General features: G+C 39.6%; 3 protein-coding genes across 5 annotated transcripts; 1 reads left to right on the top strand and 2 right to left on the bottom strand.

Moving 5' to 3' along the window:
* Window positions 1-8,588: 8,588 nt before the first annotated feature.
* On the bottom strand, window positions 8,589-20,288 carry LOC112927591 (uncharacterized). The gene is made up of 3 exons (XM_072731901.1): window positions 20,195-20,288; window positions 18,934-20,127; window positions 8,589-8,674 (listed from the first exon to the last, which is right to left on the bottom strand). The coding sequence occupies exons 1-2, from the start codon at window positions 20,286-20,288 to the stop codon at window positions 19,247-19,249; spliced, it is 975 nt and encodes a 324-aa protein (XP_072588002.1). The 3' UTR covers window positions 8,589-8,674; window positions 18,934-19,246.
* Window positions 19,512-31,425, top strand: DNAJA1 (DnaJ heat shock protein family (Hsp40) member A1). 2 transcript variants are annotated; one of them, XM_026008978.2, is made up of 9 exons: window positions 19,512-19,685; window positions 20,819-20,960; window positions 21,098-21,275; window positions 23,081-23,185; window positions 24,045-24,272; window positions 26,054-26,168; window positions 27,410-27,525; window positions 27,776-27,876; window positions 30,209-31,425. In XM_026008978.2, the coding sequence occupies exons 2-9, from the start codon at window positions 20,829-20,831 to the stop codon at window positions 30,425-30,427; spliced, it is 1,194 nt and encodes a 397-aa protein (XP_025864763.2). In that variant the 5' UTR covers window positions 19,512-19,685; window positions 20,819-20,828; the 3' UTR covers window positions 30,428-31,425. The 2 variants fall into 2 exon arrangements, with proteins under 2 accessions (XP_025864763.2, XP_072584203.1); XM_072728102.1 differs by lacking the exon at window positions 19,512-19,685 and adding an exon at window positions 19,754-19,870.
* A 4,105-nt stretch (window positions 31,426-35,530) lies between these two features.
* On the bottom strand, window positions 35,531-58,374 carry SMU1 (SMU1 DNA replication regulator and spliceosomal factor). 2 transcript variants are annotated; one of them, XM_026008977.2, is made up of 13 exons: window positions 58,120-58,249; window positions 57,043-57,082; window positions 53,901-54,111; window positions 52,022-52,174; window positions 50,690-50,800; window positions 48,381-48,509; window positions 46,362-46,481; window positions 44,719-44,835; window positions 43,983-44,110; window positions 43,370-43,496; window positions 41,032-41,199; window positions 38,569-38,721; window positions 35,531-37,490 (listed from the first exon to the last, which is right to left on the bottom strand). In XM_026008977.2, exons 3-13 carry the CDS (start codon window positions 54,093-54,095, stop codon window positions 37,392-37,394), a joined length of 1,500 nt encoding a protein of 499 aa, XP_025864762.1. In that variant the 5' UTR covers window positions 54,096-54,111; window positions 57,043-57,082; window positions 58,120-58,249; the 3' UTR covers window positions 35,531-37,391. The 2 variants fall into 2 exon arrangements, with proteins under 2 accessions (XP_025864762.1, XP_025864761.1); XM_026008976.2 differs by lacking the exon at window positions 57,043-57,082 and having other exon boundaries at window positions 58,120-58,374.
* Window positions 58,375-69,319: the final 10,945 nt, after the last annotated feature.

The following is a 69,319-nucleotide window of genomic DNA, read 5'->3' as shown; positions in this document are numbered from 1 at the left end:
TGTCTGTCTTTATACCAGTACTACCTGTTTTGATTACTGTGGCTTTGTAATAACTTCTGAAGTCAGGAGTTATGAGACTTTCAACTTTGCTCTTCTTCAAGATTGTTCTGGCTATTCTTCTCAGGGGGTTTTAATTATATTTTAATTCCAACAGTTATAAATTAGAAGATCTCATGTGAAAATCGGGATTCTTAGTCTCTTGAAAAAAAAATCAATAAATCCAGCAAATTCTGGCAACAAATAGCCAAAATTGTGACTATCATGTGCTCTCCCGTTTGCCACTGTCTCCCTCCAACTCATCTATAACTTCTCTGGTCCCTGAAGGCCCTTCTTTCTTTGAGACTTTGAGGATCCTAGTCTAAGGGAACAGCAATTGGAACCAAAAGACCAACCTGGGGAGATTACAGTGTCCAGAGATTTGCTCAGAAAGAAAAGTACAGAATCCTGGGAAGAGGGAAACTTCATTTTGTTTTTAGTTTTGGGGGGATTTGTTTTTGTTTTGTTTTGTTTTGTTTTGTTGGTGGGGGGATAGGTTGGGAAGGAAAGGGGAGAGGTGTCAGAAAAGACCTGAGGAAAGGGAAATAAACCAAGCCCAGAAGGTTCAAAAGGACACAGACAAGGGAAGACAGGAGAAGAATATTCCAGATCTATGATGTACACTGAAAAAAGAGCAATATACAAAAGCCCTACAGCAAGCCTTAAGCACGTTCTTTCAGGCATGCTAGAACTCCAGTGGAGCTGAAGAGTAGACAGTGAAAGGAAATGATGAGATCTGAGCAAGGGTCAGATAGTAAACCATTTATGAACTATGTGGGCTTGTCCTATATTCAATGAAAAAGCTCTGAAGAGTTAGCCGGGGAATAATATTATTTGATTTTTGTTTCATTGGATGGTATGGCTGCTGTGAGGAAGAATGGATGGGGTGGGAGGTGGGGTGCATGGGGCAAGAACAGAAAAGGTGAGAGCAGTTAGGAGTATACTGATATAGTGCAAAGGATGTCAGCAGCCCAGACAAGAGGAAAAAGACAGACTGATTAAAGAGATGTTTTGGAGGCAGCATCAACTGGACAAGACATATTTTTCTCTGTAGGCAGACCCAGGTGAGATGCCAAATAATAAAGATCACTTAGTGGGGATAGAAACAAAATCTAGTGAGCTATAAATTTAGTTGCATGTTTCATATATCCAAAATCTTCTCACTGCAGGCACCCACAACTCTACCTGCAGGCTTCCTCTGGACCCAGGAGCCTTTCCTGAGTGCATAGAGACCAGAAGTGAGGGGATCTATACCCCTGGGATCATTTGTGAAATGATGTAAAGAAGTGGATGGAGGGATCCCTGGGTGGCTCAGTAGTTTAGCGCCTGCCTTTGGCCCAGGGTGCAATCCTGGAGTCCCGGTATCGAGTCCCACATCAAGCTCCCGGCATGGAGACTGCTTCTCCCTCCTCCTGTGTCTCTGCCTCTCTCTCTCTCTCTCTCTCTCTCTCTCTGTCTATCATAAATAAATAAATAAATCCTAAAAAAAAAAAAAAGAAGTGGATGGGTTAAAAAAAAGTGGATGGGTAAATTTGTTTACTCATCTTAGGGTGAAACAATTTTGAAGTATGTGCAATGCTGTCTCCCAGAGGCTCTCTAGCAACACTAAGCCCCAGTTGCCCTGAGTGGTAGCCTGCACATTGGCTTCCTTCCCATCCCAGCCTCTCTTCTCCACTCCCTTACTGGGGCCTCTTTGGATCATCTCCTAAATGACATGCTAAAATCCTTGCCTAGTGTCTGTTTCTGGGGGAATCCAGCCTAACAAACTCTTCCTATTTTCTACTGATATCATTTTATTTCTCTTTTTAGATAAGGTAATAATTCCTACTCCTCCCCAAACTTTTAATATTACAGTACAAAGATTAAATCATATTCACAAAACACTGGGGCAAAATTACAAGGAACTTGGTGAAAAAAATCATTACCTTTCTTTATAATTAACTATGATAAGAAAAATTAAAAACAGTATTTGGAAAAATAGTATTGATTTTGGCTAAATATTTAAAGTAAATACTTTAAAATTTTTCATAAGAAACTTGAGTATGTTTCTATAAATATTACCTTTTTATTCTTTTTCTTAAGACTTTATTTATTTGAGAGCATGTCTGTGTGAGTAGGGGGAGGGGCAGAAGGAGAGGGAAAGAAAATCTCATGCAGACTCCACACTGAATATAGAGCAGGACTTGGGGCTCAATCCCACAACCCTGAGGTCATAACCTGAGATGAAATCAAGAGTTGGACGCTTAACCAAATGAGCCACCCAGGTGCCCCTGTGAGTGTTACCTTTTTGACATTGGGTTTCATGATGAAACAAAATATATGTTTTCTGATTAAAATTCCTTAATCATAACCTTTTCAAATTCTTGGTAGTCCCATCTATAATTGACACACCAATAGAGAAGTTCTATCCTATACATCACAGTGTAAACATGCTAATGCATCCATAAACTATACCCTATAATTTACTTTAAGATCTACCACCTATAATTTACACCTTATTGTTTTTCAACTCCTGCTTTTAGGACTGTGTTAACTTCCTACTATGGGTTGATTTCATAGCTTAACTCCTTCAAGTTTCTATATTTCTAAGAGTTCAGGGAATAGTCACCATTATCCCAAGTAGTGACATTCATATCATTGATGGTTCATGTTATAATTTTTATTTCAATCAGCAATTCTTATTTATGTAAATCACAGATGTTGTGCTGGTCTCTCCTTAAATGTCTTATAAACATATTAAGGAGAAAGTCACAGGAAGTTCTAACTTGTCCTGCCTTCCCTCCCACCATCTCCTCACTCCTAGCCTTGTACCAGCAATACTCAACTTCTTACCCTTCAATGCCCTCCTATCCAATACTGAAATGGATGTTCCTACTTCTTTTCCCCACTTACTTACAAATATTTATTGAGAGGGGATCCCTGGGTGGCGCAGCGGTTTGGCACCTGCCTTTGGTCCAGGGCGCGATCCTGGAGACCCAGGATCGAATCCCACGTCAGGCTCCCGGTGCATGGAGCCTGCTTCTCCCTCTGCCTGTGTCTCTGCCTCTCTCTCTCTCTCTCTCTCTCTCTCTCTGTGTGACTATCATAAATAAATAAAAAAAAATATTTATTGAGTACCTGCTATATTGATAGGTACAGTTTAAGGTATAAGGAATACAGAAATGAACAAAATAAATACACCTTTTCAGTCTAGTGGAGAGAAAACGGACAACAACATACAAACAAATGTATGTCATATGTTTATTCAAATGTCACAAAGAAAGCAATATAAATTATTCCATGCTATTAAAATAATCCTATGCAAAACCATTTATACTAATACCATTTATATTAATTTCTAGAACATGGAAAACTAAAATCTATAGTGGAAAAAAATCATAACACTGATTACCTCTCTAAAAATAGGGCCAGGAATTGACTGAAAAAGGCATTTGAAAGAACTTTCTTGGTGATAGTGATATTCTATATCTTGATAAGGGTTTGGGTTAACTGATACATGTGTCTGTCAAAATTCATCAAAATTGTACAATTAAGACTTGCGCATTTCTATGTAAACTTACCTAAAAAACTTTAAAGAAATATTGAACTCTAGTTAATGATACGCAAGCTGAAATACTGAAAGACAAAAGGTACTGTTATCTGCAATTCACCGAATTGTATATAAAAAGTAGATGAATAGAGAGATGAAGAAAAATGAGATAGAGCAAGCAGAGTAAGATGCCAATTGTAGAATCCAGTGGTTTAAAAAAAAAAAAAAGAATCCAGTGGTTATATGGGATGAGCAAAGCCCTGGCCCAGTTGCAGTACTCAAATGCATTCCTAGATCAGAGGAGTTCTAGCTCTCCATTGGCTGATACATTTATTCATTCACTCAACAAGTATTTCTGAGCACCTCCTACTTGTCATTGTTTTAGGTACTATGGCTACCAAATTTAAACAAAAAGTTCCTGCTTTCAAAAAGCTAACAATCTAATGGGGAGGGGCAGACCATAAAGAAATATATAGGTCATGTAAAGATAAATGCTATAAGGAAAAAGCAATATAGAAAGTGATGTGGATATTTTGAATATTGTGAAAGGCCTTTTTTGAGCACAGACCTAAAAGAAGAAGTCATGTGGATATCTAGGTGGAAAAAGGAAATCATCAAAGGATTTTAAGCAGAGGAGTAACCTTTTTTTTGGAGCTCTGCTACCACCAATTTTTATTGAAGTGACATATTTCTAAAGGATCATTCCATTCTATTTATTTCATGGCATCAGAATCTTAAAAAGAGGGACTGGCTTACAATTCTGCTGTTTCTTCAAACCTTAATGTCTGTATCCATTCACCACTTAGAGTGCCTCCTCTGTATCAGGCAGAGAGCTAAGTGTTGAGGATGGAGAAGTTAAGCCAGACACAGCTCCACAGTTTAAGGGACTTTCAAACTAGTGAGCAAGCAGCCAGCATAATTTCACATTTCACAGACTTATCCCTAAGCTATTCTATTCTCCCAAGCCTGTCGGTATCCTTCCTGCCAAATACTGACCTAGCTGCTTTTATACTTCAGAATGGACACCCAGTGGCATTTTCCTGACCATGGTTTGGCTCCTCTTGGCAACAGATTTGTATGTCTATGCTTTTACACTATTCAGACAACCACAAAACCCTCCTACCTTGTCATTCATTTTGCCAGCAAAGCTCCATCTCTGCATATCAAAATAACACAGTTTAATGAAGTTTACTCTTTCTTTCTACACACATAGAATAATGTAACTCTAAATTATATTGTTTGTAACAAATGTTTTTAACCACTCTCCAGAGAGGTTTTGATACAGAAAAGACATCACTTTCCACCTATGTGACTTCTCCCAATATCTTGGAGATAGTGGATATGGTCAATGTGATTGAAGAGAAAAAAGAACAAAAAAAAATTTTTGTAAAAGGTAGATTTAGCTTCTCTGTGGTAACCTATTACTTTACTAGACCCCATTGATTCTCATTTCTCAGAATTCTCACCTTTCTATAGTCCCTCCCTACACTGACTCTGGACTTGGTCAAGGGACTGGCTTTGGCCAGTGAGACATTAACAAGTACAATCCTTGCTAAATGCTTGTACATTGTGGCCTATCCTCTTGGGGTGCTTCTCTTCACAACCTAGCTGTCATGCTGTGAGAAACCCAGCTTAGTCATGTAAAGAGATCATGTGAAATAAAACTGGGGTCCTAACCAACCATCCCAGCTGAGTTCCTGGCTAACAGACAGCATGTGAATGGCCCAGCTTGGAAGGACCTTCTAGCCCTAGTTGAACCATCCCAGCAGTCACCACATAGAACAAAGATGAGCTATGCCTGCTAAGCCTTGCCCTGATAGCATAATTTTGAGCAAATAAATAACTTGTTACATTTTGGGGGCAATTTGTCCCACAGTATTAGAATACCCTTTTCTTTAAAAAAAAATATATATGTATATATATAGGACACTGTCACCACTGTATGCTGGAATTCTTAAGATTGAAATATATGAACTTCGGGTCAAGGTTCATTTTCCCCATTAAGAGAATTGCCTTACATACTTGTGTAATTGTTAGCTTAATGTCTGTGCTCTCATTCATCTGCAACCTCTGTAAGGGAGAATTATGTTTGTCATGTTCAACACTGTCTCATTGACCTATAAAGGCCCCTAGCACATAAGATGCACTCAATCAACATTTTAGTAAGTCAATATCATGTTGATTTACTAGCTATGTTAGTTCCTGTATTTGCATAAGATAGTAATTCTTTGACCATTATTACTAGCAAATGCTTATATAATGTTTACTGCTTGTAGATACCTGTACTTTACATTAACTCATTAACTATTTAATCTTCACAATAATCCTATAAGCTAGGTACTATCATTATCCTCTTTTACAGATGGGGAAACTGAGACACAGAAAGGATAAATAACTTGCTTATTGGGGGGCCAGGATCCAAACCGAGGAAGTCAGTTTCCAGAATCCATATTCTTAGCCACTACATTATCTCTCCCAGATTCCTATCCTAAGTCTGGCAGTGCAGTGCCATTGCTGCTGAAACAAGAATAAGGTAAGGTGACATATCAGAAGATGAAGAACATTGTCATAATTAAGACATGACCATGACTCTGTAGATAGAAAGCTGGACACAGAGACCAGGTTCTTGCTCTGAAACACCTTTACAATGTCAATGACATCAGGAATGAGAGGTGGTGATATCCCTTATGCCAGACCCTACCCCCAAAGCTCCAACCCTGCTAGGTAAAATGACTAAACACCAACCTGTGAATTCAGGTCAACCCCATTCCCCCTACAGGGCTATAAAAAGCTGTGAGACAGTGGCTGCTATCTCAGCATTGAGTCTCTTTTGATGCCCGTGCTACTGAACCTATCACTGCATCTTCCTGAAGCTCAGCATAGAAAACGATGGCAAAGGCACACCCTGGCATCATCATAAGCCCTACTTCTCCTCTAAAGGAAAGCCTGGGTGTGGGAGTCTGGATTTAAGCCAGTGGCACTCTCAAGGTCACCTGCAAACTGACTTCCCAATTTGATGAGTACAGTACTTTCCTAACCCAATACTACCACTACCACCACCACCAGCAAGTGTGTATACACACAGACAAATGCCTCTGGCCTCTCATATGTGGAGAAAACATAAGAAATTTAACATTAAAATGGTGAAATGGCAGGGCACTTGGGTGGTGCAGTCAGTTAAGTGTCCGACTCTTGGTTTCAGCTCAGGTCATGATCTCAGGGTCTTCAGATCAAGCCCTGGGTTAGGCTTCATGCTCAGTGTGGACTCTGCTTGAGATCCTCTCTCCCTCTCCCTCTGCTCCTCTCCTGCTTGTGCATTTTCTCTCTCTCTCTCTCTCAAATAAATAAAATCTTTTTAAAAAAATACTGAAGTGGCAGTTTAACTCAAGAGTAGAAGAATTATTTCACAGCTGTGTTGTTAGATAACTACAAAAGGGGTACAGAGTTGGGGAGCAAGATTTTAAGTCTTGGAAATTAGAGGGGCCTTTTTTTAAGGTTTTATTTATTTGACAGAGAGAGAGAGAACACAAGCAAAGAGCAGCAGGCAGAGGGAGAGGAAGAAGTAGGCTTCCAGGTGAGCAGAGAACACAATGTGGGGCTTGATCCCAGGACGCTGAGATCATGACCTGAGCCAAAGGCAGATGCTTAACTGGTTGAGTCACCCAAATGCCCTACAGGGGCCTTTCTAGAGAAAGTCTTCAAACTGGGTATTCTCCATTTGACATTCCTTCAACAAATACTTTTTGCTCCCTGCTATATGACAATAACTGTCCTAGGTGTGGGAGATAAAACCTGTGATGCTATCTATGATCACTGAGACAGCCCCCCGCCTCAGTGTAACCTGCTGAATCTTTTTTGGGTGTGCTGAATCTCCATCCAGCTATAAGAGGCATCCTTATGAAATGGCCACCCTGTCAGTGATGCTGTCAAGGACACTGCTTCTGATACAACACAATGTTCTCTTAAGAGCATCCCTGGGAAACAGTCCAATCTGATCTCAATTTAGGGAATAGTTTTACTTTTGCAGAATAATGGGTTTGTTTTTTATCAATGGACACCATGAACTGTGGGACCAATGAGGCTGTCAGCTTAGAGATAAATTCATGGCCCAGCTATAGCAAACGTGAAGGTCATTCCTACATGCATTATTAGCTTTGTCCCTGGTTCTGTTTTGTCTCTACCCACGTTTTTATTTCTTCATTCTCTGCACTTTTAATTTATGGCATCTTGAGGTGTGCGTATGTGTGTGTGATTTTTCTGTTTGTTTTTTTGGGTTCTTTTTGTATCCTTAGAAATGACTATGAACCCTTCTGGAAGAAACATCACCATCAATGTTTATAATATACTATACACATTCATATATATGCTATGTTAGAGTTGTGTCCACAGCATGATGTCCACACAGAGTGCTTATAATTCTGTTAAGGGCATTAGAGAAGACCTTGCAAAAGGCTCATTTCTTGGGTTGTATCTTTTGTTTGTTCTTTGCTTTGTTAAGGATGTTACAGAATTTATTCATAGTGACAAGAATTAAACAAAATTAAATTGCTGCCAAGTAAAGATACTAAAAAAAAAAAATCTCGCAGAGTAGATTTTTATGTCATCTCCTAAGTTCATGGGACACCACAGAAACTGTTTACAACAAATTGAGGCTACTTCCACGAGTTTCCTTTCATCAATTTTTTTCTGACAAAAAGATCAGGGGCACAAATAATTCATATCTACATCAGAATTTATGTGCAGAGAAGGAAATTCAAATGGAATATCAAAATAAAATTGGAAAATACTTGATTTCAAAGTGAGGTAAAGAATTAAAATATTTACCTACAAGATAGATAGATATATCTATAGATATAAATATCTATAGATATATATATAGATATAAATATCTATAAATATATATATATATATAACTGAATTATTCAAATAAAGGAGAACAAGCAAGCTTTAGAAACTAAAATGATCTAGATCAAGTGTCTCAGTCTGGAGCAGATACTAAGAATCATTTAGTTCAGTTGCATACCTGTGCAGCAGTATTCTTCCTTAATTCTTCATTCTATCTTGCAGGTAGACCCCCAGCCTTGGACTTTCCCTGGGTTGTGTGGCTGCCTATGTGGGAACAGGGTGAGAAAAAGAATAGTTGCTGACACATTGTTTTAAGTGTGCTGGATCAGCAGATTATTTTTAAATACACTGATTGAGCTCTTTTTTTTTTCTTTAAAAAGAGTTCTATCAATATAAAAACTCATATTGACCAACTGCATACAGAGGACCTCAAAAGAGAAATAAGTCAGGATCACATGGATGAGGCATTCCACAATTTACAAATAAAAAGACAGAAAAGACATGTTCACATTCTTTCATTCTTCAACAGTGTGAAAAATTACAATCATTGTCCTTCACATAAGAAAAAGAAAAAGAGAAGGTAACATAGACTTCATGACCTCTTTCAGTTACCTACACAGCTTGGTACTTTATTTTTTTTCTTTTTCTTTTTTGCATTTTTTAAAATTTAAATTCAATTTGCCAACATATAGTATAACAGTGCTCACTCCATCAAGTGCCCTCCTTAATACTTGTCACCCTAAGGCCTGGCACTTTAAAGGGGGCACAATGCATACTCATGTATTCATCCAGTAAATATTTATTGAGTACCTACCCTGTGCCAGTCAATGTTCTAGATGCCTGGGATATATCATAAAACAAAGATTCCTGCCCAAGTGAAATTTTAGTTCAATTGGAACAGAGGTAGAGAGAGAAGAGACAATAAATATGTTATATCATCAGTGCAATGGAAAAAAAGAAAAAGTAGAGGAGAGAAGGAATTGGAAGTGCTGAGGAGGAATAGCAGACTGCATTTTTAATAGGGTAGACCCTTTGGGGTCATTGAGAAGGTGACATTTAAACAAAGCCTTGAGGAAGATAAGGTGCTCAATAAACATTTGTTGATTAAATAAATGAATTAGAGCAAAAAAAAAAAAGCAGAAAAGAATAAGGCATGTTCAGGTAATGATGAGAAATCAACTTTGAGGAGGTAGACTACTGGGAGATGAATCTGAGAAGGAGATGGGAGGCTCATTGGCCTGGGTATAAAGCTAAAGGTATGGATTTATAAAATCTAGAATTTACAAAGAACTTTCTGTTATAGTCTTAATTAACTATCACATCTCCAGCATAGTTAATTTCATCTCCACTTTACCAATAAGGAAACTATGCTCAGAGAGGCTCAGTAATTTTCCTGAGATCACATAGCCAGTCAGATGCAGAGCCAGAACTTAAACCTGACTTTCAACTTCAGGCTGTCCCTACTGCCCTGTCACCTCCCCCAAGAAAAAGTACACAAGTTGTAAAAAGAAAGGAGAGTTGTAAAATATACTACTAAAATATGAAATATCACATGCCAGTTATAAAAAACATAGAGATAGGATGTAAAAATAAAATCTAATGTAAACTTTTATTTTTAAAAATTTTAAACATGTTTTCAAAATTATACACTCTGTAGAGCAACTAATAAATTGTGGATGCTCAACAAAAAGTTAAGACAGTAAAATAAGAGCCTAATTTGAATACTGCACTGTGGTATTGGCAACAGAGAATACATGGCTACAAATCTATTTCTATCATAAGTACCTTTCTTCTTTTTAAGATTTTATTTATTTATTCAGGAGAGACACACAGAGAGAGGCAGAGACACAGGCAGGGGGAGAAGCAGGCTCCTCAGAAGGAGCCTGATGTGGGACTTGATGTGGGACCCGACGTGGGACTTGATCCTGGAACCCAAGGATCAAGACCTGAGCCAAAGGTAGACACTCAACCACAGAGCCACCCAGGCATCCCATAAGTACCTTTCTTTTTACTACAAACTTCTACATACTTTTACTTTCAGATTGATTTTTCTCTTACAAACACAATAATATTTTGTAATTTTCATTAATAAAAAATATTATTTCTCAATTATATAAGAAATACTTGAATGCTTTCTTTAAAAAGTTAAAGTCTCAGAGATAAGTAAGCAGTACTATCAAATTGGAGTACTATGCTCCAGCTCTTTTTCTATGGAAACTTGTATATCCAAGTGGTTCCTGACTACATGTAGATGTTAATATGTTTAAAACTGAACTTACCAAAAAAAAAAAAAATAAATAAAACTGAACTTACCATTTTCCCCTCAGAGTACATCAGGTCACCTGATGTCCTGTGTCTGTAAATGGCATCATCCATCAGAAAACTTACATTCCGTATTTTATCTGCCCACTCACCTATCATATCTGACCATCAATCTATTCCTACAAGTTTACCTCTGTAATGTCTTGTGTTACTACCCTCTCTTCTCATTCTTACTTCCACTGCTTTAATATTGGCTACCAGTTCTACTATTGCCCAGCCAGGTTCACAGGTGTGTGACCGGTGGAGTCACACACAGTCGCACACTTAGAAAGGCTCCATGCTTGGAGTCTTTGCTGTCACTGTCTTAAAATTATTAATAATCTTTTAATAAGGGGGCCTATGTTTTCATTTTGCACTGAGACTCACAAATTATGTAGCCAATTTTATACTATTGTAATAGCATCCTAATTAGTACCCACTTTCCCAGTAAGGCCCTGCTGCAACCCACCCTCTACAACTCTGTAGGGAATTAAAAAGAAGATATTCCATTAGAATCAGATCAAGCAAACATGGCACAGAGGTCTCCCTAATTTGAGGCTGAGAGGTCTGAAGTATGACTTTAAATTGAAAAGATGAATTAATGAAAAATTAAATTTCCATATAACCAAAGAGCGAACCCCCATTATCTATGGATACTTTTCCATTACAATTACTTAGGGAAAATGGCCAAAGTAAACACAACCCTCCGTGAAGCCAGAGTGGTATACGGAAAGACAACAGGCTTTGCATTCAGAAAGAATGAGTTGAAATACCAAATCTGACTACTTACTGTGTAACTTTGGGCAAATTACTTGAATTCTCAAATTTTTACTTTCTTATTGATAAAATAAAGAAAATTATCTGGCAGGACTTTTCTGAGACTCACAAAATAATAGAGACCCAGTTCAGTTCAACACTTACTGAATGTCTACTCTGTGCAAGACCATGCCTTTATGCCAATGACATCAAGACGATTAAGACTTCCTTACATTATGGAAAAGAGGAGGAGAGAAAGGGACTGAGGTGAGGAGAAACTTTATAAGGGAAAAACCTAACAAATGCTACCTCACCAGGTGAGATCAGGTAAACATCAATAGGGGTAAGTCATGTTCATAGTATGTACCTTGGATATGATATGACGGAACTAAGCACTTTAACATTGTGGTCTTACTCCCCCAAACCCATTATAGAACCAAACTAAAATGGAATCACTTATGTCAGAGACAAATGGAGATGGTCAGTGCAGGCATATAAAGGACACTTAACCTAATCTTAGAGGAATTTACAGTTCTTCTCAGAAATCAGCAAGTACATCAGCCAATTCCCAAAGGCCAAGTCAATTCATGCCATCTCTGGAATTCCTCATTCCCCTGACTCAGCTACCCTAATCCAAACAAGAAAGAAGACCACTAGGAAACCAATTATCTGAAAAAAAAAAAAAAAAAACCTTCCACATTTACCCCATTAAAAATCCCTTAGACTTGAAACTCATTTCTCCAGTTGCCCTGAGTTCTCCAGCTTGCAGGTAGAAAGCCTTGCAATAAACTCATCTCTGCTTTTTTTTTTTTTTAATTCAGTGTATACTTTGGATTTTGACATTATAAACCCAGTCTACCATGAGAAAAACAGTAGACAAACTCAAAATGAAAAACAGTCTACAAAATATCTGGCCAGTGCCCCTTAAAACTGTCAAGGTTATCAAAAGTAAGAAAAGTAAATTTAAAAAATCTGACAGAGGGGCAGCCCAGGTGGCTCAGCGGTTTAGCACCGCCTTCAGCCTAGGGCCTGATCCTGGAGACCCTGGATCCAGTCCCACGTCGGGCTCCCTGCATGGAGCCTGCTTCTCCCTCTGCCTGTGTCTCTGCCTCTCTCTCTCTCTCTCCTCTGTGTATTCTCATGAATAAACAAAATCTTTAAAAAAAAAATCTGAGACATTGTAACATTTAAGAGGAGTCTAAGGACCAGGATGACCAAAAATAATGTGTGGTATCCTGGCTGGGGTCCTGGAACAGAAAAGAGACACCAAGTACAAACTAAGGACATTCAAATAAATAGTGAGCTTTAGTTACTAATAATGTATCAGTATTCGTTGATTAGTTGTAACTCTTATTATATTAACATGCTGACAATAGGGAAAATTGGATGCTAGATACAAAGGAATGCTCTATACTATCCTTGCAACTTTCCTAGTCTGAAACTATTCTAAAATAAAAAATGTATTTAAAAAATAACAACTAGGGGCACCTGGGTGGCTCAGTTAAGCATCATCTGGTCATGATTCTGGGGTCCTCGGATCAAGCCCCAAGTCAGGCTCCCTGCTCAAGGGGGAGTCTGCTTCTCCCTCTCCCTCTGACCCTCCTCCCTGCTCATGCTTTTGCTCATTCTTTCTGTCTCAAATGAATAAATTAAAAAATATTTTAAAAATTTAAAAAATAAAAAATAACAATGGGAATGGTGAGTGGTTGCAAGGGAGAGGAGCTCATAAAGAAGACTACACTATATATAGTTCTACAGAGAAGAAGAAAAGCAAATTGGTGACACTCAAAAAAAAAAAAATTCCAGCCTCATTAGGCCCCACAGTCAATTAAAAACTAAACATTTCAAGAAATTTAATTTATACAAGCATAAGAAACAGTATTTCAGCTACAATTTACTTTCCATTTTGTACTTTCCAATAAAAATTTTCTCTTTTTAACCTAAAGAAAAAAGTATAATGGTAATTCTGCACACCCAAAACTGGATTCATCTTTACCCTCTTCAATTCTGCCCCATCACAGCCCTCTTGTCCTCTTCTTTCTAGGCTCGCTATCCCAGGAAGGGCCTCAGCATCATCCTGTTGCTCAGGCCGTTACACCAGAGGTCAGCCATGATTCCTTCTCCCTCACCTCTGCAGCTAGTCACGAAGAGCTGCAGATTCCACCTCTATGTTTCTATTTCTCTCCCTCTCCATTTCTATTATTTAGGCCTCACCACTTGTAATCTTCTCTCTCACAATAAAAGCTTCCTAAGAATCCATCTTTCACATTAGCACTAAACAATTGCTCTAAAATGTAAGTATGATCAAATCATCTATAAAAAAGAGTTGCTGTGAGGATTAATATATGACAATATTTATAGAAAGTTTAGCCCAGTGCCTGATAGGTACTCAGAAAAAAAGTCCGCTCTTAGAGGTTATATCATCATCCTCTCAGTATTTTTTCAAGATAAAATTCAAACTACTAGCATAGTGCTCAAGCCCCAATGACTTGGCTTCTGTCATGCCTCTAGCCATCCAGCTACCTCCTTGGACACTTGTAATATGGTCACATGGTTATGGAAAGTTATGAAGCATACCACTGAAATAAAATAAATGGTAAGACAAGAGACCATTCATGATAACAAAAAGACAATGTTAAAAAAACAAAACAAAACAAAAAGACAATGTTTAGTAACAACTTCAAGAAGAAATGATCGGGACCTAGCCTTTAAAAAAGAGTGACTATAGGGGATCCCTGGGTGGCTCAGCAGTTTAGTGCCTAGGGCGTGATCCTGGAGTCCTGGGATGGAGTCCTGCATCCGGCTCCCTGCATGGAGTCCTGCTTCTCCCTCTGCCTGTGTCTCTGCCTCTCTCTCTCCCCCTGTGTCTCTCATGAATAAATAAATAAATTCTAAAAAAAAAAAAAAAAGAAAAAGAAAAGAAAAAAAACAGCAACTATAAAACACAATAAAGGGAATATGTAGCTGTATGCATAATATACCTTGTTCACGGATAGGAAGAGTCAACCTGATAGACATGTTAATTCTCCCCAAATCAACTGACATATGAAAGCACTGTAATTGTAATCATAATCCAAATCACATTAGGATTTAGGGTTAATTGGTCAGAAGTATTCTTAAATTCATCTGGAAAGATAAACATACTAGAAAATGCCAGGAAAAACTGTAAAAAGGAGGAACACTGAGAGGACCTAGGCCTCCCAAGACATTAAAATGCATCGTAAGAGGTGCCTGGGTGGCTCAGTCAGTTAAGTGTCTGCCTTCTGCTCAGGTCATAATCCCAGGGTCCTGGGAGTGTCAGGCTCCCTGCTCAGCTAGGAGTCTGCTTCTCCCTCTCCCTCTGCCTTCCCCTGCTCATGTCCGTGTTCTCTCTCTCTCTCTCTCTCAAATAAATAAAATCTTTGAAAAATAATTTTTAAAATGCATTTTAATGTAAATTCAGTATAAGAAAAATAGCATTTCATATTAGGAAAAACAGAGTATTAAAACAGAAAAACTGGTTCACCATTTGAAGAAAAATAAAACTCAATTACTTAAAAAAAATCCTCAGCATTTACACCAAAATCAGTTCTAGGGGAATAAAGATTTAAATGTAAAAAAATGGAATGATGAAACAACTAGAAGAAAACCCGGGAGAATACGTTTATAATGCTGGATTTGTGAAAGCTGCCTAAGCATAATAAAGAGGGGAAATGAAGAGAGAAGAAAAGAAACACAAAAGTCAAAAAAGGGAAGGGTACTTACTTACTACAATTTTAAACCTGCATTTACATTGACCCAACAACTTCAATTCTAGATGTTCATCTTACAGAAACACTGGCATGAGTGTCTATAGCTGTATTTGAGAAATTCTCTGCAGCATTGTTTGTAAAACACTGGAAATTGCCAAAATGTTCATCAATACAGGAATGGTCAAATAAATTATAATGCCTGCATACTATATATTATGAGGCTATTACAAATAATAAGGTAGATTTATTTATTCTAACATGTTAAGATGACAAAGATGAAAGAGATAAGTTTCAAACAGCATGTATATGATTCCACTTAACAAAAAAAATCACATGCTAAATTATTGCTAATCTTTTTGTATTTTATATAAATAACACTGCTTAAAGGTACTAAGTTCTCTAACTGAAAAGCTAGAATATTCATCAAGACATATTTTTAGGGATGCCTGAGTGGCTCAGTGGTTTAGCGCCTGCTTTCAGCCCAGGGCATGATCCTGGAATCCTGGGATCGAGACCCACATCAGGCTCCCTGCATGGAGCCTGCTTTTCTTTCTGCCTGTGTCTCTGCCTCTCTCTTTCTCTGTCTCTCATGAATAAATAAATAAAATCATTAAAACAAAAAGGACATATTTTTAGCATCATTAGGTTTCTATGAAATAAAAATATTAGAACATATGTAATGTTTTTTAAGGCTAATTCTGCTGTTGGGGTGACAAATTACTAGTTCAAAGCCTGAAGTGGGAAGAAAGTATTTTATACTTTTTTAAGTTTAACTTTTTAAATAAGTACTACATTCGAATAGGCTAAATATTCCAAAATTACAAAATAGTGTTTTCTGAAATGTCTCCTCTCCCCAGCACCTTCCTCTCCCCTAAGGCAATCGTATTTCAAGTTGTTGGATATCCTTGAGAAATATTCTGTACACATACAAGCAAATAAGCACATAGTTTTCCTTTTTTAAAACCAACTTTTACACCCTTTATTGTATTCTTAATATAGAATGAAGTTCACTTAGCTTGCAAGGTTTTGGAGGGGGGTAAGATTTTATTTATTTATTGAGAGAGAGAGCATGAGTGAGCCCATACAAAGAGGGGGAAGGGGCAAAGGGAGAGGGAGAAGCAGAGTCACCACTGAGCAGGGAGCCCAAGGCAGGACTCCATCCCAGGAATCTGACATCATGACCTGAGCCAAAGACAGATGTTTAACCCACTGAGCCACAGTGGGTTTTAAAAGGTGCTCCAGCTTGCGGGTTCTAAAAGGATTTTTAATATTACATTTCATAGCTTTATTCTGACTTCCATCTTTCTCAAAGTTTTGGGAATTTCAATTTGATTCCTGAAGCAAAAGGAAACACTAAATACAGTAATATTTAAGAAATACTAGACATAAGGGCAGCCCGGGTGGCTCAGGGGTTTAGCACCACCTTTAGCCCAGGGCGTGATCCTGGAGTCCCAGGATTGAGTCCCATGTCGGGCTCCCTGCATGGAGCCTGCTTCTCCCTCTACCTGTATCTCTGCCTCTCTCTCTGTCTCTCTCTCTCTGTCTCTCATGAATAAACAAAATCTTTTTTAAAAATTATGGTAAAAATTATTTTAAAAAAAGAAATACTGGACATAACATTTATTGTGGAAACTCTCAGTTGAAGTTCTTTGATATATTCTACTTATTCCACATGCTTAACTGATGTTAGATTAACAAATGCAAGTTTGTTTATAGGTTTATAGAATGGTGAGGTCAGAATTTTAGAACTATGCTTCAAATGCTTCAAAACACATAAACTTGTAATTTTTTATTGTTCTCTATTGATTGTTCACATTTTTACACTTACTGGACTCTTGGTCTGAGATACTCATCTGGATGGTGCAAGGTTCCACTACTCAGCATCTCAATACTCTTCCTTTATTAGCATTTACAACACAACTTATCCTTTTTTGTGTGGTGAGATCCTTGAAGGCAGAGAACATGATTTCAGTGATTTTTATATTACCCAACCCCAGTGCTCTGCCTGGCAGTATTAGACTTTAAATAAGTATTGGTTAAAGAAACAAAGTTTATACGAGAGGCAATAAGTTGAGAAGGTAGTATCTAATATTGTAAAGATTATGTGCCTCTCTGTCAAAGCGAAAGCAGAGAAGTGGACAAGTACATTTGGGAAAACTGCAGATAGCTTAGTGTGACTGGGTGCACAGTTTAAATAAAAGAGGTGAGGCTGGGAATCCCTGGATGGCTCAGCGGTTTAGTGCCTCCCTTCCGCCCAGAGCATGGTCTTGGAGTCCTGGGACGGAGTCCCACATCAGGCTCCTGCATTTCTCTGCCTATGTCTCTGCCTCTCTGTCTCTCATGAATAAATAAAATCTTAAAAAAAAAAGGGGGGGGAGGGGTTGAAAAGGTACACATCAGAATGCCTCAATGGTTAAAATTCAAAATACTGAGTTTAGCAAGCTATACACAAGGTTGTTCCCCAACTAGCTCTGAAGCCTAGCCTACTGCCACCCACTCCTTTAGCTATGGTAATATCTAATTACTTACAATTCCCTAGAAGTATCACATTCTTTCATTAGCCTTCTCTTTTGCTTTCTCTTTTGCAGTGAATGTTTTTCTCCCTTTAAAACTCAGCTTAACGGCAGTTCCTCAGAAAGTTAAAAATGGAGCCACCTTAGGACCTACCAATTGCACTACTAAGTATACACCCAAAGATACAAATGTAGTGATCCAAAGGGGCACCTGCACCCCCATGTTTATATAACAGCAGTGGCTATTTCTCAATAGCTAAACTATGGAAAGAGCCCAGATTTCATCAACAGATGAATGGATAAAGATGTGGTATACATATACAATGGACTGCTACTCAGCCATCAAAAATGCCATTTGCAATGATGTGGATGGAGCTAGAGGGTATCATGCCAAGTAAAATGTCAATCAGAGAAACACAGTTTTATGGTTTCGTTCATATATGGAATTTAAGAAACAAAGCAGAGGAGCATAGAGGAAAAGGGGAAAAATAAAATAAGCCATAATTAGAGAGGAAGATAAACCATAAGAGGCTCTTAACCATAGGAAACAAATTGAGGGTTGCTGAAGGGGTGGAAGGTGGGGGGATGGGATAACAGGGTGATGGGCATCAAGGAGTGCACATGATGTAACAAGCACCGAATGTTCTGTACAACCGATGAATCACTGAACTCTACCTCTGAAACTAATAATACACTATATGCTAATTAAATTTTTAAGTGACATCTTAAAAAAAAAAAAAAAAAACTCAGCTCAACGACTTTCCTTTCCCTATTCCACCAGATTTGATACACTGTCTCCCCTGTTGACCTGTATTTTATGGTTCCCTTAAGCTCATTGACATATATTGTTCCCCGCTAAAATCTAAGTGATGTGAACACAGGTTTCTCTACTTTGCATCTCCAGCTTTCTTGGCGGTAGACAGACACTCCTGTTTGATATTCTTGAATGTAACAGATTCCATTTTCCATTACAGCTCCCATCTCAACATATGAAAGTACAAGGACTCACTCTGCGGACTGTGAATCCAAGTTCACAGAGTGGTGTAGCCTAAAATTTAGCTCATAAATGATTCGTTAGCCACTCTTGGTGCCCCTCACTAGCCAACAGGGTGAATGCCAGGCCAGGGCTCCAAGGCTCTCGGTTTGCACCAATGCACTCCAAACATTTCCCTGTACTCAATGTGTATGTAAGACACAGTCAAGACCAAGGCAAATAACATACATAGACGCCTGGACTTGCACACAGCTCTTCCACTTGCAATTTGGTGGATTACAAGGCCATGGACTTGACGTGAAAAAGAGAAAAATCCAAGGACTGTGAGGTTGTCCAGAGCAGGCCCAAGCACCTTTGTTCTGCACTTCTTCCTCGGCGGGTTTCGAGAATCTCAGGGCTGAGGCACCGAGCCAATGACAGACGCCCAAAGACGCAAAAGAGGAGCCGGCAGAAAGGAGGTCCGGGCAGGGCTTTGTTCTGAGAGGTTCCTGCTCCCACCTCAGCTCCTGCACGGGGCTCGATTCCCAAGCCCTCATTGTCCTCACAGGCTGCAGCGGCCCGCGAACTTGGGAATTCGTAGTTGGCCCAGGACCGCACAGCTCCTTAGCAATCCCCGCTCCCGCCAGAGACTTCCGCACTCCCGGGCCCCGCGGGGCGGAGGAAGGAACTCCAGAAAGTTCCACGAGCGCTGGGAACCCAGGTTTAAGCCCACCCCCACAAGGCCCTTCGGCACAGCTCCTCCCAGCCCGAGCGCCCCCGCGCCGTTGCCGAGGTAACCGCGGGGCGGTGGCAGCGGCGAAAGGGGCGGGACTTCCGCGGAGTGACGCGCCTGGACTCGGCTACAAAAGGCGACGGCTGCGGCGCGCCGGGCGGAACTTTCCAGAACGCTCGGTGAGACGCGGAGGAGCGGCGGCTGCCCGAGCTGCGCCCAGCAACGCGCTCCTTCCCGCTCCCCCACACCGGCTTCGGTCCTCTCACCGGTGAGTTTCGGCCCTCGCGCTTCCCCTCCTCCCAAGGCCGGCGCCATTGTTGGCACGGGGAAGCCGGATGGAGCCGCGGTCGGAGGCGGTTGGCTCCGCGTGGGCGGGAGGGTTGTCGGTTCCTGTATCCACGATTCTCGTTTTGGGAGGGCTGGTGTGCCGCGGCAGCCGGCCTCCGGCACGCGGTGAGTGGGCCCGAGGCGCTTCCTGAAGCGTTCTCCACACTGTTTAGCCTGAGGTCCCCAAGGACTTGCAGCTTTCGGCTTTCCACCCGCCCCGTGCGCGCCCCCGCGTCCCCTCCGCCTCAGCTTGCTGGCGGTGGGCGACCCTGCGCGCACGCGCGGGAAGAGCCTGGGGCGAGGGGCTGCGGGGGGAGCGGGGCGGAGGCTGCGGCCGCTTCTCCGGTCTCTCCTTTGTTGAGGGCTGGCTGGGGTTCTCCCACCTCTTCGGTCAAGGTGGGAGGAAGAAAACCTTAACGGTCTGCGCCTAGGTTACGGGGGAAAAAAAACCTTTAAACGACGTGGAAGCTACGCTGGCTTGTGGGGGCGAGAGGGATTCGATGGTCAAAGTGGAGATGCTAGAAGTTCTGTGATTGAGAAACATCCTTCGGAGGGGGAGGGGAACTTGCTTTCTTGTGCTCTTAATCAGTTTCATAAACCGCTCCCTTTCCTCCTTCCCCGTGCCCAAATGTTTTTTTTATTTAGGGAGTGTATGGTTTATCAGATTTGCCAAAGACAATGATAATCTAGTAACCAATAAGCTGATCCTATTGGTGCTCTTTTTGATTACGGCTGTCAGTACTGGAAAGAGAAAGCGGAAGAATCCAGATAATAGTGGCGTTAGTATGGAGCTTTCCCGTGAAGGAGGGGAGGAGGGGGACCCAGCTGCTGTAGGAAGGCCTTTGAATTAGTCCCCGATAATTATTAGCTAATACTTAGTTCATTAGGATCTATGGCTGAGTTACCAAAGGGATTGATTGTTACCTTGTGTGAAGTTTAGGGAAGGTGGTTTTTGTTTTTTTGGGGTTTTTTTTTGTTTTGCCAGATTTGGGAAAGAACAGATTTCTTTGCCTTAACTCTGATTTTAACTATTAAAAATTTACAAGTGAAAGTTAAAACTGTATTTCATTTTAGGCTGTAGAAAATGGTGAAAGAAACCACTTACTATGATGTTTTGGGGGTCAAACCCAATGCCACCCAGGAGGAACTGAAAAAGGCTTACAGAAAACTGGCCTTGAAGTACCACCCTGATAAGAATCCAAATGAAGGAGAGAAGGCAAGTGATGTAGTCATACTTTTAAATGTAGCTGTGTGATTCTTTGTCAGGTGTATAGTACTTAGAACAATCTGACGAGTATGTGTAATACGCTGCCTACCTTGCAACCCTTTTAAAGTGAAATTTCTTTCAAACAGTTTAAACAGATTTCTCAAGCTTATGAAGTGCTCTCTGATGCAAAGAAAAGGGAATTATATGACAAAGGAGGAGAACAGGCAATTAAAGAAGGTGGAGCTGGTGGTGGTTTTGGCTCCCCCATGGACATCTTTGATATGTTTTTTGGAGGAGGAGGCAGGATGCAGAGAGAACGGAGAGGTAAGAATAACCTAGTCCACGTGGAGCAAATTAAAGTAGTCCGTGGTGAAAGCAAATTCTTGAGAAATCCTCTATTTGAAACGTTTACACGTTGGTATAATGTTGCAAACTAACAAACTGCCACTTTGATTTATGATGTAGTTTTTTAAACTGAGATTGATGTAGACAAAAGTAGCTAAGCCAATCCTACCCTAAAGAGAATACTTGTAAAGCTCTCTTATATGTATGATTTCAGGAAGGTTATCAATCGTTAATTGAAGGAATAGAGTATAGGGGCATACTTTTCAAACCCTTTTTAGAGATCTTATTTGATCCCTTCCCCCCAGAGCCAGAAATTAAATTTTTTCAAGGATATATATATAGCAAGGCATTAGTAGAATGAGGAATGGAGCCCAAGTTTATTGCCTCTAAATAGCTTATGGTGTTTAATCTTGTTTCAGCTTTATTAATAGAATATGTGCCTTTAACGTTTAATAGAAATGTAGTTACAGAATTTATCTTAGAACAATTTGCAATCAAAGTTCATTGTTCTAAGGTTGGGTGATTTGTCCCACAGAAAAACAAGCGGTTTTTAGGGGCGGGTAATTAAGGAACTGACTGGCAAACTTTGACCTTGATTAATGAAAGGTGGGTTTTTTGGTGTGATAATGGAGCATATGTAATCACACTAAAGGAGTTTTGTTTTCTTTCCCATATTCTCAAATCTATAAAGCTAAAGTAAGAGGGGCAGTTTCCAGTATGCTAGAATCAACTACATGGGAATATATTTTATTTTATTTATTTTTTTATTTTTATTTTTTTTCATGGGACTATATTTTATAGGACCAAAGGTGGAGCTACGAACAAAAGGATGTAGTTACTGGAGCCGCACACTTCTTTGCAAACTGAAAGTATTCGTTAGACATGTCCAGCTACTAGTGAGGGAGCTTTTTTCACTTGGGCATGAGGCAGTACTGTTTTGTGGGGGATACAAGTCTCTGGAAGAATCAGTAACTAGGAACTTATTAACCATTGGCAGATGACCTCATTTCTGTAGCCTTTGTATCCTTATGCAATCTCCACCTTCCACTTCACATTTTAAAATGAGTTAGGGCACTCCTTTGTAGCCATTGGCCACATTTAAATTTAGATTAATTCAAAACATTTCTTTTTCTGTGGTAGCCTCATTTACATTCTAAATAGCCACATGTGATTAGCAGCTTCCGTGTTAGATATCACAGATGTAAGACCTTTCTGTCACCGCAGGAAGGTCTGTTGGACAGCGTGATACGAGAAATACAGTTTTTAAGTACTGCTGCCCTAAAAGTAAGTGTGCTACTCTTTAGAAAAGTGGGAATTAATAGTCTTCTATGGAGACTGGATAAATATATCTGCTTCCCTGGCCAATCTTGCTTACTTGGAACTTAGTGATGAAGAGTTTGTGGATGAAGTGATTGGCTACGTCATTACCATACTGAAGTGAAAGATTCAAAGAATATATTAGAGATGCAGTTTGGATTAATTTATTGTGAAACTTGATATTTAACATTGGTTTTCCCAAGTGATTTTGCAGTTGAGGTTTTTGACTGCTACAGTTTGTAAGGTAGCCACAAATGCGTCCTTAGGCAAGATACTGTCCACCCAATTTTCCTCATCTGAAATTACATTTCAGTTTGAGGATCACAGGTGATAGTGTGACCATCTTGTGTAATAGGTGCTCAACAGGTGTATCCTGTGAAATACATCTTTTCCTTCTCTTTTTAAAGTGGGATGAACGTATGTATAAATAGCATCTCAGATTTTTAATGAGCATTGTTTTGTTTTAGGTAAAAATGTTGTACATCAGCTCTCAGTAACCTTAGAAGATCTATATAATGGCGCAACAAGAAAACTAGCTCTGCAAAAGAATGTGATTTGCGATAAATGTGAAGGTATGGTTTTTTAATACCTATAACTGAAAATGAAACTGAAGCTCTTCCAGATACATAAAACTGACAACACACTACCTAATACAAGTAGGAAGAAAATCTGAACCTACCACCCTGAGAAATATTAGCAACATACAACTCTTTTTCATGTGTTTTTTTTTTTAATTTCTTTTAATTATTTATTTATGATAGTCATACAGAGAGAGAGAGAGGCAGAGACATAGGCAGAGAGAGAAGCAGGCTCCATGCACCAGGAGCCTGACGTGGGATTCGATCCTGGGTTTCCAGGATCGTGCCCTGGGCCAAAGGCAGGTGCCAAACCGCTGCGCCACCCAGGGATCCCCTTTTTCATGTGTTTTTAAATGCAGTTGGGATCAATCTAATTTGATGTGTTGGGATCCAGTTCAGAGGTGAACACTTCCTGTTCTCTCTCAAACTTATTCTAATGGTTCAGAACCTGTAAGACGGTTTTAAGTGTCCTCTTTTTTAGACATTTAACTGTTTAATTCTTAGTTAAGAACCTGATCTTTTTAATCTATTCGGAAGTAGGTTATTATCTGAAGAATAAATTTTTAAATGTTTCCATCTTAACAGGTAAAGTAGCACTAAAAAAAGTGCTTTGAGAGCACAATTTTTAAAACAAAATTCTGAAATGGTGCTTTGGGAAGACCGCAGTTAAATGTCAGTAGATAACTGAAGCTGATGGTGGCTGTATTTTATCAAATATAAAAAAGGCTGAATTGTAGACTTAGGGCAGCATCCATCAGATCTTGGAAACTAAATGTAATGTTTGAGAACTCATTTAAAAATTTTGTTATTATATCTGATACTCAATTTAAACATTTTTTTTTAAACTGTTCAGGCCGAGGTGGTAAGAAAGGAGCAGTCGAATGTTGTCCCAATTGCCGAGGTACTGGAATGCAAATAAGAATTCATCAGATAGGACCTGGAATGGTTCAGCAAATTCAGTCTGTGTGCATGGAGTGCCAGGGCCATGGGGAACGGATCAGTCCTAAAGATAGATGTAAAAGCTGCAACGGAAGGAAGATAGTTCGAGAGAAGAAGATTCTAGAAGTGCATATTGACAAAGGTGAGTCTGAGGCACTTTGTCATTTTGAATTCCTGAGTGCTGTGGCAAGTTTATTAATACTGTATTTTAGTTACTAAAAATTATCCTTAGTAGGCTTTATGTATGATCTTATCACCCAGAGATAACTCTTAGCCACAAAGCAAATGCTTTTTCATCCCAAGCCTTCGTATATTTATAGGGAATTCTTCAGGGATCTCCTCACTTAATATAACATTGACATCAGCAAATGATTGGTGTTTCACACTTAATTCTTTTCTATTAAATCATTACGTTGTCTTTTTTTTTTTTTTTTTTTTTTTTTTCGGTCTACTCTTTTTTTAATTGGTATTCACACATTAATTTCCTTGGGGACTGCTAGATTAAGGGATATGCTTACCTTTCTGTTTTGAAGATTTTGTTTTATTTTTAAGTAATCTCTACACCCAACTTGGGGCTTGAAGTTAGAACCCTGAGATGAAGAGTCACATGCTCCAGACTCAGCTAGCCAGGCACCCTGGAATATGCCTATTTATTAAGCATGGGGGAATGGGGTTAGGCAAAGAATTCAGGGGGTCTCAATAAAATACTTCCTTAATTTCTCTTAAGTTCATGAACATGTTTTATTTCTTAACTGATATGTAAGAACTTAGATTATGAATATGTGGTAATGTTCTTTGGACTTTCATTAATTTAAATTAAAATTTAATGAATTTAATTTCCAGTATGCATACTGGTGGAACTGTTGATAATATGAATGTTATATATTAACTACATACATTTACTCTAAGGCCCTGCAGTAGTAGTCTTACGTGTGATTCATGACTCCCTCATTGACCCATGTTTAGTAGAATTTTGATACTTATTTTGCTCTAGTAAGACCTCGTCTTCCTACTAACAGTATATATTTTGGGGAGGGCATTAGTGGAAAGTGAAGCCATTTTGCTGTCTTTACCCATGGTCTTTATGATAGTGGGAAAACCAGCAAAACCTAGTTGAGTTTAATTGCTTCACCGCTCTATCAAGATAGTTACTTGGCTTCACAAATGATTTAAAGACTTTGATTTTGTCAGTGTATAATACTGGTATTGTGGTTTAAGTTCTTAGTTTTTCAGAGGTACACACTGAGGTATTTGTAAGATTGGGATTTTGCTTCAAAATATGTTGCTGGGGGAGGGGAATGTGGGTGGAGGTGTAATACATGAACTATTAGGAGTTGATAGCTGCTAGATCTAGTTTAATGAGTATTTAGGAATTTGTTGTAATATTGGCTACATATAGAAGTTTAATATTTTCCACAGTGAGTAAAACAAAGTTACACCTGTGGGGGTCACCTCAATGATCATTGGTTCAGGAGATAAGGACATAAGTAAGTAATGAAATTAAAATAAGAATTATGGTTATAATGTTTGCCAGTCAGTTGTTTTGGTGGCATTGTGGGCCTTTTAAATTATTTAATCTTCAAGACAGCCCTGATGAGGTAGATCTCTAGGAAAGTTGGTCTTTTGGAAGGTTATGCAACTTGCTTCCCCAGGGTAATCCAGTTAGTAGTAAATAGCAGCTCTGAAATTTGGAGCCTCATCTTTTCGCATCTAGAGTTTGTGTTCACTACTGTGATCACTTTATTCATTAAGAAAATAGACTAGTAACGTGGGCATTCTTAGTCATTTCAGTATGTTTAGCATAAACAAAGACATGGCTCCCCCCCCCCAAGATTCATAAACAGACAGACCTCAGTATTTAACAGATTGAGATTTGGATTTTAGTAGGATGTTAAACAGGAGTATAAAATCTTTTGTTTTTAGGCATGAAAGATGGCCAGAAGATAACATTCCATGGTGAGGGAGACCAAGAACCAGGACTTGAACCAGGAGATATTATCATTGTTTTAGATCAGAAGGACCATGCTGTTTTTACTCGGTAAGAACTTTTATCAACTACTGAAGTCTTGCATATTTTTTAAATGAGCTTTTCATTACTTTCAAGACATTACTTGGAAACAGCCTGAAGAGCAGCAGGAGAGTTGAGTTATATATGATGATGTCTTTTCTCAAAAGTTAAGCACTGTTTCAGTAAGCTAAAGCAAAAAGGATCAGATTTTGGGTTTTGTCTAAACTTAAGGAAATCATTACCTAATCTGGAATTTGAAGGATGTTTTTACTACAGATGTTTTGTATGAATATTAAATGAATGGCTTAGGGAACACATCCCAAAACCATGTTTGTTTAAGCAGTTAACTTGAAATAACCTAAAACTTTTGCCTCTTTCAATCCTGAGTTTGTGATACATTGGGTTGTTGTTAACTGTAAACAAGTGACTAGCACTGTCTTTGTAGAAAACTAAATTAGTATGAGTCTTCTGTAGCTGTGAAATAATACTGTTCACAATGAACTTAAAGTGAAGCACAAGAATGATTAACAATTTGTTAAATAACGTCCACTAACTAAGGCATTGGACAAGAGTAGGATTCCAGTAAATCTGTTAGGAATGTTATCTGAAGGAACTGATTTTTTGTTAGTGGAAAAAGAACATTCATTTCCACAAGCGTCTCAGTGGGAAATGCTGTGAAAGGATTTTGATGCTGTCAATTGAGGTGAAGCAACAAGAGGGTTTTTTTGGAGAGTACCCTGGATATTTTACTAATACTAATTGGAAAAGAAAGTTTTGTTTTGTTTTGTTTTAAGATTTATTTATTGATTTATGATAGAGCGGGGGAGAGAGAGGCAGAGACACGGGAGGAGGGAGAAGCAGGCTCCATACCGGGAGCTCGACGTGGGACTCGATCCCGGGACTCCAGGATTGCGCCCTGGGCCAAAGGCAGGCGCTAAACCGCTGAGCCACCCAGGGATCCCCTGGAAAAGAAAGTTTAAGCACAAAGAGGGAGTGGAATGAGACAGTTCAGGGATGATAAATAGTAGAAGCTGCCTAGAATGTGTGGAAGGATTCTAAAGTCTTGTCCAGGAAATAGCTGGCAGGGTCCGTGTATTTGGTGTTTCTAGATCTTGGCTGTTTTGAGAATAGGGAAAGAAAGGACATCTTAGTGAAAGAGACCCTTATTTATACCCTTGCTTGTTAAGAAAACAATTGCCATCATGATATGGTACTTCCAATAATTGGTGATTTGAAAAATTTAAGTGTATGTCATATTTACATTGATATAGACGAGGAGAAGATCTTTTCATGTGTATGGATATACAGCTGGTTGAAGCCCTGTGTGGCTTTCAAAAGCCAATATCTACTCTTGACAACCGAACCATCGTCATCACCTCTCATCCAGGTATGATACTTAGATGAGTGTGGTAAAGGCACTGAGAAAACTGATATTTTACTTGGTCAGTTATTTATCGGTCTTGTGAGCTGAGCTGAAATTGTAGAATATTGGGTCTTTTTGGAAGCCCCTAAAATGGTAATGGGATTGCTTCACATAAATTTATTACCTGTCAGGGAGCTAGCACATTCCTCTGTACTTTATAAAAGCCTCATAAAATGTGACTCTTGAAGGAAAAATTTGACTTCCGTGTTTTTAGGTCAGATTGTCAAGCATGGGGATATCAAGTGTGTGTTAAATGAAGGCATGCCAATTTATCGTAGACCATATGAGAAGGGTCGCCTAATCATCGAATTTAAGGTAAGCTATAAATAAAGTACTCTGGGGATGTTGGAGAATGATTAGCTTATTAAAATATGACAATTACATTTCCAAATGGTAAAGTACATCAAATTGATAGTCTCTCTTATCCAGGAAGAAATAAATTGAGCTAATATAAGGCTATAATTGGGATCTTAAAGTTCAGAAGCACTTAAAATAACTACTGTGGCTTTTTGGCAAAATACTACCATGCTTGGTTTGCTAATAGGGTGAATTCGTAAAGCAACCTTCAGCCCTTTTTTTTTTTTATCTTATATTTGCCTTTGACCCATAAATAGTTTTCATTAAAAACATTTTTGGGAGATGCCAAGTGAACTGTGTACATTTTTGATAACTATACTTGTGTCCATATAATTCAAAATCCTATATGTAAAAAATATATATGTATATGTATTTTTATCGTTTTAAATAAATGAGTTTTGTTTTAAACATTTTTGGGCAAAGGAGGACTGCCTTTTTGAGGAAAAATAGCCTTTTTTAATTGAAGTCGTCAACATATGTATTATTGGTTTCAGAGGTAGAGATCAGTGACTCATCAGTCCTATATAATACCCAGTGCTCATTATATCACGTGCCCTCCTTAGTGTCCATCACCCAATTACTCCCGTTCCTCCAGCAACTCTGTTTCCTATGATTAAGAGTCTTTCATGGTTTGTCTCCTCTCTTCCCCTATGATCCTGTTTTGTTTCTTAAATTCCACAGGTGAGTGAGATCATAGGATTGTCTTTCTCTGAGTTACTTCACTTAGCATACTGTTCTGTAGTTCCATCCCCATTGTTGCAAATGGCAAGATTTTGTGGTTTTTTGATGGCAAAGTAGTATTCCATTGTGTGTGTATTTATACACACCACATTATATTTATCCATTCATCTATCGTTTTCTATAAACATTGGGGTGCAGGTGCCCGTTCAGATCAATACGTTTGTATCTTTGGGGTAGATCCCTAGTAGTGCAATTGCTGGGTCAGAAGGTAACTCTATTTTCAACTTCTTGAGGAAACCTCCATACTTTTTTCCAGAGTGGCTGCACCAGCTTGCATTCCCACCAACAGTGTAAAAGGGTTCTCCTTTCTCTGCATCCTCCCCAGCATCTTGTCATTTCCTGACTTGTTAATTTTAGCCATTCTGACTCGTGTGAAGTGGTATCTTATTGTAGCTTTGATTTGTATTTCCGTGATGCTCAGTGATATGTGGAACATTTTTTCATGTGTTGGTAATTTGTATGTCTTTGGAAAAAATGTTCATGTCTCTGCCCATTTCTTGATTGGATTATTCATTGGATGTTGAGTCTGTAAGTTCTTTATAGGTTTTGGATACTAGTTCTTTATCTGATGTCATTTACAAATATCTTCTCCCATTTTGTTGTCTTTTGGTTTGTCTACTATTCCATTTGCTGTGCAAAAGCTTTTTATCTTACTGAAGTCCCAACAGTTCATTTTTGCCTTTGTTGTCCTTGCCTTTGGAGACCTGTCTAGTAACAAGTTGCTGTTTGGCCAGGGTCACAGAGGTTGCTGCCTGTGTTCTCCTCTAGGATTTTGATGGATTCCTATCTCACATTTAGGTCTTTCATCCATTTTGAGTCTATTTTTGTGTATGGTGTGAGGAAATGGTCTAGTTTCATCCTTCTGCATGTGGCTGCCCAATTTTCCTAACACCATTTGTTGAAGAAACCGTCTTTTTACCTTCGTTGGATAATCTTTTTACTTGAAGATTAGTATTGACGATAGAATTGAGGGTTCATTTCTGGGTTCTCTGTTATGTTCTTTTCATCTGTGTGTGTGTTTTTGTGCCAGTACCATGTTGTCTTGATGATTACAGCTTGAAATATGGGATTGTGATGCCACCAGTTTGGGTTGTTTTTGTTTTTCCCCAACGTTCCTTTGGTTATTTGCGATCTTCTCCGGTTCCACACAAATTTTAGGATTATAAGTTGATGGTATTTTGATAGGGAGTGCATTGAATGTATAGATTGCTTTAGGGTTAGCATAGACATTTTAACAATGTTTTTCAGAGGAAAACGGCTTTTAAAATACCTGTTAAAAGGAATTAGTATGTGTTTCAGGATGGGTTCTCATGTGTTGAATAGAATGGTGATCATCACAGCGCAATTTTTCGATAATTATTTTTTTAATGCTTTAAATTCTGTTCAGCTAGATAGATGCTGTGCCTTTTAGAACACATGTTCTAACTTAGGATTGGCAGATAGTCATTCCATTTTTTCTGGGGAGAAAATGGGTCAATGATAATGTCTCTAAGAAGCTAATGATGAAGTATATCAAACTGAACTTAACAGTAGAGATTTCTTTTTACAGGTAAACTTCCCCGAGAACGGCTTTCTCTCTCCTGATAAACTTTCTTTGCTGGAAAAACTCCTACCTGAGAGGAAGGAAGTAGAAGAGACTGATGAAATGGACCAGGTAGAACTTGTGGACTTTGATCCCAATCAGGAAAGACGGCGCCATTACAATGGGGAAGCATATGAGGATGATGAACATCATCCTAGGGGTGGTGTTCAGTGTCAGACTTCTTAATGGGGTTGGTGAATAACACTGCTGCTGGCATTTTATATGCAGTAGTGGATGAGTGAAGGACTATAATCATAGCTCACTACTTGCTATTGTTTTTGTTTTAATATTCAACTATAGTAGTGTTTTAAAAGTTAAATGAAGAATAAACTCAAATATAAAAGCTCTGACTTTGCCCTGTATGTATGATGACTTCAGTGTGCAAGATAAGTTTAATACTGTAAAAACTACTTTTAAAAAATCTCCCCTAGCGTTTGTTAGGCCATACCTTGTAATTGATTGCAGCTGTATGTATATGAAACAGTTCAGACTGAAATGCTAGGTGTATGTATTGACTTCAGTGTATGACCCTTAATTGTTAAGCTATGAAGTTAAAACTTGTATTTAATTGGCAATCAGACAATTTATTAATTTGTAGAGAAGTGTTGGTCTGTAGTTACGTTAAGTAGGATTCATTGTGATGCCTCTGCATTTTATTGCCTCAACTGTTACTTGAAGATGGCATGCTATGTAATTTGGCCTGTGGTATCAGTGATAGAAAGGATACCTCTCTAAAGAAGTGGTTTATTATATGCTGCTGCTTGAGGGCTTGCACTTGTAGAATTGCATTCCCTTCTGTGCCATCTTTTTTTTTTTTTTTAATCTATATATATATATATATATATCAGTCCTGGTTACACTTTTTTTCCTTCTCTTTGGACCATGATAAACTTCAGAGTAGTGACTTCAGGAGCCAGGGTAACTTAGAGTGAAGAGACATTTACGTGGAGAAGTTCATTTGCATGTATGAGACAGGAAGGTGTCTTCTAGGTATGTGACAGGCTTACTTTAAACCATTTAACTTATGCTCCGAAGTAACTGTAATTTCATGTTGGTAGTATAGCAAATTATGATGAATAGCTTTAATTGTATGTTTAAAAGTCATGTTCACAAGCTTAAATCTGGAATCAGAATTAAGCAATTGAAATGTATGAATGTCTCCTTAATATACTGATTACAAAGCATTTCCAATGTGTCACTACAGGCTTTTTTTTTTCCCCCCCTGTAGATTAAAAGCACTGGTTTTTCACTAAGGTAGAATAGGTGGTTTCTCATTTAACTAGTTAAATGGGTAATAAAAAATGCTGTTGAACTACAGTTAAATGTTAACAAGTGTGGGGAGTGAAAGTGGGTGAGGGTAATGAGCCAAAGGGGTTTTTTAAAACTCAGCAAATACTGGAGTAAGAATGTGAGAGTTTTGCCTGTTTATTCTGGTTTTGCTGTTATCAGAAAGCTTAAATATTTCCAACTTTAAGGGGCCCAGGTCATAAATTCCCCTCATAGAGCACACCTGAGTTAAAAAGGAGACACTAAAACTGTGAAGAGAGTGGTTAACTAATCTGTGAAGAGAGTGGTTCCCACACCTTAAGTGTTCATCATCGTGACATTTCTAATTGACAACCTTTGTTCTTAGACTGTCTTTCTTGTTTGTACCACACAGTTAAGCTCATGTTTGGGTATGTGCTACATGCTCAGGAAGGCAAAACAAAGTATTCAAAAGCAAAGCAAAAAAAAAAGAATTCAAAATAATGTCTGTGACAAGACATTTTAAATTAAAAACCTGTAGTTTAATATATTTAACATTAAAAAAAAAAAAGGTTTTGACATCAGTCACAAGAGTATAAATCAAAACCAGTGAGATCCCACTTCACACCTACTAGTCCAGAATGAAAACAGGTGAGAATGTGGAGAGGTTGGAACTCTACCTTATTAGTGAGAATGTAAAATGGGTGTTTCTGTACAGAAAGTTAGGCAGTTCCTCAGAAAGCCAAACAATGACTATAGAACTGGTAGTTCCCTCCTTGGCTAATAAGATACTTGCTGCCCATGTTGTTTGTAGCATTCACAGCCAAAGAAGGAACAAGGAAAGCCAACTAATAGACAAAATGTGATGGTGCATGTACAGGTGACAGACACATAAGGACAAATTATCGTATGTATACAAATGTATACATACTTCAATATACTGGACGAATTCCTAGAGACCACTTAACCAGGGGCTAGGGGGAAGAGAGGAATAGAGTTAGGTCTTAATTGTGGTGATGAGAAAGTTTTAGGTACAGTGATGGTTGCACAAGGTCCTGAGTGTTACTTAATGCTGCTGGGCTATACAGTTAAAAATGGTGAAGTACATTTTATTTTACGTGTTACATAAAGATCCAAAAAGTAGAAATCACTAAAAGGAAATGGTTAACAATCTGATAGGCAGAAACAGTAGTTTGTAGTCTAAAAACTACCTCTGAGAATTTTGACCAAGGTCATCTCTTAGAACTCTGACCAAGTCTGCCACGGAAATACATACGCATCAACACAAGTGTAGTTCCTGGTCCCAACACTAATGCTTTCTCTGATGCTTCCCTCATCCATTCATACTTGGAACAAGAATGTCCCACGAGGATGCTCCTGGAACACGGTGGTAGATTTAAGTGTGAAGTTAGCATCAGATCTTCCCTGCATATGGTACTGGTTTTCAGCGTTGCCTACATTTATAGTTACCTGGGAAGTTTTATTTGAGTCACCCGGTCACCCCACCCCCAGGGATTTTGATGTAATTGAGCTGGGTGTAGCTGGAGCATCAAAATGGTTATGAACAGCCAGGGTTCAAACATGGGGACAGTGAGGTTAACTACCTAGTAATAGCACTGCTAAGAGAATTGCTGTGAAGTGTAGAAGGTCTAAAAATACAAGTGAAGGGGCTAACCAGCTAGTGTAATATAAAGGTGTTCTTTGAAGGGTTTCTGAAGTCCTGGATCTTCATCATTTTATCTCTAATCTATGAAACAATCAAAACACCTACTTTGTAAGTGGAGAAGTTGTCTGCTGGTTCTCAAATTTGAGCAAAGTTGCTGAGCCCCACTGACTGCCACAGTTGCTGATTCCAGTTGTCAGGAACAGAACCTGAGAATTAGCCTTTCGTTTACCAGGTGACACCTAGAACCTAGAACTACTGCTCTGGCCCAAGGAAAATGTAACAGCCAAAAGTGGAATCCCAATTTTTATAATTCATTGCTCTTTTACTCTCACTGCCTGTGGCTACTTTAGGTAAATAAGTTGGAATGTGGACAAATAACCTGTGAATTTCTTCGCCTTTTCCCAAATCTAAAGAGAAGCTGACAGCAGCTAGATTCAAAGAATAAATTCCAAAGCTTTGGAATTACACTTGGTTTTCAGTGTGTGCTCCACGAGCAAGGTATGGAAACCATAATAGGTGGTACCTCAGAGTAGTTCTGAAAAGTAAATGAGGCTGCTCACATAGAAAGCAAGGTCTCCGTAAACGCTCTTAGTTCTAGTACTACAAGTTGAAAAACAACTGGTGAAGACCTTGAACTATACTCAAGCTTTAGAAAGAAAAAAGGTTTCCCTGAAATACCCTCAGGCACTAATTTGATGATTGGGGAATAAGACAAATGTCCTTAGCCTTTCAGAGTTCATTTTACTGCCATGTACTTTTAAGTTGTAAGTGGAAAGAAATACCAGTTAGATCTGTAGGTGGCTGCAGTTACCTCCCTAGGAACCTGACAACTTGCTGTCAGAAGAGTACAGCTATCCATCTCTCCTCTCCTGCTATTTGCAGGGAATACATTCTAAGACCCCCCAGTGGATACCTGAAACAGGATGGTCCTGAGCCCTATATGCATTTGTACCTATACAAACGCCTACCTAGGATAACGTTTAGTTTGTAAACTTGGCATAGTAAGAGATTAGCAGCAATAATAAAATAGAATATACTGTAGTGAAAGTTGTGAATGTGGTCTCAAACTATCTTGCTGCACTGTACTCCCCGTTGTGAGCTAAAATAACCACATGAGGAGACGCAGTGAGGTGAATGATGAAACACTTTGTGACAAGGTGTTAGGCTGTCCGTTTTCTGATACTAGGTCAGGAGGAGGATCATCTGCTTCCAGCCCATGATTGCTTGTAACTGAAACCACAGATGAGGAGGGACTACTGTATGCCATTGGTTATTGGCATCCGGCTGTCCTTTGCTTAACCTCTCCTGCTTATACTGGTCAGAGGCCAATAACGTGATCTCTGCCATGTCTTTAAAGTGAAAAGCAGCCAGCCCTTGACCATTGGCTCCAGCAGGTGCACCGTACCCACAGCTGCTGGTAAAGGGCTCCCTAACCCAGGATGCAGGCCAGTTCCAGCACTGCTCAATTTCACAAAGCCAGACCTGGGGCAAGGTACAGAGACCCCACTGTCTGCCTAGAGGGTCCGAGGCCCTCAGCTGCTGGACTATGGTGCTGGTTCATGGAGTCAAGGAGCCTGGTTGGCTCTTCTCTCCCCTTGGCCTCAATCCTGGGCTCCCGCCCCCATAAGAGCTAGGTGTAGAGTAAGTGCACACACTCGTAAGGTTTGTAACAAAAGGAAATTGTAGACCATTGCACAAGGGGTTACCTGGGAAAGGCACAAGATTCATGGTTGTTTTTTTTTTTAAGATTCATGGTTTTAAACTGTGTTTGTTACGCAAGCAATTCACTATTACAAAAAAAATACCTCGATGGCTCCCAATCCAGGCTTCACCTGGTCTCCCAAAACGACTACCATTTGTCCAGCAATGCCTTGTTGTTAGACTACACTGCAGAGACTGGAAAGGCTCCTGCTAACGTGGACCACCAAGCTGTGTTTTTATGGTCAACCCTCCAGGAAGGCTTCCCTAACTCAGAAGGGCTGATTAAGGCCAAAATAATAACTCCCAAGATTTTTTTCATCCTAGTCTTAAATACTGTTCTCTTGTTTTTTAAGATTTATCTGAGAGCGCATAAGCAGCGGAGAGGTAGCAGCAGACTCCCCTCCAAGCAGGGAGCTTGACTTGGGACTGATCTGATCCCAGGGCCCTGAGATCATGACCTGAGCCAAAGGCAGATGCTTAACCTACTGAGCCACCCAGGTGCCCCTTAAGTACTCCATTTAACTTGAATTTCTTTGCTATTCTATGACAGTAACTATTTTTAAGCCATCCTTAGCACAGGTACAGAAACAGATGTTTGATAAAAATTTCTAAAAGGAATAAATGAACATTTGCTTAGGTTCTTGTTCATTGTGAGCACAAAGGAAATACTGTTAAAATTCAACTGAAAAATAGACTTTATTCAACGGTTAGTGAATCCAGCAACATCCCATCTAACAGAAAGGAGCTCTGAAGAGCTGCACATAATGAAAGGCTTTTATAGACTTAAAGGGAGTGGGAGAAGGAACTCTCCAACAGAGTGGATTGTTTCAGGCAAGGTTACCTTCCTTTGGGGGACAGTCGGGGCCTATCAGGCAGACTACCTCCTAAATGCTGAGTCAGGTAACATCACTGGTTACACGTTACAGTCCTGGGACAGGCTGAAACTGCAGCTGGGGTTTGCCAATGTGGGGCTTAGCACAAGAGACTCCATTTTGGCCTACTTTATTTTAGCAGTACTGCTCAAATACCTGTTGCAATTTCTTTAACTTTCCTAAGGGATTTTAGAATGAGCCGTTTCCTCTTTCCACCTTCATGTGAAAACTTAGTTTCACTGGGATGGGAGATTCATTCATATGAATTTATGGATTCATGGCTATATTCAGCTCTCAAATGGCAGAAAACGACATTCTTTCAAAAAGCTGCAGGTTTTATTTTAGAGGGTGGGAGGGGAGAGGGGCATGGGTCTGCACGAGCAGGGGGAGGGGCAGAGGGAGAGGGAATCTAAATCCGTATCCATGTTCAACACAGAACCTGACATGGGGCTCAAACCCACGACCTTGAGATCATGACCTGCGCTGAAATCAAGAGTCAGATGCTCAACTGAGCCACACAGGCTCCCCAAGGAAGTTGCGGGTTTCGTGGCAAAAGGAAAAAATGGGAGTATGATTGGGAAAGAGTGGTTTCTTAGTGCTGCCAAGGCTTAATTCCACCAATACTGAACATTATCGTGCCAGGCAAAGGATCAGGCTATTATTTCAATCAAAGTAAATTATAACAAACTTTTTTAAAACTTTCCCCGTTAGTTTGTACCTAATAAATGCTAAAATTAAAAAGAGGCACAAAAGGTCTGTCTTTTCTTGAAATGATCCCTGCACAGCACCTTCAACATCGACATCACCAACATGTATCAATGAATATGTCTTCGGTTGAAACAAAAGACAACCATGTGCAAAGTACTGAAGAATTTTGTTGGCTTTTACCTTTCTAACTGGTAAGGATGCATAGAGCAAAAAAGACTTCCCTAAATCCCAGGTCCTTTTCAAATTTCCTTCAGAACAGTAGCACATTTTCAATGCCACACTCTGAGATGCTAAAACTGAATCCTCATAATGGATCCTGCAGCTAGTTCAACCCAGAAGATGGAGAGGATAGTCTCTGGAGCCAGAACACACAGGAAGGAAGGCACAGCTAAGAAGAGTGAGTGGATGGTGAGGGCAGTGAAATGAGATTCTATGCAACCCCTGACCTTTTTACATTCAATCTAGCGTTCTAGACAGGAATGGATGTCCTACCCTCTTCACCTGATCCTAAGTAAAATACATTAACTAGAAGAGCACTTATTTACATTTAAAAACAAAGCCCCCAAAAGGTGTAAAGTTTATTAACATCTAAAAAACAGAACAGAGAGCTACTGAATGTGGGATAATTACTACTTATTCACCGGTTTTACTGCAGGAGTTACTTTTTAAATCACCATTTCAAATCAAAGGAGTACAGTTTTTTTTTTTTCTAGAAATAGCAGTGTTTCACCCTTCAGGTAGAAGACTACATTAAGTGCCCCAATTAGAAACAGATAAATGAATACCTTAAAAATATATAGAAAAGGGTAACTGCTACTTGAACATGAATTTCCACAAAATTATTCTTGTGCCTAACCCAGTTGCTTAGAAAAGGTAGCTTAAAAAAAAAAAAAAAAGCAATACATGAATATGCCTTAAGTACATGCTCTCAAGCAAGTTTTTTAAAAAAAAGTGGAAATTAGGGTTTCCAGAGTTTTAGGAGTCCATCTTCACTGTAGGTAGCAATCAGGTTTTGATGAGGGTGATGTGCAATACCAATCACATCCTTCTCGTGAACCTGGGAAAAGTAAAGCACTGGGTTAGAGGATACAGATCTATATAAATCACACTGAAGAAGCCTCCAGAGCTGTGGGAAGAAGGAATGAAGCTTCCACTTCTCACCAAAGAAATCAAACTTTAAAGGAAGCTCGAAGAGGGCTAAATAAAAACAAGTGAGGCTATCACACTGCTGGTTCACATTTTCTGTACTGTTTTTTTACAATGTGTGAATAATGCTTTGTCCCAAATCACTTTCACATTACAGCTGATCCTATTTACCATCATTTTTGTAAAGTTCGTAAGTTTTGTAAATTCTAGGCCAAGACAGAGGCTAATAATAGACTAAAGAATATCATCAGCTCAGTGAACTTGTATTTTCTAGATCCCTCAGCTAGGCTCCTCTGAGATCTGTATGGAGTCCTGATAGGGCAGGTGCACCAAAACTCACTCAAGAACCAGCTCAGACCAAGAGATGATTTTCTAACATGGGTATGTATGCAATTTTTTATATGTTAACGTTCTCACTTCTTCCTGGGCCACAGAAAACTATGTTTTCCCTTTCCCTCCTTGCATTCAGTCAGACATGTGACTGAATTCTAACTAAAAAAGAATGAGGAACAAAGTAATATAAGCCACTTCCAGATGGGAGTCTCAAAAACATCTAGTATAGCCCTCAGCTAGTTTATCTCCTCCTGAAATCTTAGAGGCCACATATTCCAAATGACACAACTAGAAGATGGAGGAAGACCATCTCCTATCACATTGTGGCACAGCAAGAAATAAGCTGTATTTGTGGCTTTCTGGGGGGTGTATAGCTAATCTAGCTAGCTAGACAGGCATGTCCCCTTTCTTATTCTCTGCCTTACGTATACCCTCCTATTCACTTAAGGCTGAGCTGATCACTGAAGGATCACTTTTCCTGAGAGGAGGTAATTCCATACCATTATTTATGGGCCCTTTATTTTATTTGGTGATATCATTTTATATTTATTTTATGAAGGTTCACACAGCAGTCTGGAGACAGTTTACCTCAGCGTTCAGAAAGACACAAGTATGAATGAAATTTCTTTAGATGGCCTCAAATCTGTAATACTCACTGTCAAGGTTCTCTCCAGTTTGCCAGTGACTGTGCTAAAACAGTAGAGCACAAAGTCCTCCCCTACGCAGTAGATCCATTCACCACGGGGAGATAGGGCACAGCAAACGAAATCACCACCTTCTCTCTTACCAGAGCTGAAGCTTCTGACAATCTAGATCATACCATAATACCCGAGAGGCAAAAAACAAAACATCTGGATTAGCACCAATTCTAAAGCAGCAGTCTTAACATCTTTACATTGTTATTTTGCATTTTGGTTTATTGACATTTAGAATTAGATCACCAATTAGATCACTCACTGCTAAAATCCTCTTGCCTGTGAAATATTCAATGGATAAGCTATCTAAACTTAATCATATATCCCAACTTACCATTCAATGGATAAGCTATCTAAACTTAATCATATATCCCAACTTACCAATCCTTTTTTACTCAAGTCATTTTACCCTGAAGCAATTTCTAAATCAATATACTACCGGTTTTTAATGCTTTGTGGGCTAATACTCCACTGTTTCCTCTAACAGAATGATGCTTTCCTCATGCAAGATGGAACTGTCTTCAAGACCTTACTTGTTCTATTTTACACACCACATCATCATAAATCAAGCTGAGAGAAACCAATCTCAAAAAGTTACATACCATATGATTCCATTTTTACACCATTCTCAAAATGACAAAATAATGGAAAGCAGATCAATGATTGCTAGGGTTGGGGAGAAGGTTTGCCTATAAAGGTGTAGCACGAGGGAGCTCCCTTGGGGATGGTGAAACAGTTCTGTATCCTGATTGTGGTAGCAGTTACAAAAATTTATACGTCGGAGAAAATTTCATAGAACTTGTTGCATCAAAATGAACGCATGTTGTAAAGATTAGTAAAATCCACATAAGGTTAGTATTTGAGTTAATAGTATTGTATCAATGTCAATTTCCTGGTTCTTGATAACTGTACAATGGTTCTGTAAGATGTTATCAGGGAAAGGGTGTGCACACAGGGACTCTTCATCCTGTACCAGCAGAAAACTATGAAGTAGGCAACTACAGCTGTTGTGCAGGGGCCCAGTGGACAGAACAGAGCAGCCAGCTCAACCATGGGCTCTTTTTGTCCGTCAGTTTACTTAGTTCAGTCAGTCTGTCTATTTAATCTCTACACCCTGAGATCAAGAATCACATGCTCTTCCAGCCAAGCCAGCTAGGTGCCCCTCGACCATTGGTTCTAAACTACAAATTTATCAGTGATAAGGACTAACGGAATGGAGATGGTTCCAGACACCAGGCCCTGGCACTTCTCCATGCTCAGCAGGATCCCCAAGGGCTCAAGCCAACATTTTAGTAGCACCGCAACACATTCCCTTGACACTCCTAATGTCCCTGGTGCTACAAAAGTGAGGTTTCTTGGGAACCATGCAGGCACCCTGACTACAAATATACATCATGAAGACGCTGTTGCCCTTCTATGAGAGTTCTCATCTTAGATGGTGTGGTAACTAGGAGATGTCCTAAGTTAGTAATCCACATACCATAGCTCCCTTACTCAGACAGGGTTTGTTACCTACAACACAGGTCTGAACTGCACATGTCCACTTACACACAGATTTTTTAATTTAATAATTTTTTTAAGAATCTCTACACCCAGCATGGAACTCAAACTCACAACCCCAAAAAAGTCACATGCTCTTCTGACTGATCCAGCACCCCACAGATTTTTAGAAACAGTATGGGGATGCTTGGGTGTCTCAGTTGATTAAGCATCTGCCTTTGGCTCAGGTCTTGATCCCAGGGTGCTGCATCAGGCTCCCTGCTCAGTGGGGAGAGCCTGCTTCTCTCTCCCCCTCTGCCCCTCCCCCTGCTCATGCTTTCTCTCTGACAAATAAATCTTTGACTTGATCCCAGGATCATGACCTGAGCTAAAGGCAGACACTTAACCGACTGAGCTACCCAGGTGCCCCCCTTAGGTTTTTATTATTTACCTTTTCTCTAAGCTTACTTTATTGTAAGAATACAATATATAGGAATGCCTGGATGGCTCAGCGGTTAAGCATCTGCCTTTGGCTCAGGGCATGATCTCAGGGTCCTGGGATCAAGTCCTGCATCAGGCTCCCCACAGGGAGCCTGTTTCTCCCTCTGCTTATGTCTCTGCCCCTTCTCTGTGTCTCTCTTGAATAAATAAAATCTTAAAAAAAAATACAGTATATAATACACATACAAAATACATGTTAATTGTTTATGTTATCAGTAAGGCTTCTAGTCAACAGTAGGCTGTTAAGTTTTAGGGGGAGTCAAAAGTAATATGCAGATTACTATGCAGGGCATCAATGCCCTTAACCCCTATATTGTTCAAGGGTCAACTACATAAGGTTTTTGGAGTGATGAATCCATATTTGGTTATGGGAAGGGCCAGAACAAAGACATAATTTAGGAATGGCCTGCAAGATCTGTGCAAAGGCACTTTCTGAGCACTCACCTGCCCCTGCATGTTCATGATGACCACGGTATTTGATCTGTTGCACACCACAAAGTGCTCTGGGTTTTTAGGAAGCAGGATCACACTGTTGACAGTGATATCTGTCCCTGCAGTGCTGCCCAGGGATTTAAAGGTATTTGAACATTCTGTGGTCTTCATATTCCAGATCTATAACACAAAAATTTAAGGCATAAACATTTTTTGGGTATATGAATTTCAAAGTTTTGGGTTTAAAAAATGAACATTTGATAACTAAAAATGAATAAAACTGACTTAGTCGTATCAGATACCTAGCTTTGCATATACAAAATAAGCACTCAGCATGGTTGCTGATTAATTAGTATCAACAAGTCACAAAGCTATATAATAAAACCTTTTAAAATCTATGATCTCTTTCAAAATTTTCCTAATGAGCTATGTATCTTTAAAATACATCTTTTGCTATGTATCAACACTGCTACTGTCAACCAGAAAGCCACCCTTATCTGGACATAAAAATAATATATAGGCTTTTTTAGAATTATATGCTTGGGACTCTATCCTGAGATTCTGGTTTGATAGCTCTGAGAGGGGGCATAGGCAGGTCCATTTTTAAAAAGCTCCACAAATGATTCCAATGTACAGCTTGAACCACTGTACAGAAGCCACAGTGTCGATACATACACAGGGATCCACGAAGTCACTCTTGGCCACAAGTATTACCTCTCCCAGCCCAAAATCTCCCTAATGCTTTTCACCTTGCCCTTCTGGGCTGTTATGAACTGATAAGGTTAAATCAGACTTCACAATTGACTAAAATCAGAGATGTGCTTAAAGAAGGAATGGACGGGATCCCTGGGTGGCGCAGCGGTTTAGTGCCTGCCTTTGGCCCAGGGCGTAATCCTGGAGACCCGGGATCGAATCCCACATCAGGCTCCTGGTGCATGGAGCCTGCTTCTCCATCTGCCTATGTCTCTGCCTCTCTCTCTCTCTCTCTCTCTCTCTATCATAAATAAATTTTAAAAAAATTTTTTTTTAAATAATAAAAAAATAAAGAAAGAAAAAGAAGGAATGGACCAAATCTTGCATGGATGGCATTGTCTGGACACCATTCATATATATATATATAAATATACTACACACACACACACACACACACACACAGAGAAAAGCCTCAAAGGCATAGACTGTGTTGTTTCCTTTGTGCTTTCAACCGAGCTTCTTACGAAATGGATGTTGAATATCTATAACAGGAGGAAATAACTGCCTCTCTAATGCCCCAGTATTTATTTCCTAATAAATACTGTTCTCATCTGCCCAAATCTCCTCTCTAAAGCCCAACTGCCTAGGAGAAAAATGAACTTTTCAGTGATGAAGAGTTCTAAGGCACCCAGCATTTTCCGTCCAAAAAGTCTATGAGATGTTATACCTGACTTGCTGAAGAACTAAAGGAAAAACCACAAAACTAAGCAAGACAGACAAGTCACCTCCTATTGGCATTTTACAGGTTGTAAGACACATATACAAAGCACAGAGGGCAAATCCCATGACTAAAGTACTAAGAGCACTGTGGATCTCCCCATCCATCCTGAGAAAGACTCTCCTACCCTCAGGTTCCTGGTTCAATTCCCAAGTGAGAACAAGCAATATCAGAGGGTAGTCTTTTAGGCATTTGTGTTAAAATGCTTACGGCTTCTGCCACAACTACACACTTAAGGCAATTTAAAAGCAGGTCCAGAATATAAATGGAGATCTCAAAGATCTCCAGCCATTTTCTATTTGGATTTCTCATTTCTTCTAGGAAATGAGTCCTGCTATTAAAATAACTAAATCTCTTAAGATGCTAAAGATCCGATACTCTCCCCGATAGCTGAGAACAGTGAGTATCTGAGAGAGGGCTTAGTTCTACTCTACACCTCTCCTACCCCTCTCTAAATGCTGTTCAAAAGGCCCCTAAATGTGGGGGGTCAAGGGTGGGGTGAGACTATACAACAAAAAAGAGATCTATTTATCTGGCCACTAAGCCCTTTGTAAACTTGACTATTGTGGGTGAAACATATCTATATCAAGACAGAATTTAACCACTATAAATGAGGGGGAGACAAGTATAGGCCTCTACACCCTTCCTCTTTTCCTACATGTGATAAAGTCTGTTCTGATTATGTAAGTGTGAAATCCAACACCTTTCAATAAGGATTCACCAGAGAGTTATTATTATGTCTCAGACTCCCCTCATTAACAGCTAAAACAACTAATAAAGAAGTTTACTCCACCACAATCATCACCATTATCACCACTGAAAATTCTTCAAAGGACAAAAAATAGAAACCCCAAAATAAACCAGTATCAAATACTTAACCTTTACAGTGCCATCAGAGGATGCACTAATAATATAATGTCCATCTTGTGTAAAAGTTGCTTCATTAACAAAGGAGGAATGGCCACGAAATTCCTTCAGTGTTTTCCCAGATTTTAAACCGTGAATTCTATCACAAACAAAAGAAAACAAACAGTTAATATTCTATAGACTACAATTGGGACCAAATGTTGAATATACTTTCAATGAATTACAGAAGTTCAAATTATAATATCAGGTGAAGAAAGAGGACTATGCAATTACATATGCAGTATAATTTTCATTAAGTCAAACAAAACTAAACCAAAAGCTTGGCACATAGGCTTCTGCTCAGAGACAGACTTCTAGGCTTGGCTATATTGTAATGTGTCCTCCATGGTGCTTTTAATGCAGGCCGGTCCAAAAATATCGCACTTTGAGAAACATGAGGCACTGCTATAATCCCTTTCTAATCTCTCTTCTGGGTGGACCCAAATGAACAAAATAATGAGGTCTCCACATACACTCACTCTCCATATAACACCATCTTGGTTAAAGCATAAGGAATCATTAGTATCTCCCTCCAGTGCTTCATCACAGCAAACCCAAGTGAGGGAGTTTGGGGACTCTTACTTACCTAATTGTCTGGTCAAAAGAGGCACTAAGGATCTGACTGCTATCCTTAGAAAAGCTTAGACAGGTGACACCTTTACTGTGGGCCCTTTCAAATCTCCTTAAACACTGTCCACTCTGAATCTTCCATACCTTTATTAAAAAAAATAATAAAAACTTGTAAATAGTGTCCCACTGTAGCCTGCAGGACCAAGCAAGATACAATGCTCAATGATGCACTAAAACAATATTAAAAATGCATGCTAACAGCTGGCTATGGCTGCTTCATGTAGTGCAATAACGGAACCCTCTGAAACTTAAAACCTCTTTCCTTATAAATTATTAAAACAAAAATTTAGACTCGAAGTTCACTTAGCAGAGACCATTTCTATATTTTATCTAGCGCAGGGTGTTTTACCAGCAATTAAATACAAACCACAGGTAATCAACTGCAGACCCTTCCATTCCCTAAAAAAACTCAAAGTAAAACACATCATAGAAGGTGAGCCAGGGTAGAAAACAGAAAAGGGCATGATGAGCAGATCTTGCTTGCCAATCTATCACTTACAACTGTGTGACCTTAAACTGATTATTGGACCTCCCTAGGCAGAGTTATTAGAATTAAACAAGAAAAAGTAAATTAGCATAAAGTGGATGTTCAACAAAGAATAGCTGTTATTAAGCTATCACATGTAGAACACTACCCCATTGCAGAAGTCTCAAAATGTCTACATATAAAAGTTTTTGCCACTAATAAATACCTTGATTTTTCCATCTTGAGCCCCAGTTGCTAACATTTCTGTATCTCTGCTAAAACACATGCAGAGAACAGCATCATCCATCATCATAAAGTTATCCTGGGCCTGGTATTTAAGATCCTAAAGGAAACAAAGATAGGCAGTTACCAAAATAACACAAAACCCCCAGCTACACCAGATCTCTACAAACTCACTACAAGCAGAATAATGGACTGTGCCTACTCTAAATATCAAAGGCAAATACTAGTGACATGAACATGTGTTCCTAATGAACTGATAGTGCTGAGAATAATTATAGTATTTATTATTGTATTAATGATCATTAATATTGTAAACAATTCTGATCTAACACCCTAATCTTTTGGTTACTGATCTTCTTTCTATGCAAAATTCCCCTACAACTTCACACTGTAAGTTTTTTATGTATCTGAATTTATTTTAGGGATATGATGTGAAAAACCAATGTCTTTTTCCAAATTGTTACCTCCTTTTTCCTACAAGTATGTATTGACTAATCTACTTAATTGTGATGTTTCTTTTATCATCCCTTATTGTTCAAAACAAAGTACCTTTATTTTTTCCTAGTTACAAAGTAAGAGGGTCATGGTTTAAAAAAAAAAAAAAAAGCAAACTATAAGGAAATATATGTAGTAGGAAAATGAAAACCACTCATGAATTCACTACCCATGGAGTAGAAGTTAATATTTCTATGACAAATATTTTATTTTAAATCAGTGGATAGTCAATAAATACCCATTTAGGAAAAAAATTAAGTTGAATCTACACCAACTTCATCCTTCTAAACAAATTCCAATGAATCAAAAAGTAAACATAAAATGAAACATGAAAGCAATAGAAGTTGAAGAAAAAGATGGATAAAGGTAATGATACAAAAAAATCTAACTCTATAAAACAAAATGATGAGCAAAGTCAAAAGACAACAATCAAAATTGAAAAATATTTGCAATACATATACAAATACTGATTTCCTCAAACTGTTCCTAAAAATACGAATCCAAAAGAAAAATAGGTAAAGGATATGAAGACTTCACAAAACAGGAAATATTGGTGGCTTTTCACATATAAAAAGATATTCAACTTCATTTATAATGAGAGAAACACACAATTAATATCACAATTACATTAGATTAGAAATAGTAAGTAATTGCTTATATATGCCTAGAAATTCCAGAAGGTTACATAAGCAACTGATAACCCTGGTGGGACCAAGGAACAGAATTAACCAACTGAGGGACAAGAGGAGGGGAGGCAAGACTCTTTTACTGAGTAACTTTTCTATTTTACAAAATGTTGTATCAGATGAGGCACTTGGGTGGCTCAGTCAGGTAAGTATCTGACTTCAGCTCAGGTCAAGATCTCAGGTCCTGGGATGGAGCCCTGCCCGTGGCTCTGTGTTCAGTGGGAAGTCTGCTTCTCCCTCTCTGTCTCCCTCTGCCCCTCCCCTTGCTCATGCTCCAGTTCTCCCTCAATCTCTCAAATAAATATTCTCTTTCAAAAAACTGTTCTATCAGATGTATATATTACTCATTTAAAAAATAAATTTATATTGTAAAAATAACATAATTTAAAAACAAAAAATAGATAACTCTCCTACTAGAAAAGTTGATATATTTTAAATACTTTACCTTTCTGATTTTTCCAGTTGTAAAGTTCCAGACTTCAATGAATCCATCAACAGACCCAGTGACCAAATACTGACCATCTGGAGAAAATCGAGCACACTCCACATGTGATTTCTGACCAAACTGTTTCAAATGAAACAATGAAACAGATGCATTTTGAAATTGCATCAGATTGAAATTGAATCTTTTGAACAATTGAATTTGAACATTTTGAATCAATTGAACAATTGAAACAGATGAAACAGATGCATTGACCTTAAATCAATTTCCATTTTAACCTTTTGAGAAATCCTGCCCTAGCAAAGGTCACAGCAAGCCTTTATTACAGAGTATTGAGAAGTATTTCTGTATCTAGAAACAGAGACAATGGATATATTTTCTCTGACCAGTTTTAGGTCTGGGCTCTCAGTTGAAACTAGTTTTTTTAATGTGAAGTTGGTATTCCCAAAGTAATGTGAAAGAACTACTTTAGCACAGGACTTGGAACAAATAATCCTATAAAATAATAAGTTTTTACCTGAGGCAGCCACCATTAGTATGACTTTCACACTCAATATGTTTTATATCTAGAGGAAAAAAATTCATTTTTTCAAAATAAATGTGTGTTTTCCTATACTATTTTGTAAACAAATTTTCCATTCTGTTTCTTTTCATGACCTTTATTTAATCAAGTGATAATATGTGGCTGACTAACTCTGGAACTAATTCAAGCCGACAGAATATTTGCCTAGGAGAGGTATCCCGAGCATTTACCAGCAGTGATGTTCCCAATAACAGATGAAAACCACAGAACGTTAGACAAATGAGAACAGAGAAAAGCTGTACTATGAATTTCACTTTAAATGCCAGAAAAGGAAGTGTTTACAAAACAAAATCTTGGGGCGCCTGGGTGGCTCAGTCAGTCAAGTGTCTGCTTTCAGCTCAGGTCATGATCTCTGTGGTCCTGGGTTGAGCCCTGAGTCAGGCTGCCTGCTTGGTGGAGGTCTGCTGCTCCCTCTCTGTTCCCACTCCCTCCATCTTCTGCTCTCTTGCACTCTCCCTCTCTCAAATAAATAAATAAAAATCTTAAAAGAAAAAAAAAAAATCTTAGCCTGGCAGCCTAATTATAATGCATTTCTATTTGTCTCAAGGCTTCAGTTAGGTAAACAATAGTGCCACTCAGAAATATCTTTACATGTGAATCAAAACATATAATCCAGAAAAGATAAATTCAAAGCTCTAAGCCAAAGTCCAAGATTTGAAGAATATGAAATATTTCAAAATCCATATATTCAGTAAGAGCACAAACCCAGAGAGAAACTAATATAAAGGAGATGCTGGGGATCCCTGGGTGGCGCAGCGGTTTGGCGCCTGCCTTTGGCCCAGGGCGCGATCCTGGAGACCCGGGATCGAATCCCACATCGGGCTCCCAGTGCATGGAGCCTGCTTCTCCCTCTGCCTATGTCTCTCCCTCTCTCTCTCTCTCTGTGACTATCATAAATAAATAAAAATTAAAAAAAAAAAAAAAAGGAGATGCTGAAGTAGCAAATATGTTTGTAATTCTGGGAACTGAAGCAATTACTTGATTGTGCTTTTTCCTAAAAAAGTCTCAGATTAAAACAATTTGAAAAGAAACAAACGAACAAACAAGAACCAGCCATGAAATGATAAAATTCTTTTTCTCAAACACCACATAAGCCTGGTACTTTGCTGGACATGTAGCAGGCAAAAACACCAACGTTGAACAGGACAAATACACAGAAAGTTCATACTTAGCTCCAGGCTTAACCAAAGAGCTAACCATTCTTCTAAAGGAGGGCCTTCTGGGAGGAAGTACAAGGACACATGATGGGCCAGCTGCCAAATTTATGTCCACTTAAGATATGCATCTGAGGTGTGCCATTGCAAGACCCCAGGAGGACCCCAGCAGCAACCCTGAATGTTGTCAGAGCTGGAGAATGAGTTCTCACATGGCCTGGTTAAGCAAGCACATAGAGTCCTTGACAAATGATTACCAAATGGCTGAGCATCTAAGGATCCTACCTTAATATGCCTGCTCAGTTGTGTAGGAAACTTTTCTTCTTCGACATCTTTGACAGCTGCTTTGCCTCGGAACAAATCTATGGTCATGCCAGGAGGAAGCAACCCCTGGTGCTGCTGCCACTTCAGTGCCTATGAGAAAAGAAATGTCCAGTGATCTACTTGGGTGCTTTTAAGATCTGGACCTGACTGCTCAAAGCCAAGCCCAAAAGGATCAGGTTAACATCCAAACATCGTTGGCCATCCAAAAACAACATAATCTGTGCGACTCTCTGTGTCTCAGGAACACAGGCTGATCTCAGGGTGGAAGGGAACTCTGCGAGCCAACAGGTCCATGTTTCCGTATCTATTTTTTTTATAGGTTTGACTTTTATTATAAACAAAATGTGGAAAACAAAAATCTCCCATAGTTCCAACAGCCAAATACAGCCACTGTTAGTTACCATTTTATGTATACCTTCTAGCATGTTTATTAACATACCTATAACTATCCTCTATATAAAATTTTATATTCTATTTTCACCTATCATCAAATCATGCAATAACATAACTATCATTTCACTGACTGTAAAATATACCCTACCTGGTAAATATTTAACAGTTTAATTAATATATTAATGGACAGTCACACTGTGACCAATTTTTCACATGGCTAAATTATGCCACACAAATACTTCTGAACATAAGGCTTTTTCTATTTAGAGGGTAATACTCACTTAGAATAGATCCCTAGAAGGATTACTGAATCCAAAAAAGAGTAAGAATGGTTAAGGTTCTTGATATATACTGCCAAACGGTTTTCTCAAAAGGTTTCAAATTCAACACTCTTTATGACTACATTTGGGGAGTGGAAAAATCATGGATTTTGGAGACTGATGGTCCTAGGCTAGATCATTTGCCAAATCTTAGCCCGATTCCCAATTTATTTCCTCTTCTGTTTACTCTTTATGTTCTCTGCACACTTATCTATCTATTGTATTTTTCTTATTTTTCCTATCAATCTGTGAGTTTTTAATGTGATCAGGTATTTGTTATTTATGATTGCCAAAAAGAATGTTTTTCCAATCTGCCTATTTTTTGATTATAGCTTAATAGGTTTCTTTAGTTAAACTTTTAAGTGATTAAATTTGTTGAGTTTTCCTTTGGTGCTTACTCCCTAATTACAGGAAGTCCTTCCTTATCAAAAGGTTTGATACATTATTTCTGGTTTGTCTACTTTCTGATATAACTTTCAATCCATCTGAAATTATGCTGTATAAAATGAGGTGAATCTGATCTGATCTTTTCCCCTCATTCTAAAGTAAGTGCCCCAGATTTATTGCAAAAAGGCTATTTATATCTCTATTAATCATTTGTACCCTGTGCTATTTATAAAAGTCTATTACTCTAGTTTTCAGTAACAATGCTAGTAATACTACTAGTACTATTTAAAACACACACACACACACACACACCATCAGCAGCTATCATTTACTTGGGATTTACAAGGTGCCAGGCCAAAAAAAAAAAAAAAATTTTTTAACTGAAAAAAAAAAAAGTGCCAGGCAATTCAGGATATGCTTTAAATGTGTTTTCTCATTCAATCCCAACTACATCACTATGAGTAAATGGGATCAGAAAAGTTAGGGAAGCACATGGCTGACTGAGTCAGTGGAACTGTGACTTTTGATTTCAAGGTCAGGAGTCTGAGCCCCACACTGGGTGTAGAAATAACTTAAAAAAAAAAAAAAAGTTCAGGGCACTTGGGTGGCTGAGTGGTTGAGCGTCTACCTTTGGCTCAGGTCATGATCCCAGGGTCCTGAGATCAAGTCCCACATCAGGCTCCCCATGGGAAGCCTGCTTCTCCCTCTGCCTATGTCTCTGCCTCTCTGTCTCTCTCATGAATAAATAAATAAAATCTTTAAAAAAATAAAAAATTAAAAAGTCCAGCAAAGTTAGGTAATGTGCCAAAGACCACATCAGTTGGTAAGTGAGAGATCTTGGCTTCTAACAACAGTAAACAATTCTTCCAATTTGCCTTTGACAGTGTCCTGGCACAATGATCAACAATACCCTCAAGCCATCCCAGATGGAATAATATATTCTATGGTCATCCTAATTCTAACTAATTCTAGAGCTTATGTTATTAACCACTAATCTATACTGCTTCTCCCAGGAAAGATGAGGGCAGCATGCCACAGGTGTTGGTACAAGCAGCTCTACAGGTATTCCCAACTCTAAAGATGTCTGATTTATTTAGCCTGTACATAGTTTATATACAGGAAATAATACCAGGAGTGCAGGGTAATTTCAGTTCCACAGACTTTAATTACCTGCCCCAGCAATGCCATGAGACGAGATGGAGGCACCACACTGACTTCCCCAGCTAAGGCCTGGGCAATAGCTGCTCTTCTCTTCTCTTTGCTACTTCCATCTGGGTATGCCTGAAAAAGAAGGAGTAGCATCATTCTAAGAAACGGCTACAGGGTATGAGTGTGCCTATTTAAATACAACAATAATCATCAAGCAGAAACATTTTTTAAAAACATAAAAAGAAATACCTGGCTAAAAAAGGGATTAGTCATATTAATCCGTTAAAACAACTTCCCAACTCTCCCCACTTGCATTTCAAAGAGCTGGGAAAGAACTGAGGTCAGCCAATCCATACTGTTATTTATGAAAGGGTCCAAGTAAACCACATCAAAGCCAGAGTTATTTCTCTAGTTTTTTGAAAAATCTGCAGAAATAATGATTCTTTTAGTAATTCTTTGGTAATTTATTTGGGCCCAATGACTCCCAGCCCAGAAGTTCTTCACCACCTCTAACTTGAATCCTGTCATGGTAATCTAAATTTCTTTCCTTTAGCCTCACGGTTTCTGTGAGTTTACCTTAACTTTCCATCATTACCTAGGACCTATTAAATTCTTTTTCCTCCTATTTAGACTAATAAAAGGCTGGGTGAGAAATAATGAAACTATACATATAAGATTTGGAAAGAAGAAAAGAGTATTAAGTCACCACACTCTACCAGTAAGCTGAGACAAAAGCATGAGCTTTATAAGAACTAAGAAAGTTGGGAGAAAACTGCACTTTGTAGGGCCAAGGGACACAAATGCACACTAAATATATGAGTAGTCAGGAAGCACTTCAGGGTCAAATAAGTACTTGGGCTAAGATGGAAATTACATCAGAGCAAATTTTTTTGTTTCTTTAGTAATCAACATACAACCCTCTAAAATGTGGTGTGCAAGGAAAGGAAGACCTTCAAAAACTAAAGAAAACTGAACAATATTATTCTCTCTAGCATATGTAAATTTCTTTTTTAAGTTTTTTTTTTTTTTTTTTTTTTTTTAATTCATGAGAGAAACAGAGAGGTAGAGAGCCAGAGACATAGGCAGGGGGAGAAGCAGGCTCCATGCAGGGAACCCAACATGGGACTCCATCCCGGGACTCCAGGATCCAGGACCACGCCCTGAGCTGAAGGCAAACGCTCAACCCTTGAGCCACCCAGGCGTCCCTGCATATGTAAATTTCAATCAACATACATAAACAGTAAAGTAAAATTCTCAACAACTAAAACAAAATCACAAACAGTATCCAATAAAATGGTAAAAAGCAGATTACATTATTGCATGTTTTTAAAGTTAACAAGTTTCTTGTCATACCTCACGAGGATCAAAATAAGACCTGGCCAAGAGGTTCTCCAAATGAATATACCGCTCTGGCTGTGTTTGTTTTAACATGATCATGGGGTCAGTCTGTCTCAGGAGTGACCTGGCGGCCCCCAATTCACGCAACTCTATCAATTCTAGAACAACCTGGATAATTGAAAGAAAATGTCTGTTTCAATGCATTCTCTTAGTACTCTTTCAGTACAATTTCTGATTCAGAAATGGCCTCCAAACATGATTTCCAATATTAGGAAATGCTCCTTCCTCTTTTCCCTAGCATTTTCAGGTGGACAAATAAAGCAATTATAAATGGTAAGTTCAATCTTTTTTTTTTAAATCTTATTTGAAAGAGAAAGAGAGCATGAGGCGGGGAAGGGCGAGGAAGAGGGAGAAGCAGACTCCCTGCTGAGCAGCAGAACCTGATGCAGGATTTGATCTCATGACACTGAGATTATGACCTGAGCTGAAGTCAGACACTTAACCGACTGAGCCACCCCAGTGCCCTGGTAAATTCAATCTTTCAACTTCTGTTCTTCATTTTTATCTACCCATCTCCTCTCACCTCAGGCTTCCTGTTTAGAATACAAAACCCAAGAAAATTAAAGATGAGAATATTTCCACGGGCTCCAGAGAAACCTTTCTCCAGTTAACAAAATTTTCTTTGGGGAATTACTGAACTCATGTGGATTGTAAATAAACAGACCAACTATCCTATTTTTATTTCAAACAACACTATATTCCTACTTCCAGCAAGCCCATTCTGTTATCATACAAGTGTATAATAACTAATTTGTATGATTTCTGTCCTGGTTTCCTGGCAAGCAGCTTCTAAAAACCTTGGAATTTCCCTAATGATAGGAATATATTCATTATTAATGAGCCTTGCATCACATCTGAGTTTGTGCTATGAAGACAGCTCATGGAAAAGGCTGGTTGCCAGAAAGACCAATCCTATTAGAAGGTTGAGGTTTTGAGCCACCCTAACCTCCAAGGAGTGGTAGAGCGGGAGACTGAAAAAAACCCTAATAAAAACCCCAATGGAGCTTCCTGGTTGGTAAACACATTAATAAGCCAGGTGAGAGAGATGCTCTGATTCCATAGGGAAAGAGCATTAGAAGCTCTGGACTCAGGACCCTCCTAAACTTCACCTTTATATGTCCCTTCATTTGACTAGTCCTGATTTGTATTCTTGATAATAACACTGTAATCACAAATATAGCACTTTGCTGAATTCTGTGGTTCATTCCAGTGAATTATACATTCTGAAAGGGTCATGGGGAACCTCAGATATGCAGCCACTTGGTCAGAAGTATGTGTGGCCTGAGACCTGCAAAAAAGGCAGCCTGCATCTGAAGTAAGGGCTACCTTGTGGAGGACTGAGCCTTTAGCTTGCAAGGTCCACACTAACTCTGGGTGGTTAGTGCTGGAACTGAATTGTAATACACTAACTGGTTTCAGAACAGTTTGTTTTGTTTTTGTTTAGAGATTTTATTTATTTATTCATGAGAGAGACAGAGAGAGAGGCAAAGACATAGGCAGAGGGAGAAGCAGGCTGCCTACTGGGAGCCTGATGTGGGACTCGATCCCAGGACCCCAGGATCAGACCCTGAGCCAAAGGCAGACGCTCGACCACTGAGCCACCTAGGCGTCCCAGAACAGTTTGTTTAGTGATCACTTAAAAAATAATTTTAACTTGGGAAAATCTTGGCTTTTCAAAAAAAGGGGGAAAAAAATTAAAGTAGCACTCAAGCCTTGACAGTATAAGTTTTAAGGGCTATTACAGTCCCCCAGAGCATTCAAGGAATGTTCACTGATGCTTCCCAGTGAGGTGGCCCACAATAAACCAATAAACCAGCATCACCTCCACTCTTACCTGTTCATAGAGATCGATGAGGGTTTTATCTGGCAATTTCAGAGACTGTATAGCCTGTAAAACAGTATCCCAATGGCCACTATTAATGTCAGCTACAAAACTCTCAATGCTGTCCACGGTATTCAGAGACACAGTAGTCTCTTCCTGTAAGGTGGCTAATGCCCGATGTAAACTGTTCTCCTTCAGATACTGCATGATGAGACGGATCACACTGAAAAAAGAAAGCAAGTCATCTAGCTCAGGAATCCTCACTCACCAAAAAGTCCACAAAATAAAGCCACCCACCACAGCTTATTCTTATTCATATTTTATTCGGCCATCCTCCTTTCACTATTTGCTTTCCATTTCTTTATCACGTTAAGTAAACTTTCCAGAAATCACAGAATCTCAAGTTACAAGAGTCTTTTGAGGATCATCCAGTCCTACTTCCATCTCAAAATTCAAGAACTGGAGTTCAAAAAGGGGATATAATTTGCCCAGTGTCTTACAGTCAGCTAGAAAGGGAGCTGGTATCAAGGTGACTCTCCTATTTCCAAGTCCCAAAATCTTTTTATTATGCCAAGTTTCTTTTTCAATTTGTATGATTATATTGCTGAACACTTCTTAAAAGATTGGTTTATTTTAGATGGAGAGCGAGCATGAATGTGTGGGAAGGGGCAGAGCGAGAAGGAAGGGAGAACTGATGCAGGGCTCGACCCTGAGATCATGACTTGAGCTTAACCGACTTGAGCTATTCAGGTACTCCCACTGTTGTTCACTTGTGTGAAATATTTAATTTCACAATTTATTTAATTTAATTAAGTATATTGACACAATATACTTGAAATGCTTATAGGATGATTTGGTCTATTTTTTTTAAATGACAATCCAAAAAATATGAATTGAGATTTTCTTAATAGGGATTTGTTGAATAAGTAGAACTATACCATGTATAAAACCAAAACAAAGCAACACTGACCCACTGCCTTTATTACCAGATTTTCAGGACAAGTGAAATAAAAACATTGTGGATTCACTTTCCCAAGGAAGAGAGAAGCCAGATGATTTCCAAATATGGAGAAAAGAAGCAACTACTTTCAACATGTAACAGAAAACTTTTAAGTCATTTATAGTTAAATATAGTTATTTATAGTTAAAACTTCTTGATCTTGGGCTTAATAAGGAATCTAGTGAAGAATCTGTTCATATAGACTATAAAACTTCACTGTACAATGCTATAATACACTGTTTTCCTTCTTTAAAAGTACGTATGTGGCTCACACTGTATTTCTTTTTTTTCTTTTTGGGAGGAGGGGCAGAGGAGAGGGAAATAGAGAAAATCTTAAGTAGGCTCACACTCAGTGCAGAGCCTAACGTGCGGCTTGATCTCACAACCCTGAGATCATGACCTGAGCCGAAATCAACAGTTAAACGCTTAACCCATTGAGCCACCCAGGTGCCCCTCATACTGTATTGCTACGGACAGCAGGAGTATAGAGGGTCAGGCTGCCTTGGTTGGAAGGGCAGATTGGAATTTAGTCAATTCCCTCTATCAGGGAGAAATAATAAACATAAAACAATGAACAAAGTTTATTATTTATTATGCATTTACTATATTGGGTACTGTTTTAAGTATTTAGGCATATTGATTCATTTATTCCTGAAAACAATGCTATGAGTTAGGTATTACTATAATGTCCATCTTACAGATGAAGATTTGACCAAGTAACAGAGATAAATGGAGAAATGAAGGCTCGAACTGACAACATGGCTCTTGAGCACATCCCAGACAGGAAAGCAAACACTCTCTTCTTAAAAACTCCTGCAGAAGGAAACTTTACTGCTACTTGCAGTCTTTTCTCTCATGGCCCCTTTAAGATACTCAGCCTTAGATCCCTGCTATTCTAGTAATTACTATCTTTCTTAGCATACTATTTGCACTCCCCAAAAAGACACTGTCCCTGTAAAGGTCTCACATTTGACACACCTCAAATCAAATTTACTTTCTTCAAACACAATATACAGTTGACTCTTGAACAACATAGGTTAGGGGCACTGACCTCCCCCTACAGTCAAAAATCTGCGTTTAACTTTTGATTCCCCTAAAGCTTAAATGTTAAAAGCCTGCTGTTGACTAGAAGCCTTACTGATAACATGAACAGTCAATTAACATATATGCTGTATGTTATGTGTACTATATATTGTATCCTAACAATAAAGTAAGCTAGAAGAAAGAAAATCATAAGGAAGAGAACATACACTTACAGTACACTATAAAAAAAATCCTCAGATAAGGAGACCAAACCCATGTTCCTTAGGGGTCAACTGTAATACATAAAGACCTAAAAGCTTTGGAGATTGGCTGGGATTTGAATCAGAGTTGCACTTACTGTGACCTTGGGCAAGTCCATTAACACCTCTGTGCCTGTTTCCACATCTGTTAAGAAAAATACCTACTCCGTAGGGTTGAAGAAAAGGATGACCATACTGTTTATGGCATGACTAGCAGAGAAAATACTCCGTAAACAGTAGATACTATCGATAATAAAAACATTGCAGGGGCGCCTGGCTGGTTCAATCAGTATAGTGTGTAGCTCTTGATCTCAGGGTTGTGGGTTCAAGCGCCACATTGCGTGTAGCAATTGCTTAAAAATAAAATCTTTTGGGGATCCCTGGGTGGCTCAGTAATTTAGCACCTGCCTTCAGCCCAGGGCGTGATCCTGGAGTCCTGGGATCGAGTCTCACATCGGGCTCCAGTCCCACATCAGGCTCCTTGCATGGAGCCTGCTTCTCCCTCTGCCTGTGTCTCCGCCTCTCTCTGTGTGTGTCTCTCATGAAAAAATAAAATATTTTTAAAAATTAAAAATAAAAAAATAAAATCTTTTTCTTTAAAGATTTTATTTATTCATGAGACACACACACACACAGAGGCGGAGACACAGGCAGAGGGAGAAGCAGGCTCCATGCACTGGGATCCCGGGTCTCCAGGATCGCGCCCTGGGCCAAAGGCAGGTGCCAAACCGCTGCGCCACCCAGGGATCCCAAAGCACGGAATCCTTTCCAACTCCTGCCCTGACTCTGTCTTAGTTGACAGCACTATCACTCCTTTGCTTTATTTTTCTCAACACTTACTACCAACTGTTAAGTCTCATCTTCTACTTACTGTTTTTCTCTGTTGTCAGCCCTCTCCAATCCACATTGGCCTATAAAAGCAAGGATTACTGTTTTGTTCATTACATCCTCCGGGTCATAGTAGACTTCAATATTTTTTGGATGAATAAACCTCTCTTTCCCTTGTGGCAGGTCTCCAGGACAAGTCCTCTCCCTTTTTTACATTCAGGACATAAATGTTATGTCTCCTGGTTCAATTATTAAATGTTGGCAAGGGCAAAGTAGAGGGTGGAGTACTGAAAGGGTTCACTAAAGACCTTCTTCAGTCACTCATTAGTCGGCCTCCCCTCCTAGTCGATCACTCTTCTGGCCCAATCTTTAAATTGTTTCTCCTTTGTAGCTACAGAGAACTCACTGCCCAATCAAAATTCAGCGCCAGATAGAGCGTGATAAAACAGCTAATTGTTCATTCATTCCAAAGGCAGTAACTGAGCCTCTACGGAGTGCTAAGCACTGGGACTATAAACAAAAGGAGCTCCTGGGCGCCTACACCGGCCAGTAGGGTGGGCAGAGAGGCAGTGACAATACTGGGTAAGTGCTGGGCAAAGGAAAGCAAAGGGACTAAGCACCGAAGAAACGAGCCACACTGTTTAAGTGAGAGCTGGGAGAGAAGGAAGCTTAGAACCCACACAACTCTCTGTGTGTGTCTCTCATGAAAAAATAAATAAAATATTTTTAAAAATTAAAAATAAGAAAATAAAATCTTTTTCTTTAAAGATTTAAAGGTTCTCTCCTGCGCAGGTAATTAATTAGGCTGGAGTCCAGAATGGATGGGCAACTTGACCCGTCACAGAACACGCCAGGAGTCGGCGATGGCTAGAACTCAACTCTTCAAGCCCTATCCTTCCCTCTAGCCCCGTGCTGTCTCCCATGGGGTTTTGGGCTTCTCGCCCGCTACTTTCTAGAGGACCCGCCTCCGAGGTAGCCTGATCCAAGATGTTTCTTTGAGGGCAAGGGAATGCCCCTCCACTCCCGAGGCTCTCAGACGCCTCCCCCGAGCCTCTTCCACCCCACACCCTTCACCTCCCCGCCCCCCGCGCTGTGCGAACTTCCGCCCCGCAGCACTCACTCCGAGGACTCGATTTCGATCGACATAGCGATATCTTCTCACGGGGGTACCAACCAGTCCACTCCAAGGCCCAGCCGCGCAACGCACCGACTACACGTCCGGCGGCCGCCTTACATCACTTCCGCTCGACGTCCGACGTGCGCTCCGGAGACGGCGTGATCGACCGAGGGGCGTGGAGTGCGTGAGGGGCGGAGCCTCGAGCGGCCGATCGCGATCTGAGTCTGCGCGCCTGCCCCGCCCGCTCCGGGGAAACCCTTCTTCCCAGGCCTCCCCGTGGGTGAACTGCTTAGGACCGCTGGTTTGGAAATGTTGCTTTCATTTAATTCAATTAATTGCTAGGTTTAAAGATAGGGTTGGATTTACCATACCTGATTGCGAGATTAATACATTCGAAACCACTGGAACCCTAGCCGACATTTGCAGGAAGAGTCAATTGAGAAGAAATAGAAAGATTTAAGAGAATAATAAGACTCTGCAGCCGAGACAGTTTAATCGGTCTAATTATGAAAAGTTTGAGACGTAGATGGGATTTGCAGACCCACTTCTCGGAAAAGAGCTAAAGTAACTTCTAGAATTTCCGGCTAAGTATTTAGTTGAGAAGAGTTTCACTGCAAAGGTAAGGTTATTAGAAAAACAATGAAACCAAATGCAAATGTTCAAAGGGAGGTTTGAGAATGCTTTTTGTAGACTTCATACGTTACAAAGTTAATAAGGACAAATGAAAGGTAGGGATGTCAATGAATTTCGTAAGGGCTAGTTTTTAAAGTATCGCCATTATGTATGAATTCTTAAAATATTCGCAGCAAAATGGTAAGAAATCTATGTTGCGAAAATTACATATTGAAATGATTTATTTGGAGATTTCCTGGCTTTCACAATCTTATCTGATATTGTCTCCAAAAGGTCTGCGCAAAGTTTCTCTCTCGCCTCTTTTTTTTTTTAAGATTTTATTTATGATAGAGAGAGGCAGAGACACAGGCAGAGGGAGAAGCAGGGTCCATGCAGGGAGAGACACAGGCAGAGGGAGAAGCAGGGTCCATGCAGGGAGCCCGACGCAGGACTCGATCCCGGGACTCCAGGATTGTGCCCTGGGCCAAAGGCAGGCGCCAAACCGCTGAGCCACCCAGGGATCCCCACCCCTCTTGCCTCTTAAATATCACTTCTCTTTTTCAAATCTTTCTCTTTGCCATCAATTCTTCAAGGACATGGCCTCCAAGATCACAAAAGTCTTAGAATGCTAATGTTTGCTCCAGCCTGGGGTGAGATAGCTAGATAGGTGTGTGATTTCTGAGATTCTTTCGATATCCCATCCCATGACACAACTTAGGAGATTATTACAATGTCTTCCTTGAAGAGTCTGCCCATTTTCAACAATAGCATACTCATTTTCTTCACCTACTACTTATCATGTTATTTTTGCTTCACATAAGGCTACTTCCCTATCTCACTTGTACAAATAAGTCTTCTCTATAATTATTTTAACCACACATTTTATTCTAGTGTCCACTACACCTCTGCTCTCATTTTAAATGGAATGGCTTCTCTTCTTGTGACTCCTATTGAATTTTTGGGCCAAAGGATTTAAATATTGAAATACAAATTAACATATTTTATAACAATGTTTTTGTATATATTAGGCATTATATTTATTTCTTCATTACTTCTATGAATAGATTATATTGTATAAGCATTTCAGGATAACAAAGGGAATTACCAAATATTTGAAGGGCCTTGAGCCTAATAGTACTTGAGAACATATAGGGAAAATCTCCATCACAAAAAATTCCAACATAGGGGCACCTGGGTGGCTCAGTTGGTTAAGTGTCTGCCTTCGGCTGGTTTCATGATCCTAGGGTCCTGGGAGTAAGCCCCATGTAGGGCTCCCTGCTCAGTGGGGAGCCTCCTTCTCCCTTTCCTTCTGCCATTCCCCATGCTTGTGCTCTGTCTCTCTCTCTGTCAAATAAATAAATAAATAAATAAAATCTTTTTAAAAAATTCCAACATACTAATTCCAATCTCTTATTTTTCTCTCTTTAACATAAGAAAGATATTTTAGAAAATACTAAAAAGAAAAAGAAAATAATACTTATTGTGAAAAAGACATTTATGTAAAGTGAGGCAATTTCTTTGGTTTCATTTTAGTTTCTTTTTATTCAGTCAGTTACAGGTACACTAAATTGTTTGGGCTTTTTCTGTAAAAAAAAAAAAAAAAAAACATGTATTATATTATCCTATTTTATGAAAGCACAGGTCTACAATTCCTTACCTAAAATTCTGAAATCTAAAAAGCTGTGAAAATTAAAGGTATTTTGTAAGTTGGCAGCACAGTCTGTCCTGAATTTAAGTAAGGCTATTTGCAGTTTTTAAAACATCTCTTAGTGTGAATATTCATTTGCAGAAATGTTAACATTTAATTATGGAGTACTGCCTAGATCCTGCTGGGAGATATTATAAGCATATAAACTATATTTCTAAAACATAAAAAATTCTAAAATCTAAAACATATCTAGGCTATTTTCAGAAAAAGTGTTGTGAGCCTGTTCAACCTATGTATCTATCTAATCTCTAATTGTATATATGTCAAGGCTCTTTGAAGTGATATTCACCTAACATCATCTAGGTGACAGGATTTGGACTAATTTTTTATTCTCTTCTTTTTTGTATCATTAAAATGATTTTTCATAAGCATGTACAAAATTGTTTTGAATTTCAAGAAATTATAGTACTTAAAGGCACAAATATCAGTTATCTCCAAAATTATATGGAAAAATTCTATCTATGATACTTCTAATTTCAGAGAAATAAAAATTGCTTCTAAACTAAAAGAGACAGGGATCCCTGGGTGGCGCAGAGGTTTGGCGCCTGCCTTTGGCCCAGGGCGCGATCCTGGAGACCCGGGATCGAATCCCACGTCGGGCTCCCGGTGCATGGAGCCTGCTTCTCCCTCTGCCTGTGTCTCTGCCTCTCTCTCTCTCTCTGTGACTATCATAAATAAATAAAAATTTTAAAAAAAATAAAAAATAATAATAATAAACTAAAAGAGACAATGAGATGTGGGAAGGCACACATAAACTATTCTATCTTCTATCTGCACCACTTACTGCTTTAAAAAAAAAAAAAAAATTCCATGTTGTCAAATGGTCTTTTTTAAGTCAGAACTTATTTGTGGCCAGGTCTGTGGTTTATAGACCCATGACAAACAGACACCATTCCTGAGAAATCAAATTTTATCACAGTTAGCAGCCTCATCCTTTACTTCTTAGATGTGTTGGATTTTTAATCTCTGATTAACAGCCAGTATCGCTAGCATCACACATTCTCCTCATTCATGTTTCCTCTGTAATAACAGACTTAAATATAACATTTTTGTTACCATGTCCTAAACTGCAATCCTTATCTAGTTAGGAAGGTTTTTCCCCCTAAACTAGCTGCTTAGGTAAGTCTTCTGTATCCCAACTATATAACCAATCAATTTCCATATCCTTTTCGTTCCCAAAGCATAAGCTTTTGTCATCTTGCTGATCCCTTATTAGCAAGACGATAAACATTAGTGGTTACTAAAAGACCAATTTCTATCAAATTTTGTTCTTCACACTAGACAAATGAGGTGTCTTACATCTCTTTATCTGCATATGGACAAAGAAACTCAACAATACAACTTCTAACCTCTAAACCAGGCAGTTGTATTCATCAGGAAGCTTCCCACCCTCCACTCAGGGACTAGGTTACAGCCTCCTAAACCTGATTTCTTGTGAACAAATGGCCTCCAGTGACCCCAAGGGAAATCTAATCTGATCATGTCCCCTTTCCAGAAAGCAGGCCTTTCCCAGAAGTCCATGCTTCTACAGTCTATCTCCTTAATCCAGCAGAGGGCAGGCTGACCACAGAAAAGCTTCTGGATCTCCAGATTATCAAACTTATTATAATAAGGAGGCGAGGTATAGGAGAGATCTTCAGACCATTGAGCAAGCGAAGTAGAAGGCAGAGTCAATATTTGCCAAAATGGGGCAAAAATTGGCCCTTCCTAATAAACTAGATCAGTTTCATCTAACACGATATTAAGGCAAAGTCTAGAGAAAAATTATCACACAATTCTACCCGTTTGAAGCAGGTCATGACTTACTAGATCTTCTAACTCAACCTTCTCTTTAATTCCCACCTCCTTCTCCAGAGCAGGAATCTCTATCATCCCTGATGAAGAACTTTCTTTTTTTTTTTTTTAATACCCATTTGACTGAAATCCACCTGTTCCAACTTGGAACAAAATGTGTTTTTCTGTAACTCCCAAAGAGCAAGGATGTTCCTTTCACAGATTGCACTGTGACCCTGGCCCTAGAGTCAAAAGAGCACTTTCTCCACATGGATTAATTTTTATGAGGGACAAAAATCTTTCCCAGAGGTCCCTCCGCCTTCAGCTGATACAGTGGCCAAGGTGGCAGTATGTATGTATCCATTGTCAAGTTGAAGCCATTACTGGCAAGGGGAATGGAATTACCATGTTTGGCCTGAACATGCACATGTGCCCCCTGGGGCTACAAAGAGACTTCTTTCCTGAGCATCCAAATGCAATCACAGATCTTCTAGCAAGGAGGAAGAGATGGGGCTAGTGGGGTAAACAGCAAACCCTCTCTGCGTGGTCCGGTCTGTGAGGCTGGTAAGAGGCACTGAAGAGTTTCATCACACAGACAACAAAGTGGAGAGGAGGAACCAAAGGGCTCCACCCAGATCTCACCGTGAGTGAGTCCCAAGCTTGTAAGAACTCGCTTATGCTGACGTCTGTCCTGTCACTTCCTTCTTTGACCAGTGTCCAATTCAGTGGCTGCAGGTGCTGTCCCCAGTGGACCAGCCAAGTCCAGGCTTATAGGACTAGACAGAAGCAGAGGGGGGAAGATGCCTTCCCAGGAGGGCAAGGAAGTGGGACTGCCTTGGGACACAGAGAATAGTTCTAGCCTGATGACATGATGCTTCCATAGGACTTGAGCTACACATGCCTATCATGGAGGCACCTTCTAAGGAAACAGCCTCACCCACAACACCATCTAAAAGGGCAACCATAGACAACCAGAGGTAGATACCATACCCAAAAACAGACAAACCATAGGCTGACTGGCATCCTATGATTTGAACTGACTCAAAAAGATTAGTTGGGAATCCCTGGGTGGCGCAGCAGTTTAGCGCCTGCCTTTGGCCCAAGGTGCGATCCTGGAGACCTGGGATCGAATCCCACGTCGGGCTCCCGGTGCATGGAGCCTGCTTCTCCCTCTGCCTGTGTCTCTGCCTCTCTCTCTCTCTCTCTCTCTGTGACTATCATAAATAAATACAAAAAAAAAAAAAATTAAAAAAAAAAAAGATTAGTTGAGCCAGTCAGTTTTTCTCTCTGTTTCAGAATTATGACCTTGAGGGGCACCTGGGTGGCTCACTTGGTTAAGTGGCTGCTGTCAGCTCGGTCATGATCTCAGGGTCCTGGGATCTAGCCCCGAGTCAGGTTCCCTGCTCCATGGGGAACCTGCTTCTCCCTCTCCCTCTGCCTGCCCCTCTCCCTGCTCTCTCTCTCTCTCTCTCTCTCTCTCTCTCTCTCAAATAAGTAAAATCTTTAAAAATAAATATATACATAAAATCTTTTAAAAAAAAAAGAATTATGACCTTGAAAATGTAGAGAGATCAGCTGGAAAGTTCTAAGGAAGGGGGAGCCATGAGATGAGTAAGACAGAAGTATAAGGCAGCTTTAGCTGAGGAAGCAAAAAGGTATCTAGATGAGGGAAGGAAAGCCAGGGAGTACATACAGTGAGCCTGGAGCAGACAGGTGACGTATGTTGCGTGGGTAGTAATAAAGGGACTCTAGAGTGGCGAACCTTGAACTCTACCTTGCTGTGAGTATGCTGGAGTAACTTCTGAGCCCTGGAGAAGCTCCATTTCCAGACTCCTAAAGGCCTGCACCATTGTGCCTACATTTAGATTTCCAAGCTCTTCCATCTCTTTCTCCTGTTTTTAAAGATTTTACTTATTTGAGAAAGAGAGAAAACAAGCAGGGGCAGGGAGGAGCAGGCTCCCCACTGAGCAGGGGGCCCAACACAGGGCTCCATCCCGGGCCCAGAATTGTGACCTGAGCCAAAAGCAGACACTTAACTGACTGAGCCACCCAGGCGCCCCTCTTCTGTTTTTCTTTTAGCCTTTCTTATATCCTTGAATAACTCCTCCTTTCCTTGAAGTAGCTTGTGGGAAGCTCCTTGCTTCCAAAGAACCTAAGCAATGCACACCATTAGAGTGAGACCCGCAATGATGAAAGTGGTTAACAGCCAAGGTCACCCAGGTTGGAATCCCAGCTCTGCCACTTACGACTTTAGGCCAGTTACTTCTCTCTGCCTTGTCTCTTGATCTGTAAAATAAGGATAATGATAGTACCTACCTCAAAGGTTATGAAAATTAAATGAGTTAATATATAAAAAATACTTAGAACATTGCTTGGCACATAGTAAACACTGAATAAGAGTTTACTCTAATTTTTATGATATATTATGAAGTAAAAGCCCTTCTTTTATTTATGTTTCTTAACACCATAAGAAAATTAATACTGAGGGCACCTGGGTGGCTCAGTCAGTTAAGCATCCACTCTTGATTTTGGCTCAGGTCGTGATCTCAGTGTCATGAGATCAAGTCCTGCATCGGGCTCTGTGCTCAGCAAGGAATGTGCTCGAGAGTCTCTCCTTCTCCCTCTGTCCCTCACCCTATTCATGCCCTTGCTGTCTTTCTCGAAAGAAAAAAAAGAAAGAAAGAACGAAAGAAAGAAAGAATACTGAAAGTCAAAATGAAGTCTAAAACTGATTAGTTTTGGAGAGAGGGACTCCTCTCCTCTTTGATGCGATGCTGCTCTCACTTATGGGTTTGTACCTGTTCCTGTGCCTGTTCATTGTATCTGGTCACGTGAATGTGTGGTTTCCCATAATCCTCCACTTTCTCTTGACCTTTGGAATCCCTGTCTGTGTCACTGCTGGCCAAGTGAGCTTCTGTGACCCAATGCCATAATGGGGGGTGTGGCCAGCACCTCCTTTATTTATACAGAAAAGATTCTTCCCACAAGCCTGGGGGCTTGGATGGGAGGCCAGAGCCCATTTCCCCACACTTTGACTTGTTAGCACTTGTGGTTTCCAGAGGCTTCTTTTAGCACTCTTTGATCTAGTATCTGTGCAAATAGAATCAACAGGGCCAGACCAGGACGAGCCCCAGCAGCTTCATGTACTTCCCCACAGGGACTTCCCACTGTTGTCCTTTTTTGTAAATATCACCTCTGATCTCCTTACTCAGACTACTTTCCTTCAACCTCCAGGGACTCCAGGGAATAGAATAAGGACTAAACTTATACACCCAGAATGCTTGGCTTTTCTTTACATCGAGGGGAAGGTTCTAGCTTCATTCCCCATATTATTCCTACTCATAAAGCAGACCAAGATTCCCCATTCTCCAAATGCAGTGGACACCTTTTGGGATATCTTGCCAACCCATAATCCTTTTTTTCTGAGGTGCTCCAACAAACCTCAGAGGTGGGCCTGCTGTAGTCACATTTTACCAGGTATCTCTCTCCTCACTACACCTGAGTGGCCCAGTGGTGCACCCTAACCCAAAGTAAGCTGATAGGATTTTCCCTTCTGGGTATTAAGATTTGGGATCTAAATACTCTAGTTCCAACCAGCCTGATCCACTGAGGAGCTGCAGGTACTCACTTTCTCCTGCAAGACGGGGAATAAAGAAAGGCTGCAGAGAAAAAAAAAAAAAAACGAAACCTCTGCATAGAGAAAGAGATGATAGCCACCAATAGTGCTCTCTGGGTTTCTGATGGCTTTTTTTTCCTCACGAAATTCTAGGCGGTAAGGACTGTTAATATCCTATTTTACAGATGAGGAAAGAAACTGAGGCACAGATCATGACATTATCCAGATGGTATGACCTGAGCTCCTGGATATAGCCATTTCTAAAATGAATACCACTTGAGGCATCCCAGTTGTGTGAGCTGATAAAAGATCCCTTTTTGTCTCCTTAAGCTGGTTGGATTGGGGATCTGTCACTTTTGATTAAAAGATACTAACAGGAGCACTTGGGTGGCTGGGTTAGTTAAGCATCCAATTCTTGATCTCGGCTCAGGTCTTGATCTCAGCTCAGGTGTCAGTCTCAGGGTTGTGAGTTCAAGCCCCATGTTGGGCTCCACGCTGAGCATGAAGCCTACTTAAGAAGTAAGTAAATAAAAGAGTACTGACAAAAGAGAACTGAGATAGGTTCTTTTGGATGGATCTAGCCTTGGATGTAAGAAAGGACACCAAGATACAGAGAGAGGAGATGAGAGTGGGTGCAGCTGAAGACAAGTTTGGTGGGGGGGGGGGGGCAGGCAGGAAATGGGGGAAGTTTACGCCCATTAACCTCAGGGTTTGGGGGTTTTTTGCTTTTTGGGAGTTTTTGTTGTTGTTGTTGTTGTTGTTTTTAATCCTATGGGGTGGTAGGAGGCAAAGCCTTTGTGCTCCGATCAACTGAAGCACTTGCAGTGGGGCAAAGGCTGCAACTGGAGAAAGGAATAGCTGTAAATGGGAGAAGAAAGACCATTTGTATCAGGTAGAGAAATCCCCAGCTGTGGTTACAGTTGATAAATTTTATTTAGGTAAACTCACCCACTCAACTGTATATGATTTTTTTCCAGTAGGGCTCAACTGCATTCGCAGGGATTAGCTAGGTGAGATAAAAGTGGGAGGTTAGGATACTGAGGGTCTGAGGAGAGAGCAGTAGAAGCGATGCACCTGGAAGCCAAGGCTGAAGGAGAAGGGGAGCCATGAAAGGCTGGAGTGTAATGATGTAAAAGACATATAGGGTGAAGGTCAAAGCATAAGAGAACTGGAGAAGAAGGTAGGTCAGAATCTGAAACATTGGATCTTGAGACTTCTGAGGTAGAGCCCTTCTCACTGATCACAAGATTCAAGAAATGGCCACAAGAAGGAGTAGCTGAAGTGAAGGAGTCAAGGAGAAATGTTCGAGGGGAAGAAGTCATGGAATTAGGGGGCTAAATACATACAAACATATAGGCTTAGAATACATACCAACATATATCAGATATACCCAGAAATATGATACAGACATACATTTAGATATAGGTACAAATTACAGGCAGGCTACACTAATTCACAGATACAGGGCATGATATAGACCTTCCCCTCTTCTCCCTCTCAGCATACAACACAGGCACATAGCCCAGAACGCAGGGACACACACATGCAGATATGAAATATATATACAGAGACACATATAACCATGTAACAGACACGTAAACTTTGACAGATACATACAGCACACCACTGTGACTTAAGGGAGTGGGTTTTCCCCCCCGGAATTGTTTTTCCTGTTGATTTTGGCCACTGTGGTACCCACGCATCACATCCCCCATTCTTAGAAAAAAGACAGAAACCTGAAGCCTCTCCTAAGTTAGGAACAAAGGCCCTGGCACAGCTCAGTCCTGGCTTGCCAGTCCAGGATGTCTGCTCCTACCTTTGTCTCCCTGGAACTGGAGTTCTGGTTCAAATACTGCCCCGAGAGACTCTGAGCCAAGGGAAACAAAGCCTCCCCAGGCACAGGGTAGCTCTGGGACAGTTAGCCCAGGCTAGGCAGACAAGCTGTGACACCCAGAACCCTTGCCTTCCTCAACCCAAGCATCTTTTTCTGAGCCAGGCCAGCTTTACACCACACAGTGGCCTGTGGAGGGAAGGAAACAAGGGCGAAGAGGGGCAAGGCTGGAGAGACAGGTAGGATTTAAGGCTTCAGCCAGGGGAAACTGGGTAGTGAAGAGGTATTACTAAGTGGAAGACTGATATGTTTACATTTGCACCTTAGGGCTCCTAACACCTAGAATAGTACTTGGCACATAATGTATATGAATGACTCTGGTGACTTCCTATAGGAAGGATGGGAACTGGTGACCTTGATGTAGGAGCCTCAGTCAGGAGAATCAGATCATGTAAAAGGGAATGAGGGCTTAATCGAGAGCCAAGCATGGTATTGGAATGAGTAAAAGAAGAAATGAAAATGACTAAAGATGTGATAAGTAAAGCTAACTAGAACTGGAATTTGGCTCATGCTTATTAAAATACCACTATGCAGCAGACATAGAAAGCAAACTTGTAATCTAACTATCATATGGGTATGAAATATACCTATCATGAGGATGGTATATATATCATATATATATATATATATATATATATATATATATATATATCATCGTGAGTATTCCCAGCAGCATACAAACACGTTCTAGTACTCTTAGTCTTAAAATTCTTCTTTGAGCAACATCATTCCTCATCATCTCCTACCTCATATTTCTTCTTTCCTTTATAGCCAAATTTCTAAAAAGAGTTGCCTTCAAATGTGGTTTCTACCTCCTCACCCCATTCACTTCTGTTATTCCAATCTGATTTTCATGTCTACCATTCCACAAAGCATGCTCATGTCAATGTCACTGGTGACTTCCATGGTGCCAAATCTAGCAAGCACATCTAGGTCTTCATCTGGAGAAAATTAAAGTTCAGAAGGTTAAGGAGAGTTTTACTTCTTGTAATTTGGCCCATCCCTCTACTGAAGACAACTGGAAATATAAGACAAATCTTCCAGAAGGCATAGAAAAGATAATAAATTAGTGTTTGGGTTTTTTTTTTCCTGAGGGGTATTTGTCAATTCCAGAATGGATGATCAAGAAACAGGTGACTGTTTTGAACAGAGCATGGGGATTGGAGTTTAGGAGTAACCAACATGAGGAGCTGCAATGAACTTCCCTTGGATTAATATACTGAAAGGCTAAACCTTACAAATAAGGCTGAATTCGAAGTAGGTAGGCCCTCCTCACAGGGATCAGTTTCAGATAATCTCAGTCCTTGAAAGTGGAATAAAGTAATTCTAGAACTTTCAAGAGCCTGACAGAAGAAAGTAAAGGTAATCCTTTCTGGAGGAAGACAACTTAAGCCTCAAATTATTGCCATAAACATTTTTTTGCATTGTGTTTTGCAAATACAATGGCCCATGTATAGACAATAGGGCATAAATGAAAATCAGCGAAAACAACAGACAATATCAACAACTCCACAAGGTCTCCAAATATTGAAATTATAAGACACAGACTTTATATTTACCATGTGGTATTGCCATGTTCAAAGGCAGGATTCAGATTTTCAGC

The sequence above is a fragment of the Vulpes vulpes genome, chromosome 12 (genome assembly GCF_048418805.1).
Source record: "Vulpes vulpes isolate BD-2025 chromosome 12, VulVul3, whole genome shotgun sequence".
Classification (NCBI taxonomy): Eukaryota; Metazoa; Chordata; class Mammalia; order Carnivora; family Canidae; genus Vulpes; species Vulpes vulpes.
The sequence above is the reverse complement of the archived record's forward strand: the minus strand, read 5'-3'. Positions and strand labels throughout refer to the sequence as shown.

Bases quoted from the DNA above. Each gene is read 5' to 3' on its own strand.
- LOC112927591 (XM_072731901.1), bottom strand. From the start codon at position 20,288: ATGTTTCTCAATCACAGAACTTCTAGCATCTCCACTTTGACCATCGAA. The intron at 20,128-20,194 runs GTTTTTTTTCCC...TTGACCGAAGAG, and splicing joins AGCTTCCACGTCGTTTAAAG to GTGGGAGAACCCCAGCCAGC.
- DNAJA1 (XM_026008978.2), top strand. From the start codon at position 20,829: ATGGTGAAAGAAACCACTTACTATGATGTTTTGGGGGTCAAACCCAAT. The intron at 21,276-23,080 runs GTAAGAATAACC...GTTTTGTTTTAG, and splicing joins GATGCAGAGAGAACGGAGAG to GTAAAAATGTTGTACATCAG. The intron at 26,169-27,409 runs GTAAGAACTTTT...ACATTGATATAG, and splicing joins GACCATGCTGTTTTTACTCG to ACGAGGAGAAGATCTTTTCA.
- SMU1 (XM_026008976.2), bottom strand. From the start codon at position 58,145: ATGTCGATCGAAATCGAGTCCTCGGA. The intron at 52,175-53,900 runs GTAAGAGTGGAG...TCAATTATCCAG, and splicing joins TCATCGATCTCTATGAACAG to GTTGTTCTAGAATTGATAGA. The intron at 43,497-43,982 runs GTAAGTAAGAGT...TGTTTGTGATAG, and splicing joins TCTTTTGACCAGACAATTAG to AATTCACGGTTTAAAATCTG.